The 71,668-nt window shown below is 42.0% G+C and overlaps 4 protein-coding genes across 8 annotated transcripts in view; 3 read left to right on the plus strand and 1 right to left on the minus strand.

Moving 5' to 3' along the window:
* The window catches only part of LOC118228339 (E3 ubiquitin-protein transferase MAEA-like), a 9,833-nt gene extending 6,149 nt beyond the window's left edge, over nucleotides 1-3,684 (plus strand). Inside the window, exons 6-9 of the mRNA XM_035419795.1 lie at nucleotides 398-506; nucleotides 940-1,073; nucleotides 1,821-2,016; nucleotides 2,423-3,684. Of these exons, the coding sequence (XP_035275686.1) occupies nucleotides 398-506; nucleotides 940-1,073; nucleotides 1,821-2,016; nucleotides 2,423-2,518 (535 nt within the window). The 3' untranslated portion in view covers nucleotides 2,519-3,684. The remainder of the gene's footprint in view (nucleotides 1-397; nucleotides 507-939; nucleotides 1,074-1,820; nucleotides 2,017-2,422) is intronic.
* Nucleotides 3,685-10,524: 6,840 nt separating this feature from the next.
* smad1 (SMAD family member 1) lies at nucleotides 10,525-26,112 on the plus strand. 4 transcript variants are annotated; one of them, XM_035420083.1, is made up of 7 exons: nucleotides 10,525-10,655; nucleotides 17,376-17,963; nucleotides 21,597-21,860; nucleotides 22,093-22,212; nucleotides 23,870-24,091; nucleotides 24,693-24,949; nucleotides 25,438-26,112. In XM_035420083.1, exons 2-7 carry the CDS (start codon nucleotides 17,564-17,566, stop codon nucleotides 25,579-25,581), a joined length of 1,407 nt encoding a protein of 468 aa, XP_035275974.1. In that variant the 5' UTR covers nucleotides 10,525-10,655; nucleotides 17,376-17,563; the 3' UTR covers nucleotides 25,582-26,112. The 4 variants fall into 4 exon arrangements, with proteins under 4 accessions (XP_035275974.1, XP_035275977.1, XP_035275975.1 ...); XM_035420086.1 differs by having other exon boundaries at nucleotides 22,096-22,212; XM_035420084.1 differs by having other exon boundaries at nucleotides 10,584-10,736.
* Nucleotides 26,113-28,282: 2,170 nt separating this feature from the next.
* mmaa (metabolism of cobalamin associated A) lies at nucleotides 28,283-34,597 on the plus strand. Of its 2 annotated transcripts, none has more exons than XM_035416650.1 (7): nucleotides 28,283-28,533; nucleotides 28,928-29,328; nucleotides 29,605-29,727; nucleotides 30,420-30,590; nucleotides 30,923-30,939; nucleotides 31,103-31,252; nucleotides 31,920-34,597. In XM_035416650.1, the coding sequence occupies exons 2-7, from the start codon at nucleotides 28,935-28,937 to the stop codon at nucleotides 32,205-32,207; spliced, it is 1,143 nt and encodes a 380-aa protein (XP_035272541.1). In that variant the 5' UTR covers nucleotides 28,283-28,533; nucleotides 28,928-28,934; the 3' UTR covers nucleotides 32,208-34,597. The 2 variants fall into 2 exon arrangements, with proteins under 2 accessions (XP_035272541.1, XP_035272540.1); XM_035416649.1 differs by having other exon boundaries at nucleotides 28,284-28,533; nucleotides 30,854-30,939.
* A 6,603-nt stretch (nucleotides 34,598-41,200) lies between these two features.
* Nucleotides 41,201-56,168, minus strand: LOC118227970 (endothelin receptor type B-like). The gene is made up of 8 exons (XM_035419110.1): nucleotides 55,810-56,168; nucleotides 53,900-54,528; nucleotides 49,687-49,814; nucleotides 47,924-48,122; nucleotides 45,489-45,641; nucleotides 45,032-45,165; nucleotides 44,501-44,609; nucleotides 41,201-43,756 (listed from the first exon to the last, which is right to left on the minus strand). Exons 2-8 carry the CDS (start codon nucleotides 54,467-54,469, stop codon nucleotides 43,619-43,621), a joined length of 1,431 nt encoding a protein of 476 aa, XP_035275001.1. The 5' UTR covers nucleotides 54,470-54,528; nucleotides 55,810-56,168; the 3' UTR covers nucleotides 41,201-43,618.
* Nucleotides 56,169-71,668: the final 15,500 nt, after the last annotated feature.

Here is a 71,668-nt window from a genome sequence, read left to right on the forward strand (position 1 = left end):
TCGCGTAATTGGCTTTCACAAACCTGCCACAGCTATTTCTCTGTTTTCTGAGTGGTTTAGGAAAAGCACATTCATTTCAGTAGTTTTAGCATATGGGAGATGTAAACAAGTCTGGGAAAAGAACATGATTAATAGAGCTGCTCTCAGAGCACTGACCCCTACAAATGTCCGAATGTGTCCTCGTAAGCAGATAAGTATAGCTTTCCTTGCACTTGTTTTAAATATAGTGGCTTGGCTATTTTTGTTTAAATTGCCAGTTGCAGCACTAATAATTACGTTATTTGATGACAGGGATTTAGCTCACGCTCCAGCTACCTTCAACAACACTGCAGGGGGAAAAAAAGACATTTGTTGCTAAGTAACGTCCTTTATTAATTTTTTTTTTTAAACATCTCAGGCATGCTCGGAAGCACTTTAGCCAAGCGGAGGGCGGGCAGTTGGATGAGGTGCGGCAGGCGATGGGGATGTTAGCGTTCCCTTCAGACACTCACATCTCCCCCTACAAGGTAACAGTGCTGTATTCACTGATGTTCTCCACTTCTGTACGTCGCTCTGGATAACTGAATAGCATGTAATGTAATTAGCTATAGGCTAATTTGTTTTCTGCAGTCCCCTGGCAAGTACTTGCAACAGCCGCCCAACAGTAGAAGCATAACAGGGCAGAAGACGGTCAATTCATGCAGCACCAAATAAAAATACTGTTACGAATGGCAATAAATATTCTGTTGTACGGTCCTTGCATATTTACCTTTGTATGTAAATATTTACAAAGCCTGAGTGAGCCTGAAAAGGATCTTTATCTTCAAAATCACCAGTTTCTGGCTACTAGGCTGACTCAGCTGTAGGAATAGTTCTAGAAACTCTTGCATTTGTTATGAAAGGGGTATGAGTTAACTGAGAAGAGCAGCCTGCTGATCTGGTATGTCCCTGTTCTGGTAGGACCTCCTGGACCCGGCGCGGTGGAAGATGCTGATCCAGCAGTTTAGGTACGACAACTACAGGCTGCACCAGCTGGGGAACAACTCGGTCTTCACCATCACGCTCCAGGCTGGGCTGTCCGCTATAAAAACCCCGTATCCTCACAACAGTTGCTGCGCACATGCTTCTATTGAGCGTTTCACCAGTCAACGCACCTGAGACACATCCGTGTTACCCCGGTCTTAAACTGCCTTTTTTAAAACTAAACATCCTGTTTGTTTTATAATGCGTAATTTGTTGAATTTTCGTGTCTTTTTGTGCTTTGAGGCTGAGGTGACATGCGTATCTTCAAGGGAAAAATGAGTCCCCCTTTCAATACAGGCTACAGGAGCTGAGAATAGTGGTGCTGTATCAATTACTTCTTATAGTTTCTGTCACAAATGCTTTAATTTTGACAGCTGTAGGCTGTGTAGAATGCTACCAATTAAGTGTGCTCACTGTAGTCTCATTCCCAACTGCATATGTGGTACAGAGGGGCTTCACCAGTGAATGTATGTAACTATCCCCTGTGTGGAGTGCCTGCCCATGAATTCACGGGGCATCATCAAAAATGATTGCCTTCTGCTGATGCTAACAAATTGGCTGTTTCTCTAGCGTGCGTTTAAGACCCACTGCCAAAAGTCTTTGGTGGCTGGTGTTTGCTGCCAGAGCATCCACAAGTTTATTTTCAAAGGGATGCGTGCTCACCCTGCAATTTAGGAAATTGGCCTAATTTTACAGGATCGTTACTAAAGCAGTGATCAAATTTAATAATTGAAAATTGAAAATAATTTATCAGTGAAACATATCTGAGCAGGACGGCCAGTCCCTATGCCCATGCCCCTTAACCAAACTGCTTCCAGCCAATGCTACAAGGAGGATGGCACTTCCAAGAATGCAGACTGTCCCGTGTGCAGCAAGTCACTGAACAAGCTGGCCCAGCCCCTGCCCATGGCCCACTGCGCCAATTCCCGACTGGTCTGCAAGATCTCGGGAGAGGTGATGAACGAGAACAACCCGCCCATGATGCTGCCCAACGGCTACGTGTACGGGTACAATGTGAGTAATGCAAAACGTTGCACTATGAGCCGAATGCCGTCTGCTGTGTGTGCAGTAATGGGAATCTGTGTCCCACACGGATCCATGCTGGGACCCCTGCTTTCTCTGACCCCTGACTTAAGTAAAATGCTCAATCTCAGTTGATCACTTCAGACTGTTATATACTGTCATTAAATGCAAAAATTGCATAAGATATCATAGATAACATTTTTGTGGAACCATCTCACTTATATCTATCTTGTACCTTAAGATATGTACACAAAAAAAGTTTATTTTACATTTTCTTACCATTTTACAAATATTAAACGGTTAAGTCATTTAAGCACATTTGTCTGTTATGAGTGTGCAGAATGGCAGCTGGTCTCTGTTCTGCTCTTTCTGGTGACAGTGCGTTTCTGCTCCCCAGTCTCTGCTCTCCATCCGTCAAGACGACAAGATAACCTGTCCCAGAACCAAAGAGGTGTTCAGCTTCTCCCAGGCCGAGAAGGTGTACATCATGTGAGGCCGGAGGTGTGTGGGGAGGCGCGGCCCAGAGTTTGATGGCCAGCTAACCCGAGGCCTCGAGAGCTGTACACCGATGCCGTTATTCCCTGTGACCAAATCCCAACACGCACACGCCTCCGCCCTACTTACCCTCTGCCCACCTCCACCTTTCTCCCTTTGAAAATGGTCCACCTCCAGCCTGTCCCTCTGAGAATGCCCACTTTCACCACTATCCCTCTAAAAATACCCCAAAACTCCATTCTATCCTTCTGCTCATACCCTACCTCTTTGCAGTTACCACAACCTTTACCTTCTCCTTCTGCAAATGCCCCCAAAACCCTACCCTGTTCCTTCTGCTGACAAGCCAAACTTCACCCTTCTCCTGCTGCAACACCCCACCCACCGCTCTGCATTTACCCTCAGTGCCACCATCTTTCACAGTAAGTGCCCATTGTCTGGTTTCAAAGTGTAAAATGGGCTATACCCCGCTTATACCTACCTCCCGGTGCAACTACCCCACTTCCATCCATAGTTGCTATAATGACAAATAAGACCTGGAAGATGGAGACATGGAGCAAGTGGAAACTGTGGGGATTTTGATTGACACACTGAACGTTGGTTCATATAGCATAAAGTGGTGGCACTGAAGCACAGTAATCATTGTGCTACATGTGACAGGGCTCTGATTTCGCATTTCAGAGCAATTTTGCCTTTTTAATCTTGAAGTAGGTCAGTCCCTCTACAGTCTGACCTCTTTGGTGTTGACCAACAACACTGTTTTTTTATAAGACGTATACATAGCACAAGACAAACGGACTGAAACGAGTGGAGTGATTTTTCTTTTGTTTATTTCCCTAAAAGTTCCATAAAATGGAATTACTTAATGATGCTCGAGCTGGACACTGCTGTTGCACACACCATACCTCTCTTTAACTCTCTCTCACTCCTTTACTCCCTCCTAATCTTTCTCCCCCTTCCCTTCCTCCCTCCCTCCTTCTCCTTCTCTTTCTATCTGAGGAGGCTACCTGTTCCTCAATTGCAAAGGTACTTTGAGGTGTTTGAACTGTAGGATATTTAGAAACTACCTATGCATGTTTATATTGTCAAGCTAGGAGAAAGGTTGTTCGTGTAAAATGACTTATAACAGTTTTTTTTGTTTGTTTAATAAAAAAAATCTGTCTTTGAGATTTGTGTGTGGTTTTCCAATAATTGATACCTTTGTTTGAGCAGGTGTGGACTGAGTACAATGCATTAGTGTAGCAATGTACAAATGATAATCATGCCCATTGTGGGCTTTGTTTACAATCAAAAATATTGCATATGTGCTTGTTAATTGCTTTGTTGGCACAAGACAGTTCTCACAGGCCTGATCAGATCTTTAAGGACCACTTCCCAAAGCTATATCCATACTATTAATGTCAAAGTACACTCAAAGGAGACCACTCTTAATGGTGAGAATTTTGTCCAAAGATATGGAACTCACTCACAGGTTTGTGCAGGAAAGGGCTTTTTATTCAAAGGTATTTCCAAGCTATGATAATCGAAAAATTATTCATTGTATTTAAATTTATAAACTATCATTTCACGGTGTTTCAAATGCACTTGTGTGGCATTATCCAAGAGTTGTTTTTGTGGGAAACCAAGGCCTCGCATCTCATTTTTAGTAATGGCTGAAATGAAGTCTAACCGATATGTTGAGGGAATTGGGGACTGTTAGAGGTTTATGGTTCAGGTGAGGGGACTGGTGTTGTGTTTTTGTACAGTTTTTTTGCTCAGTCAGAATTGCTTCACAGAGTCTCCTAGAAACTAGACTAGGTAGGCTAAAACCATCCCAGTACTCAGGAATTAGGCACTGAACTAGGTGGGTGCAGTATCACTGAAACCCCCAAATGAAATGACATTACAATAAAAGAGTGGAGTAAATGATAATCTACAAACTGCCTGTATTGAGTCGGCCGTATCTTAATATAGACCACCAACAGATGGCAACATAACTTGCATAATCTCCCTGCTGCATTCTGTTAAAATGTATGCTGCATTAAGCACAATATAACATATGTAGGCCTCTATTTAATCAACATTTGTCCTTAATTGAAGCCAACCGTGGCATTACACTTCACAAACTCAGTTTGGCTGGCTAGTTTTAGTGTTCGCTGAATTTAATTGCTGAAGAAAACAAAAGAATGTTGATTGAATACAGGCCATGATCTTGATGAATTCAGCACAAATGTAATTACAGTATTGATAAAGTATACAAATAACTACACAAAGTGAAAACACGATTGTGATACAGAACAGAGTGAATGGAATTAACATGGAAGTGTGGTAGAACCTGAAAAGTAATGATAAAGCATGTAAAGAAATGCTTTACAGCAATTTTATGTCCGTTTACATATGCATATGGATTGTGCTCTTAAAGTGCAACCACGTAGGACTGAGTGGGAAGAATTTGTTTTTTTGAACAGTTTTTAAAAACCATAATTTGCTTGTGATCCAAATTCCCACAACAATAGGTCCTACATCTAGCTGTCTACTCATCTCCCAGATCTGATTGGTTGCACAATCTGTTGCTTTCCCAGCCCGCATTGATCACTGTGAAATATTGAGTTTTCAGTTGATCTACCTGATTCGATAACTGAAAAATAAAATAAATTGGACATTTTCCAGGGAGAGTAAAAAGAAATCAGGAAAACCCTAGTTGAAAATTATTCCCTGACCCCATTTACTAATAATATTAATACCAGCACTAATAAAACAAGCATGGCATAAATCTCGGGGGATTAATGCAAGCAGAGCGAGATAGTTAAGTTTATAGTTCTTCCTAGTATTGGTTCCTCCCGTGAGCTGGATTCATTTATTGAGGCTACTATTCGGAGGGCACTCATCATTGGGATTGGCCTGTTTTATAGGTTTTCATTTGCACTTCAGACTGAAACGTGACCCTTCAGACACAAGATCCGGCTGAGTCGTAAAATGACCTCTATGAAGGGTTATCAGAGGTCAGCTGCAGCTGGCTGGATCGGGGCTGTTGTCTTGAGTGCTGTGGCAAATTGTCATTGATTGACGGCTTTCCCTCGGGGGGGTCACAGCTTCAGACCTCAGACTCTGAAGGGGGTGGCTGGGGGGAGATCCTCTGCCTGTTGAAAGCAGATAGTGCTGGAAGCTCAAAGACTTCCAGAGGGGAACTGGGGGTAAAATTTGACAAACGGCTAACAATATTACATTAAACCTCCCCTCCCCCATCCCTCCTGCACAAAAAAGACCCATCACACAGCTGTGCCATGACATCATCATTCGGTCTAGAAACAGCTCTTTCCTAATGGCCAATGAATGGAGGACAAGCTCTTAGGAGCTTCTGGGTAAAATATGGACTTACCCATGCTTTTTTCCCTGTTAAATCACATTCTCCATAGCCTGTGGGGTGCATCAAAATTTTGTATCGCATGAATGTTTTTCCCCCCAGGTTCATTAAAATCCATTAGATAGTTTTTTAAAAGTTATAACTTGACACAAACTATGTTTGTGGTTGTTAGAGAAGAGGATATTCTAAAATTGTCCCAAGAAAATTGTCCCACCATCCTGCAGACTGGTGCGCACATTCTGAAAATAACCTTTGTATGGTATGCCATTTTGACAAACTGTTGCAATGCACTGTTATGGCACAGTTCAAGTGAGAATGCTCTGATGTGAATTTCCCTGTTTTTTTTATACTACAACTGGACAGTGCAGCCTTGTGTTTGTGTGTTGTAGTGTGTATGCAATTTGTCTCAAATATTCATTTGTGAGGGAAAGAATATTTAATCGGTGATTATTTCTTATTTTTCAGATTTGCCGTATGGACTGTTTATGTGGACAAATGTTATGCTAAGACAAGCTTTTCTTTTTGTAATCAACTTTAAATATATAAATCGTCTTTGAGTGCTCATGGAGATGGTCCCTTTCATTTCTCAGTGTGCTATTTTGACCCTTCCTGCATCCTGCTCCTTTTAGTTAAGGTCATCACACCATAGAAAGGCTGCGGAAGGTTCTACTTTTCAATGTTGCCATTTTGATCATACACACTTTTGGATGAGTTTTAAGGCCATAATTACTTTTGACTGAAATAAGCATTTGGCTTTTTTCATCCTAATGAATGCAGTACCTTTTGCACAACTGATTCTAATATTACTTACTTTCAGTTGCTCTCAGCAATAGGTGATCTTAATACAGCCAAATTGAATGTAGTGTATTTCTTTAAGTGTGCTTGAAGATATAGAGCTATGTCGTCGCCAGTGTATATAGCTTAAATAAAAGATACAAAAATACAAACAAAGATAAATAAAAATATACTTTTCCTATTGACCATTTTCTGCAACTCAGTATGATATTTAGCATGCTGGAATAATTTTATATAGGCACAGATGATAAACTGATCTAAACAGGTGAAACGGCAGCTGCTGTATGGCATTAACGCAGCTGCTTTCTGTAGGGGACTCATCAGACAAACGTGATAAAATAGGAGTTTATGGTTAACCATGTTGAAGAAGCGCCATTTGGTGCATAAATATAGGCCTACGGTTCCGAATTTAAACGTTGGTACGTTTTATGTTTTATATTTGCCTACATCGGTACAATCTGATGAAGTTCTGGAGAAACACGCTACTTATTTTAGGCTAAAAGTTCAGGTATATAACAGATCAAGTTTATTATTAATTTCTTTGATGTTTATTGTCTGAAAAGGATAATGAGATAACAATAAGCTCATACATTTCAATATATCGGCTTGTTGTATGCAGCATAACTAATCCTCTAAAAAGACAAAGGAAAATTATAACTGAGATGGTTTCAGCAGCCCTATTTAAAACCTTGTTTCTCATTTGAATGTAATGTGTTTCCTCTCTACTTGTATTCCTGCAATGCATGATCTACCTAGTAACATGTATAAATAATGCTGGGTTTAATCATAATTAGCAGCATGAAACATTTTAGAATGTAAATCGACGGAAGCAGGATTATCTTTCATTTGAAATGCGAATACAAAAAAAACTAACTACTTGGAATAGTGGTTCCAAGACTATTCTCAATTTAGACTCGGCTTCGGTGGTCTCTTTTCGTGCAGTTCCTTCTCATCACGCTTTAAGACTCGCACTGTTTTCCCAGATTTCACATTCACGTGCAGCCTGCTTTTGCCTCACTCAGACATTCTGTCGCCAGGCGTGTGACGTAACCTGCGCTAGGAGCTCCCACTACGAATGGTTTTCCTCCGCTGTCAGGGCAGACTTGAGAATAATCTAGTTCCATCTGAATCGTTCAATATTTTTGTTCATTACATTAGCTACAATCCCGTCCTTACATTTATGTACAAACAAAATGATCACACAATGTACAGACACACATGTTACGTATCCCACAAAGTATGAGGACTATGTGCGACTTTATAGGCTACTCTCACTCAAAAGTTGATGGGTGGCTGATGAATTCTATTTCCAGTTTTGGTGGATATAGCCCATACACTCTAGCTGTAGTGCACATGTAGATGTTAATTCTGATTTTATACAGAGCTGCTGGACTAATTAATACGGATTAATTTAAGTGATTGTGTTTTATGAATGTTCACATGCAAGACGAGAGTTAAACATTTTTTTAAATTTCTCTGTTTATATATATATATATATATATATATATATATATATATATTTTTTTTTTTTAATTGCATGAACACCTATTTTAAACTATTAGTATGAAATGCGCCAGTTTGATTCATTAATGAGTCTTTGTTCTGGCGCGACAGAGGTAACCTGCGGTTAGCTTTTTTGTCCAGCCCCAATAAAGTAATCACCATGCTTGACATAGGTTGATCGTGATAACGCATTTGAAAATTAACAGACTACTGTATGAGCAAGACATTGCACTGGTAAAATTATGAGATAAATTATTTAATCAAGTAGAAAATACTTTTTTTAAAGAAGTAAAAACGTGTTGATAATTAAGTTATATTTCATGGTCCGGGCGCATTGTCTATTTGTTTTAGAAAGTAACTACCAGCTAGAGTTAAGAATGACAGAATTAGCCGTTACACATGAACCACATGCATGTGTTGCCTCCCTTTAAATACTTCTGACTTTTAAAAATTTCAAAATGCTAATTGTTGCACAGAAAATGACAATAAAGGGGTAACTGCAACAAAACTTTTACAGTCTTTTTTCATATCCTCCCAAAAAGACACACCTTTTACACATCTACTTCCTATGCCAATGCGATGACAGGCAACACGAAAAATTGCAAAACACATGCATAAATATGAACCAATCACATATACAATACGAGTATGTTTTATTTTTGTAATTGACAAAGGCTTTTGATAACTGATTTTCCACAGTACACATAATGAACATTGACTAAATATTCTGGAACAGCACCTCAACAAAATATGCCAAACAGCTGATACTGTCTGCAAATCAGGCTTCTACATCTGACATATAGTTGTGTGTTTGCACTTTTTTTTTTTTTGCCCTTGCCTTACATATCAGATTTGTGCATTTGGACAAATACTGCATTTCTCCTCTGGTTGCTGCACTCCATGTTCCATCTGACCTGATAACCAACTCTATGAAAGAGTAACTACGACTCCTGCAAGCTTCTTATGGGATATTAATTATTGGTAGAATGTTGGTGACAGAAGATGCATGATGGAGTGTTTACATTGAGATCAGATAGAATCAGACGCAGACTTCCTCCAGATATGATTTGAATCAAATTAGCACAAATCCAATCCATATTCAATTCCATCAAATGCAACATATCTGATTTGTCATGAAAACAGATATGTGCTGCTTAGAAAGACAATTATGAGCAAGAGGCTCTGATGGAACTTTCATAAAACAGTCTGGGGGAGACTTATGGTAGAACTGAACATTCCAAAGGTGCGTGCTACCGGAACATTCTGGTAGAAAATGTTAACTGAACTATTTAAATTTTTGTTGGCCAAAGTATGACACGTGAAACTCCATAAATAACTCGCTTCTGCAAGAGAATTGAAACATTCTGCCCTCCACCCACACATTTTCCTCTTTAAAAATGTCAGAGCAACCAATTTGTCACCTGAACAGAACTGAGTTTAAATTAATACCATCAAAACAAAGTCTGTTGACTCAGTGTTAAAAAGCTGTTCTTTGGGCAGGACCGAAGCAACACTACAGACAAAGAGCAACAGTATTCACATCTGATATCATGTCTGCGCTGACCCAATCTAAGCAATCAAACAGATGCACAAACACAACTAAAGTACTGGTAATATCCATTTGATTAAATCCTGCTGATGGAAGAGGGCATCAGAAAGTCCCAGATGGGTAGCTATACACCATTTGTTTTCAGTGACTCAAAGGTGTGGAAAAAATCAAATCATTTTCCAGTGAAGATCAACACCTTTTGGATTTATGAAAATATGTAGTTTAGAATGAGACTGTCTCATAGAAAAAGCATTTTCCAGTATACTGAGGCTTTTGTCATAATTGAATAATCAAAGCTTGATAAGCCCCCTTAGATAGATTTATTATTTTATGATATGGCTCAAAATACCAAACACAGACAGCATATGCGGTGTCACGGCAAGCTAAGACTTTGCTCCAAAAAAAAAAAAAAGCATAACATTTATGCTCATGCACTTTGTTGCTGCAAATATTTGGTCAGATGTGGACTCAGAGGAAGTAGTCATTATTTCCTCAAGTTCTGATTAATCACTTATACTGCAAGTAGTATCAGTACCAGATGTGTCAGATAATATATTGTCATGTTCAAAGGACTGTTGCCATTTCAACTCAAGCTGACTACCAGCATTTCAAAAACAACCCGGTACTACAAATGACATACTCTCACAATGGACTTGGCATAAAATGGACATGGCACTGTTGACCAGCTGGCTGAACTCAAGGAAAGAATACATTGTTACATTGTTATACAGTTACATAATCTCTTCCATCCACTGTGCATGAACATGTTAATGTCTAAAAGCGGGGCTCCTGGACCGCCCAGACTGGATCCCGCGGACTGATACTGAATGGTGTGCGGAGGGTGAGGCGGTTCGCGACTCACTGACGCCAGGGAGAGCAGCCTGAGCCAGGCTGTGTGGAGGTTTGGAAGCGAGTTACGGTGCGCACCGCGATCGCTTCGCATTGGAGGTAAACTTTACTCCACTTATCTGAACATAACAGAAAAAGTTACCTTGAACCGGTCTCTCTTCTTACCACATTTACTGAATGGTAAATTATATGATTGAATGCTTCTTTTGAATGTTTCTTAAGGGTTGCACGCTTTTTAATTTGAGTCTTCAAACTTTGAGTCATACTGGAGAGCTAGCCATCAAGTTAGCTTGCTAATTACCATAGCAGTGTTTATCGTGTGCGGTATTTTTAAAACGAGTGATTGCGTCTCGAGTTTGCGTCTCTTGCTGTGATATTTCTGTTTAATGCATTGAAAACGACAGAAGGCATTTGAATGTGTGTTTAGTAACTATATTTGTTTAGCTCATGCGGACGTTTTTGTTTTGCATGCTGTTAAGATTTTGTTTAGTTTCTTGATGTTTGTAAGTCATGAATATACCTGCAGAGTCTAACCGCAAGATGTCAGACTCAGGGTGAATTCACATTTTAGCATTGAAATCTTAAAATTCTGCTGTTGTGCATGCTTCCAATTATAGTGAGAATGTTTTGTAGATATTTTGTGCACACAGGCATAGCCAGTGTAAAATTGCTTTTCTCTGCTGTATTCATTGCAGTTGCAAAGTATTATTATGGACCATCAATACAAGAATACAAAATACAGCCAGGTTGGGAGTTGGCAAGCACAATTTAAGTTGCGAGGTAAAGCTATATCTCGATGTGTATGAAAATAGAATAATTGATGAGTAATTGTTGAGTAAGTTGGATGAGGAGTTGAATAATTTGTTGCCAGGGCATTGCAGGGGGCACGGCTGATCCTCAGCTCTTGGGGGAGGGGGGGGGGGGTGTTGTGTGCGAAGTCGCTGTTGGCTGGAGGGATATTGTATGTTCTTTATGTGGAGCTTTCTTTGGTTACTTTGATATCTGCTCAGAATCCAGTGACAAATTGTCCCTTGGTTGTGTGTGTGTGTGTGTGTGTGTGTGTGTGTGTGTGTGTGTGTGTGTGCGTGGTGTGTGCATGGTTGTGTGTGTGAGTGTGTGTGTGTGTGTGTCCGTGTGTATGTGTTCGTGCACCGTTGTGTGTGTGAACATGCGCATATGCCTGCATGTATGCCCTTGTGATGGCTTGGCATCCTGTATAGGGTGTGGCCCCTCTGGTCATGGACCCCCTGTGCTGTGATGCTCCACAAGGAGAACAGGCTTAGATGGGTATATGGATATGGATGACGATGGGCCACATTTGAGCACTGAGTCGGTTTTCCTTAGCTTCCGTGTTTATTGTGAGCATCCAGGCCTTTGTGCTGCACAGGACAAGAACCACTGTGCAGCTCAGGATGAATGTCTTCTCATCACCCAGCCCCACAGATCAGATCTGTCCTTGTGCTCGATTTAATTCAGTCCTCCTCTTATTTCTTTGAAGAACCCGGATGCTCTTTGGATACCGAGTTGCAGTTGCCGCTTTTGCACACTTGCTTTTTATACTGCCGCAACACCGGAGCTTCTGACATCACGCATCGTGCGATGATTGAAATCTTAGGAAGCATAATGGAAATTGCGAGCGCATTGCTGTTTGCGTGGGGTGGTGTGTAAATTACTCCGCTGTATATGCAGCGGAGTGGTTTGATGCTCGGAATTCTGTACGCCGTGCGTAATGGTGAGAGCGAGGATTACAACAGAAATGATGAAACGCGGACCACCCACCGCCAGCTTTATGTCTCACACTGTGGCCCTCTCTGCATAATGATGCAGCCCAGATCAGGCTCTGTACATTCGCAGAACACGTCCACACACACTCTGTGTGCGTCTCTGTGTGCGTAGTTTTTATGGAGAGAATTTAAATTGGTGATCAAAATTCAAAGCATCGTCTGATTATTTTGTTTTAATATAGTAATATTTAATATTTTAATTATTGGCCTTTCTGTCGGAATAGAATTGTGTGTGTGTATGTGTGTGTGTGTACGTTTTTTCCCCCTGTTGTCCCACACTGATTGGGATGTCTGGCTCATGCTGTCCGAACGGTAGAGAGCCCCTGATTTATACGGAAAGCTAAGCGCTGCTCTCGACCCGTGTCAGGAACGCGCACCGTGTTGTCACGGAGAACGCTGGACCTCCATATGCCGGGCCTCCAGAGGACAGACACACCTGCCGCCTTTCATTATGGTCTGCCCGGGACTTGCATGTTAAGGGTTCTCCCTCACAAGGTCGCTGTCGCAGGTCAGGAGCAGTGCGTGCCGCCAGCATTGAGCTGCAGCCTGAGGCAGCAGATCCACGCCTGCCGTCCTCCATCATAGAGACTGGAAATGTCCGTCTGCATTCAGCACTCTGCGTTACCGTTCACCAGCTCGCCGTTACCAGTGTGCACGTCCGTCCAGGTGTTCATACAGTTAATGTAAGTCGGAAGGCCTCGGCGTTGATTATTAGGGTGAGCAGATTTGCCTACAGGGATCTTCATTAGTGTCGATCGGATTGGAAAAGGCGCAGACGACGAGTGTGGCGCTAGAACGCGGTGTTGTTTGGGGTGTGACCCAGAGCAGGCCGCGCATATTAAACCGCAGTACGGCCGGGCCTCTCCCGGCCCTCTCACGGGCGGAGGCCGTAACCGAGCGGGCAGGCTAATGGAGGCCCCCCATCACAGCCTTGATAAATAATGTAAGACGCGCATAATGCAGGGTCCCCCGGGAGCTCCCCGGAGAGCAGCATTACTGCATCCCCCCCCCCCGCCCCCCCCCCCCCCCCCTCCGCTGCAGGAGATCCTGAGTCGATTAGCGGCACAGAGCCATCCGGGCGGGCAGCGGCAGCACCGGGCAGGCGGTCGGTCAGTCATGTCGCACGGCGCTGGCTTTCCGTGAACACCCGACTGCGAGCGTTTACAGGAAGGCGCTCGCGCACGCACGCTCACTCACTTCCTCTCTCTTTAATTGCTGTGTTTTGTCAGGCTTTATAGCGGAGGGGGTGGAAACGGATCGTTTGCTTCAACCAGCCGTGGTCATTAAGGCGCGTCGGCAAAGCGAACGGTGCATTTAGGGCCGGGGAAAATGGCGGCTTAAAGGTTTTCAAAAAATTTTTATTATTATTTTAATTGGGATGGGAGACGGAGAATCTGAGGTGGAATGGAAGGTGACCGCGGGGTTTCTGTTCACTTCTCAGTCTTTCTCTTATGGCTAGGCATGGATACGCACTGCTAGCGCTGAAACGCGACCCGCCGCCCCGTAGCGGTCGCGCGTTCCTCTCGCTCCCGGCGGTCGGGCGCCTCGGCGCGTCGCGTTTCAGGGCTGCCGTGTTGACGTCTGCCGAGCCGCACTCGGCTGGAGCGAGGGCGCCGTTTATTTTGTCTGCTGAACGGGGCGACCCGCAAACCAGCCTGGTCTCCAACGTCAACAGGACGCGCGTCTCGACCCCTGTGCGAATGAATCACCGATTGTGCGACTGCGAACGGCGGTTGTGCTCCCGGATCCGGACGGCTTTACCCGCGATCTGGAGCGGTGTGGAATTTGATTTAACGCCGTGTGTTACAGCTGGACAGCTGGTCGAAGATCCTCGGGCTGTCGGCGGCAGTCATATGGACATCATGGTGGCAGATTTGTGGGTTGGCGTCGTGTGCATAAAGGGCGTGGCAGCAGAAGGTGTCTGTAAAGGGCGTGGTCGGAAATGTCCAGCTCTGTGCTGGAGCTGTTAAGTATATCAGAAGAATAAAAATTCCCAAAAAGCGTATTCATGGATAGATATTTACAGCTTCTGTGGATTCTAAACCTAGTGGAAGGCAAATGAATGAGTTTGGCTGAGTTCTTTTCTAAGGAGAACTTCCAGGATGAGCTCTTAGGATTTTCCATGATTGGAGTGTCTTCTATTAGGGAATATCATTCACTGTGAAGTAGGGATGGGCGATATGCCCGGAAAATCATACCATGCTTTTTCCAGATGTTTAAATGATATGCACAATAGCCTACATGTCACAATATATTGTATTCATATTGTTGGTTAATAAACAATGCAATCATATTAGCACGATCAGTAAACAAAGAATTTCATGTTCTCATTGTTTCACTGTCTCGTCTGTTTCTCTGAATATATTGGAAAGTCCTAAACTTAACCTGAAAATATTTATTCCTAATTTCGAATCATTTGGGCACATGGTTTCAAAGTTGTTGGTATGCCCATGCTAATGTTGATTCATTCTGTTCATTTGTAGAAGTGCATTTGTGTTGCTCATTACTGTGGAATGCCGTGGAAAACATATGCCTTGGTTGGCACGCCTTGCTGCAAGTGAGCATAGGTGAGAAAATGGAATCCACTTCTACATTTACAATCAGTGATGAGTCTGCTTGAGTCACAAGCTCAATAAAGACTCGCTTTTTTTTGGCCTTGGCCGCTTTGAAGAGAATGTTTAGCGAGTTGACGGAAATAACGATCTGAAAGCTGGCCTGATTTTGAACGATACGTCATGGGGGGAAAATACTAAGCAGTTAGCAGTTTTACTGCAGTTCTACTTCAAACGTAGTGATAAAATCCATCATGCTTGATTGAAGTATCATTGTCGCTAATCAAGGCTTTTTAAAGAAGATTGGTTAGCCTGTTAGCTGGATAGTCAGTTTTCAGAAAGGTTTGAAGGACGGTCTCCACGAGACAGTCTTTGCCTGAAAAGGCATATCATGGTTGAAATTGTACTGGTGCTGATATAAAAGCATCATATCTTCCAGCTCTGTTCTGAAGCGCTTCCTGAGGTTAGTAGCGGTAGCCTCGGCCTTTATTGTTTATTGTGTAAATAGCATTGACCCTTCATATCGAAGCTACAGTGAGAGTATTGTTCTTTATTTGCAGTGAAGCAAATCCTGCATGATCCACACAGGTGTGCGGGTGTTCCTTCATTTATATTGAGGCAACGTAGCAGTGAATGGCTCCTCAGTTGACAGGACAGTACTGAAATCCGTAACTCAGCTCTTGGTAGTGTCAGAGAAATCACATAGATATATGCGTATTCCCGTAAACTCCCCCTCCCTGTTCTCCACCCCCATCGCAGGCGCACAGCTGCGAGGCAGAAAAAAACACGGGGACAGGAAGTGATGTCAGTCATGGAGTGAAAAAGAGGGAAATGGCAGGTTGAACATGGCACAGTAGGCGTGGGCAGAAATGTCCCTTCAAAGACATTTCCTTTCACGCAGCTCGCCCACACGGACGCCCTTCCCAGAAAAAGCCCCCCTCCCCCCCCCCAGCAGCGGGAACCAGCCCCGCGGGGGCTAAATTTAGGAGAAGATTCCGGCTTTTCCCGCGCCCGCAGACTGGCAGGCCCGGCGGGCCCGTCCCCGTGGCAGCGAGCGGCACCTGCTCTCCCAGCCCCGGGGCTTCACGGCGGATAAAAGCGTCTCGTCTCTCAGCGGCGGCCCAAAAATAACGCATTACTCACGCCAAGAAACGACGATAAGAACACGGGCGGCGCTAAAAAAAGGCTCCACGCGCGCGTCTAAAACATCTCCCTCCTCCCGTGCGCGGATAAAACAGCGGTCATGTGAGCGCGAATACAAGCCAGGGACTGGCGGGGTGGGGTGGGGTGGGGTAGGGGTGGTTGGGGGGAGTGGATGGACAGAAAAGATGTCCGCTGGTGATTTTGTTTCTCGCTAGCAGGAAATTGAATCCACTTCTACATTTACTGTCAGAGATGACTCCGCTTGAGTCACGAGCTCAATGAAGAGTCACTGCAGCTGAGAATGTTTTGGGCCGCTTTGAAGGGAACGTTTAGCGAGTTGATGGCAATAACGGTGTGAAACTTGGACTGATTTTGAATGGTACAGACTTTGCTCTGAGGTGTCTGTAAGCTGGGCATGTTTGGGGAGAACATGGCGGAGAAAGGCTGTTTTTCCCTCTGACGGCTGAAGGCCAGGAACATTCGGAATTACCGCGTCCTTAGCCAGGCAAGGGTTCCCTGGGGACCGACCCTCTGCGGCCCACAGTGTGCCACCCAGCTGGCAGGTCTTACCTCCCTTGTTTTTAGAAAAGAGAATTTGTGAAATTCAATCTAATTTCTGTGGCAGCTCACTGTCGTTGGGTTGGCTCCACGTTAGCCTCCCAGAGTACTGGTTTCTTTGCTTCTGTAATGGCTTCATGAGTGTGCCTCTGAATATGGCTTTTGGGATAGCACGGGATGGCCTTTATTCACCTATCTCCTTCCTTTCAGTTGCTATACAGGTTGTGATTACAGGAAGATGGTGCTTGTTCTCTAAAAGTTTGTTGTTTGTGATATTGTCTAATGGGCAAATAACTATGGGCAAATAACCTATGTCATCTGTGATGGGGAATCTTTACTGTATGTTTGCTTTCTATTCTTTACCCTGATGGGAAACTGTCACCACAATACAAAGTCAATAAATATTAATGGTATACCACTGGTTAAATGCATGCATATGCTGGGTATGGAAGTGAGGATTTGTCGGATATGCATTTTTGAATCCTTTGGTCATACAAGTGCAAAACGCCTTTGAATGATCTCCAAATACCAAACATTTGTTGGAATTGTGCACTTGCCATTAAGTTTCTCAAGAAGGTATTACGTCATGAAAAATTTTGCCGGTTGTGTCAGGTCATTGAATCAATAGTTCAGTGACATCATTCTGAGTCGAACTATGAATCCCCATCTTGCACTGGGAGGGGTTACCAATGAGTCCCATGGGGTTTGACCTGAGCGTATAAAACCCGTGAGAGCACCCCCGTCAGCCGCAGTCGTAAATCCGACCTGTTTCTCTCTTTCAGGTGTCCCGACCTGCCCCGGAGAAGGAGGACTGAGCCTCATCGCCACGTTCGTCCCGCGAGGGTCCGAGAGCGAGAGACAGAGAGAGAGAGAGAGAGAGCCCGCGCTGGTCCGCTCAACCCGACGGTCTCGATAAGGGGTCGGGGCCTCAGCGTCCTCAAAGGAGATCGGGGCGCGGGGAGGGGGGGCGATGAACGTCACCAGCCTGTTCTCCTTCACCAGCCCAGCAGTGAAGAGGCTGCTGGGCTGGAAGCAGGGCGACGAGGAGGAGAAGTGGGCCGAGAAGGCGGTGGACGCCCTGGTGAAGAAGCTGAAGAAGAAGAAGGGCGCCATGGAGGAGCTGGAGCGGGCGCTCAGCTGCCCCGGCCAGCCCAGCAGCTGCGTCACCATCCCGCGCTCGCTGGACGGCCGGCTCCAGGTGTCCCACCGCAAGGGCCTGCCGCACGTCATCTACTGCCGCGTGTGGCGCTGGCCCGACCTGCAGTCGCACCACGAGCTCAAGGCCCTGGAGTGCTGCGAGTTCCCCTTCGGCTCCAAGCAGAAGGACGTCTGCATCAACCCCTACCACTACAAGAGAGTGGACAGCCCCGGTGAGCCGCCGTGCCGCTAGGTTTGCTAGCCGTGCCGCTAGGTGTGCTGGCCGCGCCGCTCGGTTTGCTAGCCGCTTCCGTCGAACACCAGCATTTAGATGTACGGAGCCCTGTTAGCGCAGGCTAACCGGATCATTAAACAGTGTGAATGCGTGTATAAATCTGTATATACAGCTAATGCTGAGGGCCAAAACATTCGTAGGTGTATTTCAGACCGTGTTTTCAGTAATTGCGTTTAAACAGTTTGAAGCCCCGAGTGGCCACCTGCTCAACATTGATACGGTTCTGTTAGTCAAAACGTAATAGGTGTCAAAGAGGCTAGCTTATAACCAGGGGAGGTGGTATTTAATGCAGTCATCATTCTAAGCATAATATGTGCACCGCAGGTGATAGACCGTTTAGGGAGGAAAAGGTGGCTATTTATTTTAAATGCATTGAAATGGAATTCAATTAATTGGAAATACCCTTTTGTGCTCATTGTAAGTCGCTCTGGATAAGAGCGTCAGCTAGCGTGAATGCTAAAACGTAAATGTACCATATAACATTACCAGCTGGTGATTTATGCGGTGCTTATGAGCAGGTTCACACCCTGCTCAGTCTTTGTGTAATGTAGCTCTTGAGATTTGCACTGTTCGTGTTAAAAGTGATGCATTTATCATGTTATCTTTTGGTATTTTAATTTGAATAGGCTTTCTATCTAACTGATAAGAGCTTTATTTGGAAGTCTGTCTTAACATATTCTGTTCCTTCTTATAGTCTGTCTTAGGCTGCCTTCATGCTGCACCTAAATAAAGTTCAGAGTTCCCTTTTCTGCACTTAATACAACCAAAGTCATACACAGCATGGTTAAGAGCAGCAGAAAGAGCCAGTCAGCCCCACTGGAAATGGACAGTTATGACTAACCTTAGCTTGCAAATGAACAGTAGCTTCTGTTTCTAAAAGGTAAGTGCACTTGAATGAATGGCAGTAATTGCATTGTGGATAATAGCAATGGAAAGTTACACCATTGATATAGCTTCCAGCACGCTTAGCAGGCCTCCTTAAAGACGCTGGAGCCAGAACCCTGCTTTGATGCCTGCAGTCATCGTCTCAGCATCCGTAGTATGCATCACCCTTGCATTAGCGCATGGCGGCCATGTGAAATTGAATTGCGTTCTGTTCCTCTGCTGCTGTTATGCACGTGCACTGGCACCAACACAAAAGCGCCTTCCACAGATTACCCAGTGCTCCCTGTTAGCTGCAACCATCTTCAAGCCATAAGGGGTGTGTGTAATTGTTACCTTAGGCCTTTCTTCAGGGATTCACTGGTCTGTAGATGTGTTTTACTTCTACGCATGACTGGCTGTTCATTCTTTCCTCATGTTTTCGACGTGTCACGCTGTCCTGTCACTGGGGTGTCCCCTCTTACCTGGATGTGTCACACTGTCTCTCTGTCACCTGGACATGTCACACTGTCCACTGTCAACTGGGCTTGTCAAACTGTCCACGGTCAACTGGGCATGTCAAACTGTCCACTGTCAACTGGGCGTGTCAAACTGTCCACTGTCAACTGGGCATGTCAAACTCTCCACTGTTAACTGGGCTTGTCATACTGTTTACTGTCAACTGGCCATGTCAAACTGTCCACTGTCATCTGGGCATATCACACTGTCCCACTGTATGGCAGGCACTCTGTATTTTTGATGCAATGTCCTTGTAATGATAGAGCCGCAGTATATGAAACGCAGATATTAGTTTTCACTTTCCCGGGCTGAAGCGCTCAGAGCTTGTTTTCTGTCGGCTAAGCAGAAGAAGACGGTCAGCTGACTGGGCAGATACAGTCGTCCACAGAGGGGACAGGAAACGGCCGTGCCAAATGAGAAAATGAGAGCTGTGTTCTGGGCCAGCTGCGTGTGTGTGTGTGAGGGAGGGGGGAGGAACAGGAAGTCTGTTAGGCCTCACAATGGCAGGAAATGATGAAGAGGGCAAAGAGGTGAAACACCTGGCTGGGCCCGCCCACCGCTCCGCCCACGCCGGACTTCACGCGATTGAAAAACAAAACGCGCACTTACTATCGTGCAGTTATCCACCCACCCACGCGAAATTTCACATGCGTCGTAAATCATTTAGAGACACGATTAGTCGTAATTGCTGTGCTGGAAACGCTTGCATGTGATGCGGACACTTGATGCGAACGCACATGACACGGAAACGAGAAATGCAGACACATGATCTCCGTCATCTTAAAGCACTCTTCATGCCCAATTATTCATGCTGGCCTTTGAGTGCTGTTGTAATAGTACATTTAGTTCTTTAGGTGACAGTTTTTCCCAGCATGAATATTAATATTCCCTCATTTTACTTTGTATTGTTGGCGTTATGTACTTGATCAACAATAGAAATGGTATCTGCCAACTGGCAAGATGAGGATGTCGTGTTAAACTGGGTGTGATTTCACTGAAGGAGGCCCTGCCATGACCTTGGCCAGGATCTCCGGTGTGACGGAAAGTCAAAAGGAAAAGTGGAATTGTTAGGAGAATGGGTTTTTTTTGACTGTAGAAGATTTAAACAGAAAATTGGCTTCTGGAGTGTGGAACAACTGCACAGTACTAGTTCAGTTTAAAGATAATGGAAAATTGTCACTTTGCATCTCTTCTTACATAAGCAAGGCTAAAACTCATTGGGAGGCCAAAATGGACGATATTAACTTCTGCATCTTGTGTCTCAAGGGAAAATTGCAGACTTCACACTTACAGAAAGAGAGAGAAAGAGCACGCATCCAGGGCCCTACAGTGCTCCCATTTTTGATGTGTGCTAATTGAGATGCACAAGTGTGCTCTCTCTGAAAAGACTCTAAAAAGTTGAGCTTTAATGTGGCAAACCCTTATGGTGTATTTTTATTTGCCCAGGTTCCGCTACCCCTCAGTGTAGCCAGGGAGTTAGCAACATTTAGGCTTCCTCTAAGTGCACTTCAGCCCAGGCCAGTACTGTTCTGGCTTGCTTTCCCATAAAGACTTCTGCATGGGCAAGAGTGTGTGCACTCATAGTGACACTGCGGAGGAGTGTTTCCACATTCTGACATTTTGATCTCCTGCACTTTTCATGCCCCGTTATTGTGAAAAATGTCACTGACATTTTCCACATACGATGACGCACACATTCTGAAACCAAAAAGGACACAGAAGGATCATGCATTATAAGCATAAGCATTTCGGAATACAGCACACGTGGAAGAGTGAAAAAAATTCAATTGATGTTGTATAGCTAGTTGTACTATTTTTGTATTATTACAGTAATGTAATGAATGAACAACAAATGGCAAAAAAATATAGTCAATGACTAGTGTAGTCATTTCCATGTGCAGTGATTTGAATGGTTGCACGGTGACGTAGATTTGTACGACTGAACAGATGACAGCAGGCCAGCATGGTCATGGGCCAGATGCGATGTGTGACTGTGGCCTGTGGTAGAAAGGCCTCAGCTTTCCTGCCATCAGGGCAGCGTCGCTTACAACCAACTGGATGCAAGAGCTCACTGAGCGCTGACACAAAGGCCTGCTTATCCAGCCCCCATTCCAGGGGCCGAGCATCGCAAACTGAAAGAGCTCCCACTTCCTCGACCGCTGACCGTCGACTGCTCTGTGTTCCCCCTCAGTGCTGCCCCCTGTGCTGGTACCCCGGAACAGCGAGTTCAACGCCAAGCACAGCATGCTGCCGCGCTTCCGCAACCCGCTGCACCAGACGGAGCCGCACATGCCCCACAACGCCACCTTCCCCGACTCCTTCCCCCAGGCCGGCGGGCTCCCCTTCCCCCTCTCCCCCAACAACAGCTACCCCAGCTCTCCAGAGGGGGGCAGCAGCGCCACCTTCCCCCAGTCCCCGTCCAGCTCTGACCCCGGGAGCCCCTTCCACATGCCAGGTGAGCCGCGTCGCTCCGACCCGCATCAAAGAGCGCATCAATATCCATTATGAAATTCTGTTTGTCTGTTTAGCACACAAAAAGCCAGTAACATGTTCACTGATTGGTCGTGGTATTTGTGTTGCTCTAATCATTGGTTGTGTTATTAGATTGGCATGTGCAAATTGGTTTTTCATGCGCTGAAGGTCTTAGTAAATCAGGCCCTATGCACATAATGTTCTTGCATTTTCAGCAGAAACCCCTCCGCCTGCGTACATGCCCCCAGAAGAACAGGTGACTCAGGACTGCCCCCAGCCAATGGACACCGGCCTGCTGGCCCCGCCCCTTCCAGTAGAGATAAGCAGTAGGCCAGGTAACTTATGAGCTCTCTGTAACATTGCCTCTGCTCATTATAGTGTTCTGTGTACTAGAAAACTACAAAATGTCTGTGAACTACAAGACCATGAAACACTGTACATCAGTGTCACCTGCACATGATAGGTGAATGAGAGTGGAGTTGTGTCTCACCCACAGCCTGAACTACCTTCACAACATCACTACACCGCTGGACAGATGGCCTTTGCCGCTGATTGGTCCAGCTATGCATCTCAGTACACCGTACTGAGAGTTCAGTATTGCAGGATAGGATATGAGAGCTAAACATTATCACATTGTGTAGCTCTGGAGTTGGCAGTGTTGAATTCCTTTATTTTAGATCAGGCTCGGCCTTGTTTTTGGATCCATAAGCAGACTGGAAATCCACCTCGCGGGCGTGTGTAACAGTGTTTACATTTGGGCTATTATTCTGAGAGACTTCGTATTTATTGTTACATATCCAGCACAAAATGGCAGCTATACAGAGTCCTGACACGCAGGGGAAACGGAGGAAATATATGGAAATGTTTGTCCAAAGTGGCGCTAGGAGCTGCATCCTGCGTGGGCGGCTAGCTTCCGTTGTCGAAGTAGACAAAACACACCTGCCGGCTAGTGCCCCGGGGCAGAGGAAGCGTGGCAGAAACACGGGCAGGGTAAACATAATCCAGTCCCCCGAGAGCAGCCAGCCGGCACCACCTCTCCCGGATACAGTGCGGCTGGCTGAACTGCCAGCTTTATCTACAGATCTGCTTCCCGCTGCTCACTGCGTCGTTTTGGGTCATTTTAACTGTGTGTGTTTACAGTTTACACAATGACTCTGACCAATGTGAGGCCAAATTACAAGTGTGCTGAATCAGGGAGATGTTTAAATGTTAAAGGTGGAGTGATTACCCATTTCTTGCTCCACCACAAGCTCCCATTTCCTGGTTGGTCTGCATAGATCGTATTTCCAGATGTACCCAGTGTCCTCCCAACAATTTCACATTTTCATGGCGAGATGTATTTGGCAGGGGTTTAATTTCACCACATCTTAAAGGAGAATGTATAAAAAATCTAGCAATTTTGTCATATTAGCCTGGTAACAAGCATATAGAATAATAATAAAGCAAGCTAGCTATGAGTGTAGCAGCTAATTAGCACTCTAGATAAACACATGCAAATAACCATTTCTTTGGTGTGCTGTAACAAAATATTTAAAGTGCAGTTAAGCTAGCATAGGGTCTGATTTAAATAACCAGGAATATTTATTCGGACATACAAATGACAAAGCAGGAGGTGCAGGGACCTTTGTTCTTTACGATTGCTCTGTTGACTTACTGAACGCAGCCAGTCTGTTTCTCAGGTGAGAGTGCATGCAAATAGTCATCTGTCTCAGTCCGGCCACCTAGTGGTGTTACGTGATCCATCCAAAGAAGCAACACACATTTGATTCCCTGCTACAAGTATGCTTTTCTGTTAAGGAGGTGATCTTCTGCACTTCCTGTGGTGTCATGTGACTGTAGATTTCATATGGCTGGGTGAACATCATGTGACTGTGGATGTCATATAACTGTGTGGATATCATGTGACTGGATGTCATGTGACTGTGGATATCATGTTACTCTGGATGTCAAATGACTGTGTGGATGTCATGTGACTGTGTATTTCCTTTGCAGATGTCCAGCCGGTTGCCTATGAGGAGCCCAAGCACTGGTGCTCGATTGTTTACTACGAGCTGAACAACCGCGTGGGGGAGGCTTTCCAGGCCTCGTCCACCAGCGTGCTGGTCGACGGCTTCACCGACCCCTCCAACAACCGCAACCGCTTCTGCCTCGGCCTCCTGTCCAACGTCAACCGCAACTCGACCATCGAGAACACCCGGCGGCACATTGGGAAAGGTAGGAGAAGTGTGGTGGTACAGTCACTGGAGACTCTCATGGGCCTTACGTTTTCAGGCTGCCATTTTGATTTTACACCCAGTTCCTTCCATTGTAACCTGCTAACTCACTAGCTTGATATCAGGCACTATCAATTCAAATGTCCAAACAGTGCAAATAATATGATTTCCAATGGTTTGTAATTTAAGCTCACTACCAAAAGTCAGTTTTCTTCTAATGGTACAATTATATTTGCTTGTGCACACAGAACACAAGCAGCGCCTCTGAAGTATTTTCCTCCACTGTTCAGTCTTCCGAGCAGCCTGGCCTTGGGGATTTTTATTACGGCAACAATAATAATCATTTGGAGCACGTCATTTGGAAGCGATATAAATATAAACCTCATTTGAGTGGGAGTGCTTGCATCCTGCACACAGCGCTGCAGGAAGTGATTACATCACTCGACCTTTATGTGTAGTCCAGTGTGAGGGAGTGCGATGGTTTTGCGCGTTTAAAAGCTACTCAGCGAATGATGTAATGGGCATCAGTGCTCCAGGCTTACGGGTAGAGGGGCGAATTCAGGAGCAATTAGCGGCGCTCTCAGCTAGCGTTTCTCCCTCAGGCGTGCACCTGTACTACGTGGGGGGCGAGGTGTACGCCGAGTGCCTGAGCGACAGCAGCATCTTCGTCCAGAGCCGCAACTGCAACTACCACCACGGCTTCCACCCCACCACCGTCTGCAAGATCCCCAGCGGCTGCAGCCTCAAGATCTTCAACAACCAGGAGTTCGCCGAGCTCCTCGCCCAGTCCGTCAACCACGGCTTCGAGGCCGTCTACGAGCTCACCAAGATGTGCACCATCCGCATGAGCTTCGTCAAGGTAGCGCGCCGGGGGCTGCATTCGTGTGCATGCGAACACATATGCACTAGCCTGAGGAGATACCTTCATGTATATGCATATCCACACGCATGCTCTCTCTCTCTCTCTCACATGCACACACGCATAGCCATCACACAGACACACGCACGCACACACAGACACACGCACGCACAACTGCATAGGCATCACACACACACACACACACACACACCCATGCATAAAGGCATAGGCATCACACACGCTCTCTTTCACACACACGCACACACACACATACACACACAACCATACGAACACACATACATAATTCCAGTTAATATGGCTTCAGTCTGCATTTTCATGCAGACCATACCATCAGCAGGTCAGGTAAAATTGCAGACTAATTAATTTTGTTGATCCTTATTGTGGATTTTAGGGGCAGCTGGGGAATTAAAGACTGCATGAGTATGATGTGTGATTAATGTGCAGCGGTGCTTGTGGCTGTGTTCCAGGGCTGGGGTGCCGAGTATCACCGGCAGGATGTCACCAGCACCCCCTGCTGGATCGAGATTCACCTGCACGGTCCCCTGCAGTGGCTGGATAAAGTGCTCACTCAAATGGGGTCCCCCCACAACCCCATCTCTTCAGTGTCCTAGACTTAACTGGGACCATTGCTGGACTACATCAGTGCCCTAGACTGATCTGGGAACAGTGCTGGACTGCATACTATATTGAAAATTGAGTGCCAGTACTGGGATTTTTTGAAGGGTGGGGGGGGGGGGTGTTTTACTTGAAGGACGTCCGAATCGGGCACATGGCAGACTAGTGGGTGGGGGGTTGGGGGGGTGACTAAGTTTCTGGAAGTTACTTGATATTTGTGACCAACTGTAATAATTAGACCATTATACTCATTGCCAGTTCCCTCCTGCTCTCGTTCTAGCCCTTTCCATTTCATCATGTTTCCAGTTTACACTACAGTATTCCATGGCTGACCCAGGGTAATCTCGAGGTGCTAGCAGTTGTACACCTGCGCAGAACAGAGGGCAACTGGGCTAAATAAAAAGCATTTAGAGTGGTCATATCAAAAAAAGGAATTTAAATACAATTTGTTTATGGCTATATTAGGACAGCAGTTAAAGTAAACGTCTCCCAGATGCGTCCTCGTTCTTTTGTAGAACTGAAAAAAATAATAAATGTAGCACACAGTTCCAGTTGAGGACCTCATAGCTGGGTAGGGGTGGGAGGGGCGGGGGGGCGGGAGGGGGAGGCCGGGAGGGGGAGGGGGGGGTGTAGTGTTGGTAAGGTGGGGAAAAAAATGTGTGTATTTCTCAATTTGCATTATCGTAATGTTCCGCTGAGTGTTTAGATAAACTGACTGTTAGAATAAGTGCTGTGCAATCTCTGGAAGTGTAGTGCTGTTTGAATAGAGGTGCCGGTGTCCGCTGTTGCTAATAACGCGATGACGCGCGGCCACAGCGGAGTATTTCTGAGCAGCGCACGGTACAGCTTGTGTTTACGGCTGCCTTGTGGAAAATTCTGTCCATCTGTGTCCTCCTATTTCATTGGCCCCGCAGGGCTTCGATGAATAAACGTTATGAAATGTGTTGGCCGAGCCTTTTTGATAATGAACCTTTTTTTTTTTTTTTTTTTTAAGTTGTAGACAGAAAAAAAGTTGAGAGCTGAGCCGAGTTACTGATGGCCATACAGTATTGTTTTATAAAACAAGAATTTTAATTTCGTACTTAAATTTTTTTTTTAACTTCAGGAAAACCCATTCACGGTTAATTAAAATGTCAAATGTTTGTATTTTTTAACATGTTTTCATTTATTTGTTGTATCTGCACTTTCCACGTCCCCGCATTGTTTCCCTTTTGAGAATTTTGCTCCAGAGTCATATTCCCAGAAAGCAGTTAAATTGAACAGCTATCAGGCCTCTCCTGGAAGATTCAATAAAATCATTTCATTACAAGAATTGCCTTATTTGTTTAAATTTTCTGTATATTTTGTTTGTGTGTGTGTGTGCACATGCATGTGTGTAAGGGAGTTCGTACTGGAGTGAGAAACGCATGCCTGTGCATACACATTTTTTATTCCATTGACAAAGTCCTCTCCACGTTATCAGTAAGATATGGAATGGAAGTGTTCAGTAATACCTAGTATTGTAAAGTCATAATTGGTATGAATACAGTACATGGGATATTAATTTGGAGCTGATTGACTTTGCAGACATTCACATCCTTTATTAAACACCTTAATACTGCTAGTTTTCACAACGGGATATTCGCTGAGGCAGTTCTGTTTCCATTTCCCCAGCAGTTAAGGGTCCCCAGTTAAGGTTCTTACCCACTATGCCACACTCAGTGAAAACTCGATGGATCAACAAGGGGACCCTGAAGAGAGATGTGACAGTACAACTTGTTCATACAAACTAATTAATGTAGTATTTTGTGTTTTATTTTCATGGAGATACATCCAGTCCTGTCATAAATTCAATCTCTGAGGTAACAAAAAAGATAACACAAAAAGATTAGTTTTATTTAAAAATAATCTTAGACAGCTTTTCTCAAAATAGCATCCGTTGGCTTTAATTATTATGAAATTATTGGAAGTCTATTCAATCATTTTGCAAATGGGGGTGAGAGGGGGTTGAGGTGTATTTAGATTGACGAAGAAGGTGTTATGCATAGATGTGAGAGGCCAAGTAAACATATTGTGGCAAGGTTATTCCCCATGAGAAATAGTAAAGTAGTTTAAGATTACCAGGTGCTGTGTTCAGTACACATTCAGGAGGGTCCAACTGATGGGCAGTAATGTTAACAAGAGAAGACGAAGAAGATGAAGAGGTGGTAGATACATATATTGTGGTGTCTTGCAAAAGAAACCATTCTAAAATTTCCCAACTACAGAAAGAACTCAATGCAGTTAAAGAGAAACCAGTTCCTCTGACAACTAAAAAACAACTATGATCCGCTGGTCTAAAAGGATGCACATCTGCCTTACCCCAATCTCTTTGGTCCAATGTTAATGGTGCTTGGTCCACTGCAGTCTTTTCTTGTTAACAGCAACGGCTTTTTCGTAGATACACACCAGTACGTAAAGACTGTCATCTAGTGGTTCAAAAAGTATACTGTTATATTAACTCTCTACAGCTGGTGTAAGGTGCACCTCCCTGTGAGATAAAAGTATAAAGAGAAAATACTTGTGTTTCTATCTTACAAATATACGTCCCGCTCTTCAACTCGCTCAAATATAATTACTACAAATGTAAAGAAAATTATGGGAATTGGGAAATAATCATAACATTCAATTTCTCTTGAAGTAATGTCACAGGAAGAAGTTGTCCAGGTTACAGGAAGTAGTTATGTTAAGGAACTGAAGTGGGTACTAATCATAGATATCTATGGTGTAATTCATGTTTTTCACAGCTGTCAAGGTGGACTGTTACTATTAGCTAGGTCAACTTGCCTGTACGTTCTTACTAATCCAATAGTGGCTTTCTAAATGTAATTCACTGCCTTATAATGTGTACAACCTGCCGTCTAAATGACTGCGAACGAATGTCCGTGAAAACGTGGTAGCAAAGCAGTAGGAAGCTATCTTTGGGCCGGGTAAGTGTTTATATATTATGAGCTAGCTAGCGATATGAGCGATTATGGGAATTTCAAGTCACTGATAGTGTGAGCTAATTGACTTCTGCTTGTTTTAGACACACAAATAATGCAATACAACCCTCTGTCTTGTTAGTTAAATCTGTCGTTTGGCTGACTTCAGTTTACGAAAACATAAAAGGACAGGTCAGGGCTGTACTTCGTGTAATGTAAATGTTGGTTGCATAGCTAGTGCTATACAGTTGCTAACTGCATGTTGCTGTTTACCTGAGTAAATAATCATGCTGCTAAGGACAGTCTGGTAACAGTGTGTATTACGCGCACATTGATAACATCACTAGGTATTGTAGTAGACTAGTAACTTATACAGTACAACCACTGACATGTGTTTTAGGTGAACAATGGGACCTTCAAAGGTCTTGTGTGTGCTTCACCGTGCAAACATGTTTTCACCTGCGTGGACTGCATGCCTCGGCCGCTCTGTGGGCTGTAAGGTGGCTTTGGATCTGGGCCGGCCAGCATCACTGGCCGCGCAGCAGCGACGGCGCTACTGCATGCAGTCAGCCCTCAATCCTCACATGGGCGAGCTGACGGACAGGGAGAGCAGGGTCCTGGCGCGGCTATACGAGGGACTCGTGACGGGGCAGAGGGCCTGTCTGGCGGAGTCCATAACCCTGGTGGAGACCCAGCACCCTCGGAAGAAGGAGCTGGCGCAGGTTCTGCTCCAAAGAGTCCTCGCCCACCGGCGCCAACAGGAGCAACTTAACGGAGGGAACCCTTTGGCTTTTAGAATAGGTCAGTGTTAACAAACCTCACAATCTCTGTTTATCTTTGGCTTTTAGAGTAGGTCAGAGTGTTCTAATTGCTCTCTGTCTCTCTCCATATTGCTGTATTTTAGACTACATTATAAACACAATTCAATAAGTACTTAATTTATTATACTGTTCTAATTATTGAAAGAAAACAGATGAATGAATAATCCAATACTTATTTTCATTGCCTTAACATGTGTGGGTTTTGTTGGTGTGGATGTTCCAGTTGTGACTCAAATTGTTTCCTGTTGTGTTCCAGGGCTGTCGGGTCCCCCAGGGGCAGGCAAGTCTTCCTTCATTGAGGTGTTTGGGAAAATGCTGACTGGAAGTGGCCACAAAGTTTCAGTTTTGGCCGTAGACCCCTCCTCCTGCACTACAGGCGGTAAGCATCAACAGTGGTCTGCAACAGTTTTGTAGGGTTGGAGGTTGTTCCACCAAGGATGCTAATTAAAGGATGTTTTTTTTTATAATTCTATTCTGTGCAGTTAAATTTCAGATAAGTTGGAATACATTTCCCATCATACATTTCACCATAGTGTAACATAGTTTGCAATGCATTGTGGGGGATTGAGGTAAAGCAAACAAAAGTGGGTGTGTGCATTTTCTTGCAAGATTAAGTTAAGTAAAAATATCTCAGTGAGGTGCCAACGTATTTTTTGACACAGCACAGATGCTTGGAAATGTATATATGATTGATTTGAAAATCACAATGATGATGAAATACTGGCAAGAGCATGAATGAGAGTGTACACATTCAGTGCTTTTTGTATTATACAATGAGTGTTAAAGAGTGGCGTTCTTCCCAACTGTGGCACTGAGTGTGATATAGCTTTTTAGTAGTTCTGTTTTATAAAGGAGGGCATTATGCATATATCTCTCTGGATGTTTGTATTATCTCACATAGATACGGCTACAGTTTTAAGGGAATCTTTCCTTTAAGCATTCCCTTGTTAACCCATCATATAAGGTGTTCCCTCACCTCTATCTGTAGTTTTAGTGCTTTGCGTATCCTTATCTTCTTGGGTTCAGTCAATGCAGCTGCTCTGAGACAACCTGTTTCCGTCTGTGTTTCAGGGTCTTTAATGGGCGATAAGACCCGCATGACAGAGCTGTCTAGGGACATGCAGGCCTTCATCCGACCGTCCCCCACGTCCGGCACGCTGGGAGGGGTCACCAGGACCACCAATGAGGCCATAGTTCTGTGTGAAGGAGCCGGGTACGATATAGTTTTAGTGGAAACAGTAGGTAAGGTTCTACTGTTCAGGTGTATGTAGAGATATTACTGTCTGGTTATACGGAACAATTATTCTGTCAGGTATTATAATGCAGTATAATTTTGTAGTGTTGTATTAGTACTCATATCATGGCTTGCTTTTCTTTTAAGTGTGGAGCTTTGTTTTATGAGAAAAAATGTTTATTTCTGGAAAATTATAAGTTGCATGTAAATGTGGTCACAGGGTAGAGGGGAGTTTGGCTTCCATTAATATTATCTTTGTTGTTTACATTAGGCGTGGGCCAATCAGAGTTTGCAGTTGCAGACATGGTGGATATGTTTGTTTTACTGATTCCACCTGCAGGGGGCGATGAACTGCAGGTCAGTCTGAGGAACTGTAGCATTGACAGGAGCCTGAACCAAGGCCTTCACCTCTGTTTTAGTTGAGTCCAGTATGCATCTCTGTTGCTGTGGTGAATTCTCTCATTAGCTGTACTTACGTCCAAGGCTACTGGGCTAATACAGTTGAACTGATTGTGCATAGGGGATCAAGAGAGGGATCATTGAAATGGCTGACATGGTCGTGGTCACCAAAGCAGACGGAGATTTGCTGGTTCCTGCACGCAGGATACAAGCTGAGTATACCAGCGCCCTGAAGCTGCTAAGGAAAAAGTCCAAAACATGGAACCCAAAGGTATGTGCTTTTCTGTTTCCTAACCACATCCTGTTGGAAGCAATTTCTGGTGCCAATTCACAATACTGAATGCTGATTTCCACAGTATCATTCTTGGTCTTGCCCCTTAATGAATTTGCAGACATGAAGCCAGGCTAGCAATGCTAATAACACAGGATATCTGGTGGGTCTGGATCAAGGGTGGGCAAGAAGGCCCATATCTGTTTATGGATTACATGCCATGTTCTGCACATTACTATTTAATGAACCAAATCCATTACCTGATATTTTAGTGAAATTTTTAGATAATTCAAGAATGACAGCCAAAGACAATTCATGTACCCCGGTATGGAACAGTTAGCTCTGTATCACACACATACTCTATATACCAGTACAACCTGTGAAAGGGAAAATCTGTACACACACCGGCCCTGCAGAAACATGATTGCTGAGCTATCCAGTCTGTTTAATGTCGAGCTGCCCAACACTGTTCCTGGACATCCACCATCCTGTAGGTTTTTACTCCAACCCTAAAGTGACACACCTGATTGTACTAGTTAGCAGCTCAACCAGATCTCTAGCTGTAGAATGAGGTGCGCTTTGTTAGGGCTGGAGTGAAAACCCGTGGTAGATGCTCCAGGAGCAGGGTTTGGGCGACCCCGGTTTTAAACGCGCGCTCTGTGGGCAGGTGGCGCGGCTGTCATCGGTGACGGGCGAGGGCGTGCCGGAGCTCTGGGCCCGCATGCAGGAGTTCCGGGCGGCGGCACTGCGCGGCGGGCAGCTGCAGGCCCGGAGGCGGAGCCAGCAGAAGGTGTGGATGTGGAGCCTGATCCAGGAGAACGTCCTGCGCCACTTCCGGGACCACCCCGCCGTCAGGGACGCCCTGCCCTCGCTGGAGGACCGCGTGACCCGCGGGGACATCTCCCCCGGCCTGGCGGCCGACCTGCTGCTCCGGGCCTTCTCCTCGGCGCAGTGACGACGCCCGCGGTGGCCTGAGGCCTCCAGCACGCACAGCCACAAACTGTTTTACCCTTTCATATGCAGGGGGACTGATTTTAATTTTATTAGATTTTTTTAATTGTCTGGTTTGAATGAAATAAATCAGTGAAGTGAAACTATATCATACAAGTTCTTGTTATCTTTCGGTGTGGTTAGGACAGGACAGTCTGTCTGTGTACCTGACCTGTTGCCCTGTGTTCTTGAAGTGATCCAGTTTTGCTGCGAATTCCCTCAACCACAGGGACCTTCTCTGTGAGCTCTCTGTTCCAGCATGGCAGAGATTCCAGAACCTTCTCTGCCTTGGAAGGATGGTGGCCTTGGAAGGATGGTGGATGAAGACCTCACTCTCAGTGCCAGCACCAGGGTTGCTAGGCGATTTTAGAATGCCAGGCCAAGATGACATCAGCAGTCTCCCAAAAAAAGTGGGGAAAAAACCATGACATTGCAAGGCCAAAATCAAAGTCAGAATCACAATTGCCTTTAACAGCAGTCTAAGAACAAGCTAAAAACAAAAGACCAAGTTGCCAATTGGCTTGTTACCACAAGCTTGTTACTAAGGGAACACTGCCTGAATGTGCAGGCTCAGAGTGTGTTCTTGTGAAGCTGATGCTTTCACAGAGAAGATTTATTTCAGAGAAAGAAAGCCAGCACAGCCGAAGTGCCAGCTGGCTTTTCTTTTTCACAAGTCTCTGCAGCCTAGGTCACAATTCTGCCGACAGTCTTTTTCCAAGTCTTGACCATCAAAAAAAAAAAAAACGTGCTTAATTAGTATTCTGTCACTGGTACTTGCTCCAGACATGGCCAGCAGTTTGACTATTAAGCTGGAAAGGAAGCTGAAGTTTATTTTAACACTGGTAACCACTGTGTTGTTTATAAACATCTGGAGAGTGATAGATCCCATGTTAAGATTTTTAATGAGCCTTCAAAACAATTCAGCCATACATCTGTGCACAGAGGCTTAGTTTTGTTGTTACTAGACTTTCTACGTTTGTAACCACAAAACCACATGAAGCCTGTTCATTGGTGGGGTATCCAGTCAAGGAGTCCATTGTACACCACTTTGAATGAACAGACAAAACTGGCACTCAACAAAATACAAATAAAGTATTCCCTACTCTGTATAACTGCCAGACTGCTTGACTGATGATGCTCATTACTGTCCATGGAATTCTTACAGGACATAGGTATTCATTATTCTACATGCATGTGAGATAATCTAATAACTTTTAAAATATGTTATATGTTACATTCTACATTTTACATCTTAATTTATACAGCTGAAAAGATACTGAAGCAATTTCACATACCACAGAATAGTTGACATGTGGAAGTCAGGAGTTACGTTTCCTTTGTCACTGCCACTAGATGGCAGTATAAATCAATTATTCACATCAGTGTTTAAGTTGTTTTTGCGAGACTTGTCAGCAACTCATAGTTGAATAATAAAACACTTCTGTTGGAGAGGTGTGACAAAAACCATTTTTGTTGTTTCTTTGAGTTGCATAGATTCCAACTGAAAGAAACAAATTCAGCATATAGACACTGAATCCCCATTCCCCCCCATGTTCATAATAAATGGACATCAGAAATCAATTCTATAATGGAAACCTACTGTATTTGCAGTCATACGGAATTATTTTAAGAGCACCATAATTCTTTTTCGTGTTCGACTTAACCCTATCGGGTTTCTATGCCAACACCGCAACATCTGACAGCGTTTTGTGCTCTGAAAGGAGACAGTGTTTCACAGTTAGCACAACTGCTGCACGTTGAAACACTGAATAAACCACTTCTTACTAAGATTCCTCAGATGTGAAAGGCTTCATGGGGCAATTGTCTAAGCTTTGGATTTGTGAATTAAACGTGCTTTAAAGTAGCACACATAAGCACATTCAGACAGTACATGCACTTAAACTGAATAATTTGCATGTATATGTTCAAAGATACATTATAACAGCCATGGTTTGGATTTGAAACTGGAGTGGAGTTTCTTTTCCCACCGTTAAATGATGACATAATGAATATAAAGTATTTTATTGAAGGGTTGTTTTCTCTTTATTTTAATAGACATTTCCACTTTGTACTCTTCTGCATTTGAGAATAATTTATTGGAAACAAAACAACAGATTCATCTCTCAGAGAAGCAGTGCAGAGGTTAAAATGTTTTGATGTTAAGATGTTTTTGGGAAATCATCTGCTGTTTATCAGAAACACTTGTAAACAAATTGGTTGCATGTTTACTACGTCAAAAAGAACGCCAAACAAAATTATGCTTTCTCACGGACTAGTGAGAAACATCCATTGTATGTTCTTCCTGTGCCTGACTAAATTAATATTGTTAAATAAATGACATTGTCTTTCAGGATGGCGATGTTGTTCTGTATAGTTGATAAGGAGCTTAGATTCGAACCCAGAGGCTGTAGGTTCAGTTCTCAGGTCGGACACTACTGAAAAATGGACTGAACTGTGATAGCTTCAAGTACATATCCAGCTGTGTGGATTGATTACATGCAAAATAAACTGCTGGTCTCTTTCAGGATTTTAGAAAGCAAGTAAGTAGTTCAATGTAAAATAATGGGGGGTGGTTTGGAACTCAGAAACTAGTAATTGACCTTAGCCCTTGTACACAAGAATAAAATCATTTCCAGTTAACTCTGATGCATAACATGAAGTCAATAACTGCTATTTTGTCTGTTGTTCTCAAAGTCATAACGGTTTTATTCATCTACATTGCCCCATTTCACTCACCCTCATAATTACTAACTTGAATAAAATGTCTTATCCAAAAATAAGTGTTTCACAATGACGTTTACAATAATAAAAACAGTTCTGAACACATTCTGCCCTTGGTTGGTCTTATCCCCTCCCTATCTGCCAGTTTTTAAAGAATATAAAACGTCCCTGCATTTCCGGCAAATTGTTTGCACTCTTATCTGTCAATTTTTCATTTTTCAGTTCTCGGGCTGTATCATTCCAAACAGTGTAGTAAGGGAGACCTATTTATTTAAACCTATTTATGCCAGATTTGTATCCTGTTTGACCACGACATTTCACTTCTTTTGCGGTCGACAGAACTTTCCTTTGTTTTAGAATATACTGCCCCACAGATGCATTATCTGTTGTTTATAGACAGATTGTTCATGAATATTGAATCCATCCTTTCGGCTTTTATGAATTAAAAATGGGCTTAGCAAAACCCAGGGCCTGGGATATTTGCTTGGAGGGACTGCTATGCAGGATGGGAAGAACCACATGGCTAACTTGGGACAGAAGAAATCAATAACAATTCCATCTGAGCAAAATGAAAACCTTTACTCTACATCTGCTTTTTGTGATACCTTCATGTAACTTTTACAAGCAATAGACCATGCTGGTTAACCTAGCCATGAAAAAAGAAAAAAGAAGGGAAACCTGTACAGCAAAGCAAAGCTGATTACTGGTCCGTTTTGGAGAAATTTTGTTAAGATATTCCTTTACAGTTTTTGGTGTTGTTACTGAGCAGTGGCTTGTGGTTGGACTTTGTGCTGCTTGTTGCTTGACTCTACAGAATCAATGCAGAATTGTAACAATCAGAAGAAGCACGATAACGGAAAACTGAGGGGTGGCCATTGCTGTGGTCTGTTGTGGCTGAAGGAGAGGTGATCTTAGTAATTCTCGAAAATGGAAAGAAATACTTCATAACATAAAGTACTCTGTACTAATAGCGTATCAGCAAAAATAAATGAAACCAGCTGTAACTTCTAGCCATGCATTGTTTCCTTATACTGTACATTTTTAAAACATGATTTAAATACTGCAATTTCGTTAGGCATAACTACCTGTAATAAAAATACTTTCAGAATGTTCACCAAACATGCAAATGTGACCGCAGATATCTGTCTTACATCATATTTTTCTTACTCATTTCTGTTTAATTTGACAAGGGAACAGCTTCAATGGAACCAAAACATTTTTCAGATGATTTCATCACATTCAACCAGAATGAGATTAAATAATGTAGAATGGTTTAAACAATGATTACAAATATTTGATACAATGCTACTTAGGGCTTTGTAGATGCAGGAAGCAGGGCACATCGTTGGCAGGCGATACCTTCATCTGCTTTTTATGATACCTTCATGTAACTTTTACAAGCAATAGACCATGCTGGTTAACCTAGCCATGAAAAAAGAAAAAAGAAGGGAAACCTGTACAGCAAAGCAAAGCTGATTACTGGTCCGTTTTGGAGAAATTTTGTTAAGATATTCCTTTACAGTTTTTGGTGTTGTCACTGAGCAGTGGCTTGTGGTTGGACTTTGTGCTGCTTGTTGCTTGACTCTACAGAATCAATGCAGAACTGTAACAATCAGAAGAAGCACGATAACGGAAAACTGAGGGGTGGCCATTGCTGTGGTCTGTTGTGGCTGAAGGAGAGGTGATCTTAGTAATTCTCTAAAATGGAAAGAAATACTTCATAACATAAAGTACTCTGTACTAATAGCGTATCAGCAAAAATAAATGAAACCAGCTGTAACTTCTAGCCATGCATTGTTTCCTTATACTGTACATTTTTAAAACATAATTTAAATACTGCAATTTCATTAGGCATAACTACCTGTAATAAAAATACTTTCAGAATGTTCACCAAACATGCAAATGTGACCGCAGATATCTGTCTTACATCATATTTTTCTTACTCATTTCTGTTTAATTTGACAAGGGAACAGCTTCAATGGAACCAAAACATTTTTCAGATGATTTCATCACATTCAACCAGAATGAGATTAAATAATGTAGAATGGTTTAAACAATGATTACAAATATTTGATACAATGCTACTTAGGGCTTTGTAGATGCAGGAAGCAGGGCACATTGTTGGCACTAGCCAATATGGCAGCTTCTGCTCATGCAGTAAATCAGGTCACAGTACCTCTCACATTTATGATTATTCAGCTTTGGGGACAGAACAAAAAAAACATCTCACATGCTGGTAACGTGACAGGGTGAGATAGAAGCATTAGGAGGTCTCACAGGACACATACTATGACTAAAGCTGAGCAGGACTGGGTTTGGTTATTTCTTGGGAGACCTGAGAAAACTCAATGATTGAAAATAATATAATGTCATAATACAATGTAATGACCGGTGGTTCTCGTGTATCTCGCTTTATGATTTCAAAGTACTTTACAGTGAAAGTGGGACATCACCTCAACCACCATCTACGTGTAGCATCTGGGTGATGCATGGCAGCCATCTTGTGGCAGTTGACACATCAGCTGAGATTGAGAGGGAGGAAATTAGTTGAATCAATTATACTGGCAGGTGATTAAGTGGCCAGACTGAGAATGTATCCATGACTCCAGAGGAAATCTTTACGATATGTATCATGTAATTTTTATTGACTACACTGACTCTGGACAACAGTTCAACATCCAATCCAATAGATGGCACCTCCTAAAACACAGTTTCCCATTGCAATGCTAGGGCATTGGATTTATATGTGGTCCAAAGGTAAGATTGCTCCCTTCTGGCTCACAAATGCTACTTCCACCAGCAGCATTGTTTTGCCTGGAGTTTCAAATTCAAATGATAACCAAGCCCAACTCTGCATCGCTTCAGTCCTCAGATGAAATATCAAAGACTGGTATGGCTGTTAGCTAAAAAGTATGATATATATACTTGTGGAAGCTGCCTCAGAAGGTCTCAGGTCATCTGTGGAAATAATATGCCTTAAGCAGACTTATACAAATGAAGGGAACGATGGTATATAACGGCAGACTCTTAAGGAGTTTTTGCTACAGTATGCAATAGGGTTGAATTTGCTGCATTGCTATTTGATTAAGGGAATTAGGAATAATTTCCCGCTCTGAACAGCACATATGAGAGAGCTGGCATGAGAAAAGTTTTCAGTTCTTTTGCATGAAAGATGAAGTCATTCTCATTCTTAAAGTAAACACACTTTGATAATATATCCGAACAGACATATTTTGCAAGCCTATGCCAGTTTGTCTGTTTTGGCTTTTATGAAGAAGATTTCACAGGGAATCCAACACACAGCTGTGGTCCAGAACCATTTTTAAATTTTATTTTGAGCTAATAACTTCAATCTGGGTCTTGAACAGCCATTACATGTACTTAGCAGACACATTCATCCGGAGTGGCTTACAGAAACTAGGAACATCACAGTTAGTCTTGGGAATGCTAGTTACATGTTCAAAGCCTTCTGATTACAGAGGCATGAAGTATGACCACAGGTATTTGACACAGACGAGTAACGTCCTAGACCATGTAGGCTGGAGACAGGTAATCCACTGTTACAAATGTTCACCTGGGAACAGACTGGCCCCCGGGAACAGGTGTTCCACTGGAGCAGGTATTACATTTGGACATGAAAGCGTCTCTACCGGAGTGACACTATGGGCAATTATAAACAGCCCGGCAAGGCTGCGGATCACAGTCAGCACTTGTGTCAACAAACGGTTGGCTGGCAGATCTGGTGGTGGCATCTTTTCATCTTACACTCTTGGCAATGTGGAGAGAAATGTGTTTTTATGCACACAACTAATTAGCGTTGTTTCATTCTCCATTTTGTGCTCACCTGTTCCACTGCTCTTATTTACCAAATACCATCCAAATACCATTGGTGAACTTCAGGAAGGCTAAAACCTGTATACATTGCATTATCTGTGCATGTCCCAATATGGTATTGCGGTGCGGTTCAGATGCATCCCCTATTAGCTCTTACATTCAAAATCATTTTAGAGGTGAGACTATGCATGTTTTACACAGAGGGCTGTGGTAGCAGTCTGTAGGACATACAGTACATATGAACCTTTTTAACAAACACTGTGGATGCAGGCATGACAGGGGAAAACAGCAGGCTTTTGTGATCTAAAACGGTCTGAATGAAGGATGGCTCTAACGGTACACAGAGGCCTCTAAATGTCAGCAGGGAACTGAATGTACAATTTTCCCTCTTGTTTTCAACTATTGGCCTTCAACATATTTAGCGAGGAAACATCTTTGGCCCTGACAGTCATATTCTATATAAAGGCCCTCCCCTGGCCCCTCTGTGCCCCCTCCCTATTCGCCTGAGAGCGTTACTCAGCTCAGTGCTGGCAAGAGATCATTTTCCCACCAAATTCCTCAGAACTAAAACTGGTCTCTCTTTCCCAACAGGCAGAAGCACGTCACACAAACTCACAAAGTTTTTTTGCTCCTTCCTACGTCAAAAGGCAGACATAATTTTCCACGTCTTCAACCATAGTTCAAGAGGAATTCTGAAACATTGGCATACACCAGACTCCCAAGAAAAACTTGCCCCGGAATCTCTTTGACAAACAGAGCAGTTGAAAACAAGTCAAGAAATGTCTCTTTTTTTTGTTGAAAGTTGATGTAGAGATATTGATTTTAAAAAAAATGTTACAAACATTCTTTAAGCTGTAAGTTTACACTTTGACCTAATCACTATCACAACTATCTTATTACATTAATCTAACACTTCTTAATGTTTAACCTTTGAGTACAAGTAATAATAATAATAATAATAATAATAATAAGAAGAAGAAGAAGAAGAAGAAGAAGAAGAAGAAGAAGAAGAAATAGAAGAAGAAGAAGAAGAAGATGATGAAGAAGAAGAACTTTATTTGTATAGTGCTTACAAAAACATAGTTACAAATCATGAATTAAGATTAAAATAAGATTCTGATGACAGAGTTGTGATTTTGGCATAGGCTTTGTGTTTCTTAATTAGCTGGTGAGTGAGTTATTTTTGTCAGTTATTTTTTCAGTTTTTAAGTTCCGTATAACCTTGTTGAATACTTGGTTCAGAACAGCTCCAAATGTTTCGTACCATACAGTCTAAGCAACTATATAAATCTGCGGAAATGGACAACACAAAAACACCAGCCATTGCACTTGATGAGTAACAGAACTTCTTGGCTCTTATTCTAGACCAAGGAAATGTCACTAATGTATCATCAACACCCTGTCATTCATCAAGTTAATGAACATTGACATGTAAATATTGAGCATCAGTAATACTATTTCCGTGGATGGTGTGTGATGTGGACTGATACCATTCCACTTTCCTTGCCTTTATGGCAGGTCATTGTACTGTAACGCCTTGTTTATCTGTATAGGCTGAATGTTTGAATTGTATGATAATAGTTTTAACAAACATTTCATCTACCAGTGCTGTTTTACCGCTCTCAAACAGGTCAGAAAAAAGTAATCTTTTTTTGTATTGGAAAGCACAAAAAAAGTTTTATTTTTATTTCTTCATTATTATTATTATTTTAGCAAAGCACATTGTGCTTGCTTTATTTTTTTCATAAAGTAGCCTTGCAATTAAAGCCTAGCAAATAGCTAAGCAGTACCGCTACACTCCATTTTGACTGTGTATGATTAATATATTGTAGTTGAGCACACACCTCGGGTCTAAAAATCTATACACATATTAGCCATATCAGATAAGTTAAACCTCCATTTATTTTCCCTCTGGCCATCATTTCCTAGGTTGCAGTTCTATTTGTGATATTTTTACTCCCATCTGAGAGTACGGGCTACGCTAGAGCTGTGCCAAGTTCAAAAGAGACGCGAGGTTCAACCCGTGTGCCAAACAGAAGTTTCCCCAGAGTTCCTGACAGTTGTCCTTCTCATCCGCTCTTTCCTGTGCCTCCGAGCCCCTCGCATCCGTGGAACTGACACAAGTGACCCCGATCCCTGCGACCCGCCAGAGCCCCGGGTCACAGCGCGTTTTAAATCACTCCCAGACAAAACTCCTGCTTCACGGGAAACCGAAAAGACGGCTCCCACAAGGATCCTTTTCCCTTCCGTGCGAAGACAGCGCGTCGCTGCGTGACCACAGCCGTAGCCGACAGCGCCGTCCTCCCGTGACTGACCCGAATCAGAAGAACTGCAGCCGAACAACCAGCTGTCTGTCCTTAAAATGGTCTTTTATTGAAAATAAGCTGTGGATTTTCATTGACAATGTTAATAAGAAAAAGAAACCTGCTTTTGCAAATACTGGATGGCCAAAAGCTACTGTTGCCATCTTAAGTGCCACAGTGAAATACTTTAAAAATGTCTTGAATACAGGAGAATGCAAGATCACAGCAATAACTTCGATAATTTGATAATGTTCTGCTGATCAACATTGCCTTGAAAAAAGATCCCATGAACAAGTTCACAAATATTAAGTGCAATGTATTGACTCTGAATATAGAGTATTTTAATACTGTTGACCATTCATAATTAATCTTTCACAAATATGTTGTTTCTTGTTTATCTGTGCAGAGAGGTTACATGACTATTCTAAGGAGAGAGTGATGCTGAAAATTGTCACACCTCATGTTGTTAAAAAAATAAAACGTGGACATAAGCAGTACATACAGTTTACAAAGCAATTTCTTACAATATTGGTGGTATAAGTCTTGAGTTTGTCTCTCTCTCACTCTCTCACACGCACACAAATAAAATCATAAATATGGAAATGCACACATGCTCCTTATGAGTGAAGTTTTCCCTTTCTTTAGGTTACGTTGTACACCTCCCATCCACAGTTTAGTATTTCAGACTTAAACAAGACCAAGTCAATCCTGCTCCAGGCATTGGATGACATACACAAAATATGATTTTTATACACAAACATGACAATACAGAGAATACAAACATGAATAACTCAGTAATAATGATAGATTTACTGTACAGTTGAAGAACATGTTTCACAGTTATAAAGCTTTGGCTGAATGCATTGTTATATGCAGTTTTTCATTTGTATATCTGGAATAGACTGTTACATATTTACATTCACTTTTCCTTGGCAATATTGGCAGGTATAATTTTGTCTGTGACCTAATTCTCCATGGTATTTGAGATCTTCCTTAAGACATGTAAAGTGTTAAATGAAGAGTATTTATGATTTTTTATTTTATTTCGATTCCCTAGTTGGGAATGTCCAACCACATATTATATTATATACTGTATATTATGAGCACATGCTTGCTCCCAAGCATGACATGCCAAGCACTGCTTCTTAATGCACATCAAGTCACGCTTCCATGGACATGAGCTGGAGGATGACACTACACCCAGGACAGGACACCAGTCCATCGCAGGGCACAAACACCATTCACTCACAATTTAGACTCTCCAATTAACAGGCACGTCTTTGGACTGTGGGAGGAAACTGTACCCGCAGGACACAGGAAGAACATGAAAACTCCACACGGAAATCCCCTGGATTCAAACCAAGGACCTTTTTGCTGTGAGGCGACAGTGCACCACCATGCCGCCCTAATTGAATTGAATTGAATTCAATTCACTTGATCATCCAATGGGAGTTGTTTGTGCTTGATAAGGCACTGTAACTGAAACCCTCCTATCCCTAATGTAATGCTGCAGCCAATCTCACTTTTCAGTGCTACAAGCCACGGTCCAGATTCGATGCCAAACCTCAGGGCCCATCAGTATATTAGACCTCTGCCATAACAGAATGGACCACCCAACAGCCCAAATGAACAGTGTGCATGAATCACTCACAAAATACAGTTCCAAGCATACCCATGCTAATGAACTTATAAGAGTGGATCAAGGTGACAACACCTCTTCGTTTCAATTGAAAGTGATGCGTTATGCTTTTCTTTTCCTAACGTGCTCAGATGGTTATACAATGCGGTGTGAGCACATACAAAATATTCTGTTGGATTATTCACATAAGTACATTTTTAATACAGCATATAACCTTTTATAATCCAAACGCTTATGAGGTTAAAAGAAGAAACAACCTCTGCTTGCACTTCAATGGCTCTCATTTCAGTCTTCCAGGGAGTGTGTACATCACCTTATGAACAAGCCTACTTCAGATATGTTTGGGTGTATGCATTCATAGACCAAGTGCACAGATGTGTATAAATACCCTGCGTAGTACATGTAGAATATGAGTGTGAGTGAGGAGGACGCTAGGACAGGGCCCTGGTCTGACAGTAGCCTTGGGTTCCTTCATTAGCTCTGACATGGAGGCCACTCCGCATTTCCTTCCTACTGTTCCCAGAAGCCTCGCCCTCAGTGCGAGGCCGCTGATTAGGTTTACGCACAGCTCGGCTTCAGGTGTATCCTGTTCCAATCTCTCTCCCCTCCTCTTCCGCCGCAAACAATGCTTTCATCGTCTCAGGAAAAACGCTCGCTGCCAAATCTGTGCGATCTGGGAAACGCTGTGAGCACATCGGTCCCATTGTCTGTGTACTTGTACACAATTAGCTTTTTTTTTTTCATTGCGTTTGGCTCAGAACTGTTACGGTGCTCTGCACAAGCGAGTGTATCCTCAGTGCCTTGTATGGAAAGGGCCCAAATGCCCTCTTTAAAAGCGCTGAAACCCCCCTCTCCCCAGGCCCACAGTCAGCGCATGACTCAGTCGCTGTCTTTACGTTGGCTGTGGTCCGCCTGTTGGTTGTTGGGGTCCTGGTTCTTCCACTGCTGGATGCTTGTGCCGTTCTGCGGTGTACTGGCGGCTAATGTCCCAGAGTAACACCAGCAACACAGGCAAGACTATGAGGAGATGGAGCGAGGGAGAGAGGAAAGAGAGAAGAGAGAGAGAGAGAGAGAGAGAGAGAGAGAGAGAGAGAAAGACCATCAAGCGTGCATACTATGCAACTACAGCACACTGTTTAGACTCCTGCCATGATTACAGAGGAAAGAGGCGAAAACATTCACAGTATTGTTTTGCTTCATGGACCACACATGCATATACATTTATGCCATGTTGTACTGTCTTCCAGTGTTCTGAAAGGCCACTCTATCTCAGGATATCAGCTGTGATTAGGTGTGGGCCTGTGCAGACCAAAGACTGCTGAACATTTTGCCTTTAAGTTTTACAGTGAACACAAAAGCAAGTTAGTTTGTCAGTATCACTGCTTCATAATGCTTTCTTGTAGGTGACAGTGAAGTCTGCAGTCCTAGCAACCTGTAAGATACCAAACTGGGCTTTGGGACTGAACATTATCGCTTGTTTGGATGCATAGAGAATGGGACTGTTTTCATCTCTCTCTAGGGTCCTCTGTCAGAATGCAGAATGTGACATCAGTCTGCAACAAATCACCACCAAAGTTTGGTTTTCTCAGAAGAATGTTCTCAACATGTTCCATCAGGTTTCATTGTCCCACAGCTTTGAGAGTCCCATGGGTCGGGGAGCAGGGGAGTTGGGAGGGAATGAGACTTATGCTTTCAGATGGGATGAACTGAGTGAAAAAAGAAATGTGTGTGCTCCACAGTAAAATGCAAGGAGAGACCTACCTTGAAACAATTTTTGAACTTCTTGCTGACAAAATAGAGGATGAAGGGGTTGATGCAGGAGTTCACAGTTGCCAAATTAATGCCCAAGTGGTCAAGCACCAACAGGAAGCTAAAATCAAGGGAATGTCTGTGAATATCAACTACAGTGTGACTACCTCATAGCGTTTTCAAAATTAAGACAAAATCGGGGATGTACAGTGTGTGACAGGTGGAAGTGCAGTATGTTAATCCTAACATAAAAGCAATTATTTTACAGTCTTCCTCTTAAGCATAAAGCCACACATTCCAAGAAAAATTCCACAGGGGAACAACACATGCCAAATAAATCCAAGTGAATGTCTACTGCATGGTCACCAGTGGCATTACCTGTACTGTTCATTTGATAGACATTGTACCAATTTTCGTAACCTGTAATAATCTTCTGCCACGTTTCAGAGACACCATTAGGTTGGCGCAGAATATATTCATACAAAACAGAAAACCGTTGCTTTACGAGTTGTGCTGTGGTTTGATGACTCTCGCTTTACTTACTTGAGAAGTTCACACCGGTCGGGGCTCTCTGGTTTGTACAGAAGCCATTTCAGGATGCGGCCCATGTGCAAAGGTAGCCAGCACAGAGCAAATATCAGAACCAAACAGAAGACAGCTTTAGCCACCTCCCGCCTCTGAAAGAAACCAACTCCTGGTTAATTACTATCCTCAGAGAAATTACTGCGTCAGAGGCCTTACAGTGGATAGAGATTGTAATGACACAGGAAACTCATATCAGAGTTTTCAGGACTGATTGGACTTCTTGATGGGAGAAAGGAACTTTTAATGGTACCACTATCTAGCAGCCACCCAGAGGGGGGCGCTCTGTGTTCATACAGACCTCTGGCTTTATGTGCGTCCTGATGTAGTTCTCAGCAGATGGGCTGCTGTAATCCTACAGAGTCTCTCTGATTGTGTCTGTGGGTGCACTGGGGAGCAGGTGATGGTATTGTCTTACCTGTTTAAGGTGTTCGCTGAGAGCAATCCTCAGACTGCCTTTTCTGTGGTTGAGCATCTTGATCGTCATGAGGGTGTAGAAGATGGCCGTGCAGACCAAGGGCATACAGAAGTAAAACCCAAAGAACCACCAGTCCTTCACATGCACATACATCTGGAGGGAACAGAGAAGAGTTAGCTCAGGCTAGTCCTCAAAGAGTCAGCTCAACCAACACAGCAACGGTCTTCTTCATCACTGCACCATTGTGTCAAATAATTAAATATTTTGTATATATTTTTTAACAATATGATTAAACAGAATTGCTTAGTTTCTGTGTAGAAGAGTTCTATGTGAGGCAAAACTGCACTACAGACACCATTGTGATTTGGACCAATAGATCTAGACCATTTAGATCTGTCTATACCACATATATTCACTATATCAGTACAGCTCTGGGTGCATGGTACTGCTCCAGAAACACAGTGCAAAGCATAATTTCCCTTGAAATCTGATTTAAATCAGGTTAGCGCAGGTTCCATATGCATCTGGCCCATATATTTCCTGTGGTTTATTCAAAGTCTTGGCACAATGCTCTAGGATATGGGCACATCTGGCTCTGCTTTGAAAAGACACACATCCAACCCTCTGGTGCTAACCTGCCAGCCTGCAATCAATTAACAACCCCCATTTCTATGAATAAGGACAGTGTTACACTGAGGGGGTGGGGACGGTGAGTTAAGAATTTCAGCCTATTGATTTTGCTTTCTTGCTTTTGTATATACATGCATTTTCGGAGTTTGTTTATTCAGTTTTTTTTTTTTTTACTTTCAAACAACAATTTTGTTGGCACAATGGGAGCACTGGCTCCAATATTCTTCTAACTTTCTTGTCCTTGTGAAAATCTGCAAATGTCCTTCAGCTGTTGAATGGGTGGTTCCTGCGTTTATATTAATGTGAAGCATACGGAAAAATTTTAAATGAACAGTAATATAGAGATTATATGAGTTTCTATTACTTTGTTAGTGTTACAGTTAAAAGTATTCTGTCGGAGTTGATTTTGGTGTTTATATACAGTAGCATGAGTGTGTGAGTAGCTAGGTGTTGCTTTAACTCTGCTTCATATGGAATTACAGGCTGACATGTGACTGGCAATTAGCATCGTTGCCTTTGCCATTACCATACAAACAGTGAAATATTGTTTGTGCCTTATGTTGTGTAGTGTATTGTTTCTTTCACATAAAGTTTAATGCTTCCAGACTCTGGAAAATGATGTTAAGAATTCCTCTGACCCTTATGGAAAATGAATACATTGCAATATTTTATGAATTTGTGGAGTTGTGGAATTGTAATGATAAAACATATTTCACCGAAATAAATATATTGCAATATCTGAAGATGGCAATAATTAGTATATTTGCCTATATACTGTGAAGTATAGTAAATATGTTGATATTTCCTATATTGCTGTATATTTTATGTCCATAAGGGGACTTTCTCAAAGGTCTGGGAACTGTTCTGTGATGGATCACTTGACTTTTAAAATAAACACATTGCAACTTCACTTTCCTGTTTAAAAACAGTGGATATGGGCGTTGACTTGTGATAGAGTCAAGGTGCTTTTCTGACGTACATCGTATTCCATGGGCGCAGTAAAGTTGTGAATGGGTAAGTCTCACGACAATGTGGCCGTGGACCTTTTCCTGTGGACCCGCTCTCTTTGCCCTGGCTCTAGTGATGACGTTAGCCAGCTCTCACAGCCCTCCTGGCTTTATTTCTGGAGTAGGTGGATTCATTTCAAGCCAGCATGAGACATATTAAGAAAGGAAATGGTGAGGACAGGGACCTCATACAGACCATGATGGTCAAATAAGTGCCCAAGAGGAGTTCCATTTACTGTAACATTTGTGGTGTGGGAACGCCTGCATACTGAATAACCTTAATAACATAGTGCTCATTTCCAAAGCATGCATTTTGCTTTTTTTTTCTTCATTTTTTCCCCCTGGATTTTCATATCGGAGAACACATTTACTTTATCCTAAAATCAATTTAGTATGCATTTATTTTATGCTGAAGTCAATTCTCATTTGCAACAGTCTTTTTAAAACTCTAAATCATATGTTGTTCTTGTTTATTTGGATTTTTATTTCTGTCTGTAGCACACATTGTTTCCTCTTTTGAGTAAAAGTTCATTGTGCTCATTTATTTATCTTTTGGCTCATATTTCTTTATGTTGTTTTTGGGATGCGGTGCGTTTTCTTCTCTCAGTAAATGTATTTAGAAAATTCCTCAAGCCTTGCGTGTAGAACAATTTCCCACATGTGAGCTGTTTTCTAGCATATTGGTACAATTGCACACATTATTCCTCTGGAAGAAATGTAACACCCGAGTTAATTTTAACATTAGGCAGGTTGACACTTGTGACATTATTAAATAGATAACTGTATAAAGTACGGTACCTCCATGGTGCCGTTCGGTGGTTTAAGCATGCAGGTGCGAAATGAGATGCTGCCATGGCTGGATTCGACCATGTTGAAACAGATGGTATCGGGCACCGCAAGGACGATGGCTAGGACCCAGATGGCGAGTATCTTGATGGCTGTCTGCTTCGGTATGCCCACTCCCTGCACTCTGCTCCAGGAAGCCACTGCCCTGTACCTGTGACACAATACACAAGAGCATGCCATCTTTAAACCTGTTCCTATGAGGGAAGACGCAAGAGCACGCCATCTTTAAACCTGTTCCTAAGAGGGAACACGCGAGAGCACGCCATCTTTAAACCTGTTCCTAAGAGGGAACACGCGAGAGCACACCATCTTTAAACCGGTTCCTAAGAGGGAACACGCGAGAGCATGCCGTGTTTAAACCTGTTCCTAAGAGGGAACACACAGGAACACACCCTCATTAGCCCTATACCTTTGGCCAAACATTCAAGAACATGCCTTCATCAGCCCTCTGCTTAAGATCAAACCCACAAGACAGTGCCATCTTTCTCCCAGTAACCATGGCCAAAAAACTCGAAACACACCATTATCGGCCTTGTGCCTATGACCGAACTGGAAATAAAATACTAAATACTAGCATTTACCTGCTGTGACTGAACATAAAGGAATGCTGGGAAATATAATATAATCCACAGATTAGAGATAAAACGTGTGTGTGTGTGTGTGGTTGGGGGGGGGGGGGTAGTTAGTGATAGCAGATGTATTGAGCAGATTTGAGCCTGTTTGATTCTTTCCAGGATTTTTATGGGGCAGTTTATAAACAGGCCAGTGCAGGTGGCTGGATGGTCTGTGAATATCGCCATGGAGGAAGAGGTTATTTAAAGGAGGACACAGCTCTCTGTGACCTCATTGCCTTCCGCTACTGCTGACCTCAAACAGCCACAAGCCTGACTCACTTCCTTCCTTTATCCTGGAGGGATTTATTGCTCTCTACAGCACAATTGGTCTTGAACCCCACCTTCACAGTAGGTGCACCAGGCACAACTAAACCACAACCATAAAAATATGACCGTGGAAACTCCTCAAGCTGTGTTTATTTCCTGTTTCCTTTCTGTACAATTGTGTTTGCTTGTGACAAAATGTATTCTTTAAATAGTGAAGGAGGTGTTGTTACAGCAAGATTAACAATTAAATTAATGTAAATATAACTTCTATAACCAGTCCTCTTCCAGTGAACAATTGGAATGACACTAGATTAACTCACAAATATGCCACAAATCTTATTCTCAGTATGACCGAATACGTACATTTTGATGAAATTAGAAACTTGAACTGAATTCACTGCTCTACTACATTCCTTAGCAATTAGCTTTTTTTTTTCTCCTAAAATAATAAACATATAAAACAAATAACCCCATAGAAATAAGATAAAATAATTTGGGCCAGATCAAAAATATTTATTTTCTGATGAATATTGATAAGTATTCCAATGCTTGTATACTATCAAGCAGTAAGTCAACTCACAGAAAGTACATAAAAAATGGAATGTCTGCTGTGATAATATCAAAAATCCTTATTTTTATTTCTTAGTTATAGCAGCAGTAGGAAACATGTATATATTTTCTAATTTGTAACCACAACTTGTCTTCTTCTAGCTTCAACAGGCATAGATAAGCACTGTCCGGTATCTCAATTACCAGCAAGAAACTAAACAGATATTTCCCCACAGTATAAATGTAAGCTCGTGATAGACCCTGTTCGGATAAACATACACATACCTGTCCACACTGAGAGCCATTAGACTGAATACTGTGATTCCCAATGAGGACTTCTGTAGGAATGGGAATAGCTTGCAGAGGAACAGACCAAAGGCATTTTGAGAAAAGGGCCACTGCATCATCTGGAGCTACAAAGAGAAGAATGATGGGATTGATTACAATTACCAAGTTTCAGAAAATGTACTGTGGGTCTCAACGAACTATAGCTTTTACAGTGTCGCTTTGTGTGGTGCTTCATCTCATTTGTTACACAGATTCAGAACTCAATGAGAGTTATATCCGTAAATACTATTTTCTATTAAATCACAGATGACCTGTATCTCCACCTCCTGATTCTCTTCAGTAGCGACTTTTCCACTTCGGATCGCACAGCCTTAAGCACCCAGGCAACCTCAGTGTTTTCCATTTCCCAAAGAGTCCACCCCCTACAATACTCAATAAAGAATTTAGCTGCAGTGATAGCGAGTTCAGTCTGGAGCTGTGTGGCTGTTTTTGTGTTTTCATTTGCAGTAGCAAACTTCTCCTGGCCTCACTTCTTGAACTTCTTGATTCTGTAAAAAATACTTGCGGTGAGGGACTACTTCATCCATAGTTCCACTGTCCTCTTTTGGCACAGGGGCATGAGTAAGGCCATATATAAGGAGGTAGGCTCCCTTATTGACCCATTAAGGGACTAATTAGCCCTCGGGCTGCAGGTCTCTGACTTGAAAAGTTGTTTCCCAGCAGCGGGGTGTGGGCGAAGGCTGTCGGCGTTCGGAGGAATGACTCCTCTGACGTGCGTGGCGGTGGTTTCCAGAGAGATGCCCTTGACCGGCATCTCCCCTGTCTCCAGCAGGAAAAACGGCCTTGCCCTCAAAAGGTCCCATCCAGGCTCCAGTTTGGCAGCGTTCCCTGAGCAGAAATTGCCTCTTCCCTGAAAAGGATCGTCCAAATCCTTTCTGATGGGTGTTTAGATAAATGTCTTCGCTGACACATCCTGACTCATTATTTACATTTCCAGTTAATTACAACATAACAGAATGCAACTTCTGGGTAGCCATTTTATGGCTGTTAAATTGTGTGTGGAGTGGATTAATTTTGGCATCTGTATGAAACCCATAGGAAACATCCTATAACAAAAGGAACAGGCTTTGTAATACATATGTGGGGCACCACAACCAAGGCAACTTTCCTGCATTCAATTTTTCATACAAAAGTACTAAAAAGTGACCTCCTTTCCTTCGGTCACAGGTGATTTCAAATGTCTTGTTCAAACCCTGGGCTCTGAATGAATTGAAGTCAATATCTCAGTCTTATTTAGTCTCTTATCTGCTGATGGAACCCAAACACAGAGGATTTAGGCTGGTAGCTGGCAAACATATTCAGTTGTTATGTTCTTTGTATGGTCATGGGGGGTGGAGAGGGGGGTGGGGGGGACCTGCGATGTGTTGCCTCCTCGTGACCTTCTGATGGCCCAGAGCCAAGATGGGACAAGATTAAGAGCAGAGTTGTCTGTTCTCCAAAAGAATCGCAAAGTTCAGTGACCAAACTAGCTAAAGTAGTCATGGAATACTCAAATCTGTGACACTCGTCTCACTGGCTTTAGATGATAAAGGAGACACAAGCTTTTTTCACTGTCTAGGGGGAGAGAAAATGTGCAGGGTGATAATGTTATTCAGTTTATGAGTGCTGATTAAATAAGATCTTAATAACTAATTATGGTTGCAGAGATTGTTCATTTTATCATGACGACTTTTATCCTGGAGACTTTGGTAATCAACACTCCTGCCTTCATTTTGTACCTAATTACAACCCCAACATTTATTTACAGACATAATTACTCCATGTTTTGGGAGCTAACAGAAATATGCAGAAATAAGTGAACATTTTCATTTAATATGCATTGTAACATCTGTATATCACAAATGTGGACATAGATGAGAGTATGTTTTTACAGTTGTAATTTTGGAAATGCATACTTCAGGGGTAATATGGCAGCCAAAGTGCACTTTTTTTGCAATTAATACCTCTCAGTATATATTAATGCCTCATTTCTGAATCTTACCCTTTGAAAACAAAAACACTTAAGCACTCCTGCTGATACAGTAACACATAAACAAACCTCACAGAACAGTACAATGTTCACCAGGGGAAGAATTAACAAGAACATTGTAGATGATGAATTAACTGTCTGATAAATTAATTGTCTAATAATTCAAATTAGTATAGTCATGAAAGGCAATTCACCCAGGAATATATCACATTACACATTAAATTTGATCCCCATTATCAGTTTGGCATGAAGCTGAAAATTCACTTTCTGATATCCAACCTTTGTTAGGTCTGGATTCAATCAACATTTCCCCTGACGATTAAATGTTTTTTTTTTTCACAAGCAACTTAGCAATCAGCAATAATCAAAATCAGTTCCCAGAAAAAAAGCATGCATTTATTTGAAAGACAGTGAAGGACTCATTTTGGATGAAATTAAAGACTTGAAAGGCTTTCTTGAAGCGTACAAGTGTGTTAATGGTGCTTGCATTTTAATATAATGTACTGACAAGAGCATATGATTGGGCATGCTGCAGATTCCATGTAGTATGTGGAATAAAAGTTCAGCATCGGATGCATAAATTGCTTTTACCTGTCTAAAGCTGATAAATCACTTTCTGATTGTAAGATTTTTTTAAAATGTGAATCAGGTTATCTCTAAATTTAATCTATGCAACAAATATGCATACAAACGCAGAAAAAGAAAATAACTCATGAAAACAAACAAAAGTGCAAGAACAAATTTAAGTACAATAAAATGTGCAACTTTGTGATCATGACCGCTACATGATATGGTTTTTGTTAGCAGCTGGCAGTTACCCAAGTCCCTACTGTCTTATTTATGGTAACATAAAATGCAGAGGCTATTAAATAATAATAATAAACTTCTGAAGCAATGCTGACTCATCTGACTCATCATGGTAAATCACTCAAAGATAAAAAAGGCCTTTTACATAGAGATATGGATTTTTTACTCTGCTTGTCTGTGAAGTATTTTACTCCATCTGTTATCGCTTGCTTTCTGCGCTTCATGTGCAGTGCAATAGTTACATAAGAAAGGGAATTATGCACAACATGTTTCCAAGAAAATAAAAATGTAGCACTGCAACTCTGGACTTTCTTTTCCTGGCTGTTGTTTCACAAGTTATAATGTGCATTGAATCAAATATGATCATTACTGGACAGCCGGTACATACAAACCACACTTTTCATGAAACAATGTCAGACCATGTGATAATTAGAGAGATCTATTTCTCAGTTAGATTTGGATGTGTGAATGTTCATATGTAAATTAAGTGGGCTCAGTGGATTAGAGTTGGATTTTAAAAAGCTGCACAGCATTCAGCTCTGTTCCTGTCTAACCCATGATCCATTCATACTGTATACTGCATTTACACATCATACAGTTGAATTGAAATTGTATGATTATATTAAAGAAGGTGGAAATTATTCAACACTACCCAAGAATACATGTATGTATAACAAAATAATATCCTTTTTTCACTGAACTTTCAATGCACTCATTCCTACATTCATTATAACTACTTTTTTAAACGCAGAGATAAGAGAATGTATACATCCATACAGTAAGCATTCATTTAACTAAAACTGAGATCATAGGAGTCTAAGAGGGGTCACATGTACTCCATTAGAGTAAAATATGCACTTAGTGTAATACTGAGCATTTTACATGTGAATTCGAAATACAGGCCTATGGAAATGTGCACCACTTCTTCATTAAGAATCCAACAATCTGTTTATGCTTATTCATGTGGCGTATTAGTGCAGATGATGGATGTGCATGTGAAAGTTGCGCAGTGGCAACCTTTTGGAAAGCCCAAATGCCTCCTTCTGAGACCGCACATGATTCATGTGTTTATTTTACTTGGCCGTATATCAGGGCTCTCATGGGAAAAAAAAGACTTTGAGGTCCTGATAGGGATCGGGAAGATTTAGCTGGGGGAAGGGTCACACTGCACGTCGGGTCCTAGTAGTAACGCTGCAAACCCTTTCGTTCCTGCCTGCAAACTGAGTTCACCGTGATATGTTCCATTAAGAACGCACAGATCAAATAGGTAATTGTAAATCACGGAACCAGAGAGGGACAGACACACTGTGTCTGAAAGAACCACGTCTGTTTTAAAGAACTCTCCAGAAGGAAAAAGGGATTCTCCCGTCCTACCTTATAGACGTTGACGGGGATGTCGATGATGATGTATATCAAGTCTCCCAGGGCCAGGCTGGCGATCAGCACGTTGGGCCCGTTCCTCATGCACTTGTGCTTGTAGATAATCCGCAGCAGGGTGGCATTGCCCACCACGCCCACTACGAACACGATGCAGGAGATCACCGTGTTGATGTACTTGAAGTGCGTTTTGATGGCGATGGGGGTGGACCTGTTGCACGGAGGGATTCTCCGTATCTTGTGCTGTAAATCGGGCTGGTGGGCCTGGGGACCAGTGGAGTTTTGGACAGGGTCCGAGGAGTTGGCGGAGAGGGGGTTGGAGGCAGCTGGGTCGGCGGACGTGGACGGGGGGTCAGGGGCCGGGGTGCTGTCGGATTCGGGGATGAAAAGTGAGGGACCGGCCGTGAGGGGGGTGTGGGTCGGGGCTCCGGAGTTGTGCAGGACGGCGGGCTGAGTCGGGATGGGGGAGCCAGTGCCTGGGAATTTGGTCATAATGTTTGTCTGACACATTCCAGTGCCGGCCATGTAGATCACCAACTGCAACGCGCGCAGGACTGTAAAGGCCATGTTCACGCACACTCCACACTTCGATTGCAGGCAAAAAGAGATAAGAATCCACAAGAGAGCTGGTCAGATAAAAAAGAGAGAAACAGTGCATTATTTTTCTAAAGAAATACCTTCAAGCTGTTCAGACAGGTAATATATATAATATATATGTATATATATATATATATATATATATATATATATATATATATATATATATATATATGTATATGTATATGTATATGTATATATATATACACACACAGGTTGATTGTTATTATTATTATAATTAACGCCCCTGCCGGCCAATTCTCGATATTTTTTTCAATAATCAAAATTAAAATATTAAACTAACTAACTGTATATAAAGTATCAATGTAGTAGCAGGTAAAAAAATAAAAAAACAACTGACAAAAATGGCAGAAAGTTCAACTGTCAGGATTAAAGTTTGACAGAAAGTGTATACTGAATGTTTGACACCGAGCTTTGACACCAAGCTGACAATAATATCTTGACTTCAAACACAGCCTTGCTGAAGGGGCACAGATGGCAATGCCATGACTCGTCACAATCAAACCGCAGACGAGGTGCCCTCTCCGTGTAGTTCCTGGAAGTGAAAGCATCGTGTGCGTGGTGTGGGGATAAATACAAGTTTTTTTGTTTTCCCTTGTTTTGACAGTTTGTCTCGTGGCTTTCGTCAGGTCTGGTGCGGCTGTTTGAGTTTCCTCTGTTTCTGATTAAAGCCACAGACCCAACATTTCGCAACACACATTTGCTTTCGGAACAATTCATTTTAGAACAATTAATCAATGCATGTTTCAACTGTCTGTTTAAAAGCATTCTTGAATGCAAAAGCATATCCTTAAAGTACAATAAGCATACGCAGTTCTGATATTAGTTTTGTACTTTTTAAATCAACATGCAACCATGTGACCTTCAAGCAGTTGAGCAAAGGAATTATTTTTCCTGGAAGTGTTTTTTGTCTATTATAAAGAGACAGAACAGTTTTGTAAAAAAAAAAAAAGAACTGTAGTTATAGATCCTTAAAAACAAATAGTAAACAACTGGACCAGTATTATATCTCACCAAACAAAGAAGGTCAATGAGAAAAGGCCTGTAGCCTATATTAGTGCTTTCTTTTTTAAATTTTTTTATCACAGCACTGTGCATTAGATATGTTTTGGCCCATCGTATTTCCTGTTCAAACTCCCAAATGTCACCTTTTACACAAGAAACTATTTAGCAGAGACATCCCTTTGCTTAGCATGACACTTCAGAATTGGCACAGCCCTGGTGGGACCCGGTGACAGAACGCAAACTGATACATTTATAAATAATAAATGCATTTGGTTTTCACCTACCCTTCCTAAAATGTTTGCCTCCCCTGGAACCAGCTGAAGAAGTTTCGGCTGTTGCCCCGGGACGCCCGAATCACATCACATGAGTAATTAACGGAGTATCAAAGCGCGTCGTCCCTCCTGGTTTGCGCGTCTGTTGTGAGGTGCAGCCCTAGCGCTCTGTCTCCCGGTGTCTTGGGGAGGGCTTTTTTTCCTTTTTCTTTTTTTTCTTTTTTTTTTTTTTTGTGTGGAGCAGCGGAGCACTTTGACTGGGTGTGATTGTAAATCTCTCCACCTCCCCCCAGTCACCGACGGGGCCCCAGAGGAAACGCCAGCCTCCGCTGCCCTGCCTGCTGACAATCATCTCAGAGTCGCGGCTCGCGGGCGTCTGGGAACCGCACAGCTGTTGCCGCCGCCTCCTTCTCCGAGCTCGCCCCCAGCGCGCGGCAATTTCCTTCGCTAAACGCTCCCGAGTTAAGAATCGAAGGAGCGAGAGGTATAGGAAAGCAGCGGGGAAATCGTTTTTGCGTGACCCGATCTCCCGTCTTTAACGTTCCTGGATGAAAAGGGAGGCACATAGATCAGGATTAGATTCAAGTTTTACTTTGAACTTTTCCTCCAATTTTAACCATATGCTACGTGTTACAGTACTGGACTGAGATAAGAAAACGCACATCACTCAACTCTTTGTTTATTGACTATCTATTAAAAAGGTCAGGGATTTCAACTCATGTAATTGATAACCTGACTACCTAAAAAATATCTGCATCCTTTAAGCAGTTGTACATTATGCCTGTGTTCATTAATAAGGGAATGCATTGGGGTATAATTGTAGTTTCACGAGTGTGATCAGGCCAGTCAAATGAAAAAAAGGAAAACTAAAACATTTAAATAAATCTAAAAAAATTAAATCAATTTTCCCCTGGTCACAACCAAAGGGAAAACATAATTTTACTTTTTTGCTGCACATTTTCAGCAGTGCATTGATGTCCACTACGTATCTCACAGCCATGTAGTCAGCAGATTGCAGCCTGCATTGATATGGTTGTCTAAAACCTGCCGAACAGTTATTTGACCTGTCAGGAGTCACTTCCTACTGCATTCCTGAAGCCATCATACAGTCAGTCACCTGTAGTTCCCTCCCACCCAAAAAGCTGTCCATTATCTCATTATCTAAATTCAGTATGGGGTCCTTTTTAAAGGACATCAGGGAGACGCAAAGATAAGAAGAGATGCAGGAAAGGCAGTATACAGGCAAGTTAGCAGACAATGTGACTTGAAACAGTTAGCAGATGAAGGTCTCTCCCACTACAGACCTGTTTAAGTGTGTTGTAAAGGAACACACCAGGCATATCAGGTTTGGTTTAAACAGATGGTTTTATCACCACCCAAAAACTCTTCAAAACTACTGAAGCAGGTCTTAAAAATCATGTTGTGCAAGGCTGCAAAACGCCTTCAGGAGGACATCAGCATGTTGTTGTATTTATGTAACAGTTGCTTATGTTATAAACCTCGTTTGGGTCTCAAAGGCTTTCCTGACCCTGCACGGTAGGTTTTGTGTACTTCGATGGAGAGGTTTGGGCCGGCAGGATGAAGCTAAATAAATATGCACGTCCGCTGGCTTGGCTTCGCCATCCAGTAGCAACCTGTCCTGTAGTGCAGTGACGTCCAGTGTGTTTACAGGAGTTAAAAGTCAATGTGTACTGCCGCATTCCCATAGGAGGGAACTGCAGCTCTTCTAGAATAATACTCATTTCCTGTTGCGCTGTGTTTTTTCCCAAAGCCTATTTTAGCCCCCCCACGCCACCCCCAGGAAAGGTCATTTTTATTGCTTATTATGGAGCGTGCGGGTCTGCATCATCGTGTTGACAATATCAGTAAGTACAATGGTAACACATTCCCACAGGAAAATACTTACATAGAATGTCACAGTCCTAACTGTGAAATCAATGATAGTTAATACATTTCAAATGCACTATGACAGGTCAGTCAGTCATGACCCGAACACTCAGGCTGATTGAGTTTATTCATTATTTATTATTATTCAGTGTATTCAGTATTTGTTATTATTCGATAATATTTTTCTGTTATTTGACTCTCTTCTCCAGAAGGACTGGGACGCTGTTCTGGTTACTGCCACAGGAGCAATACAAATAACAAGACCTTATTCACAAAGCAGCCAGTGACATAGAAACTATGTATCAATCTGAAAAAAATGGACACCATATGCATAGCACTGGCATATTTTAATCAGATAATGCAAACTGTTATTGTGAATAATTACACACATTACATTATACAAGTGTGTACTTAAAAATACAGGAGTGCACAATTATGTAATATTGATTACAAACAGCTGGAATATTGCTGTTTTTTATCATAAGGAACCCTGGCATTCTTTAAAGGCAATAATAATAATAGTAATAGTAATAATAATAATAATAATAATAATAATAATAATAATAATAATAATAATAATAATAATAATAATGTGGGAGAAGATAACTTAAATGTTATCAAATGCTTGATGTCAAGATTATAATTAAATTGCCTGGACAAAATAATGTATTTTCTCCATAATGGATATTTCTCCATAATGGATCATAAGAGGTATTTATTGTACTAATCATTCAGGCATTAATTCCAAAATGTAATTATTTTTAGTATTTGAGCACAGTTTTGTCAAATTACATGTCTGAAATCTTTGGTATCTTTTGTTCTGGTATACATTAGGTACAAATAAAACATATAACAATACATTTATTATATACAGGACACTTTATATGCAGTAGATACTCGCTTAATAACAATGTAATACTTGCTTAATAACAATGTAAGTTCTTCTTGCTAACTACTTAGACAACATGACCTAATTAGCTAATGCTAATATTTATTGTCAATTAAATTTAAAGGATTGTGTTTTCTGTAATGGAAGGCATAAATGTCATAACTCTTGAATTAGTCATGGTCAACAGTGTTTGATATTTTATTAAACGGAACGTGACTTGCTGATGGAATCTGTTTTCAAAGTCCCTTGGTAGTTCACAGTTTCTATACCACTTTCGCTGTGGAGAGGTAGTTAGGCTTTGTTAATAAATGCATAAATATATAAATGATGAAACCTTTACCTGGTCCCTGTTGTTTTGACTTTCATGTTGTTGTTGTGTTATTGTTTTGGTCTTAATAACGTATTAATGTCATTCCGTCTGAACTGAAAGATGGCAGGCTGCCTGCTAATTCATCTTCTTGTTCTCTGATGGTGTCTGTGGAAATGTGCTGCCAGTATATTAGCGCATCCCCTGTGGGAAATTTAAACCCGGCCTCGGTAGGATGGAAGCGATTTCCTAACTGGGACACTTGCTGAAAAGAATGAAAAAAGAAGTCAGAGGCCAGTTTCATTTTCACTGAGACTGTTGCTCTGACACTGGGAAATGGCTGCACATTGGCGGCATCATTGGCTGTGGAATGCCGGTTGAGACTCGCATAGAGACACGCGGAGAGTTTCTGGAACTATTTTCTTAAAGGAAGCTAAAATTAGCTTTGAACCCTTTATGGGAGGATCTGTGTACTCACCACTCTTGCTGCACGCTGTCCAACTTCCTCCCATGCAGTCAATGCCCTATATATTTTTTACATTTTCTATTTTTTGTGGTGAACGAAACATAAATTTCCAAACTGGACTTCCATGATCAAAGATAAGGAAAATAATTGCCACTGTCATATAAAACATAATATTTTGTGATCTTGGGAAAGCATACAAGTTTGCCTGTAGATTTACTGCTGTGTCGTCTTTAGTTGGCTTCTAACATAGAGAGAACATGACGCAAACATTGTCTTTTGCTAGATGTTATACATGTTGAGGAAGCTGTTTGTTCTTACTGAGCACACAAAATGTGACGAAGGTCATGAAAGGTTTGTTTTTCTGTCTGTATGGCCACTCGCAAATGACCGGACAACTCATTTGAGGGATGAGGTGTGACCCCTGGTCAGAACCATTCCTCTTTCCAATCTTCACATTGGACAATACAGAATGACTGCAGACAATAAATTAAGGAATACGTACTAGCTGTTTCTCAGTTTCCCAGAAATAAATGAGGATCAGAACTCTGGGCGATGAGAGCCATTAATTTGTTAAATTACTGAAAGACTGCTGCAACTCACAGCATTATCTGGCTTCTCTCGACACTTAAAACATTTTGGTAATGCTGGAAAAGCTTCTGACCAATTTGGCTGTGCTTGTGTGACGCTTTGTTTATCTGGAATATTCTAGAAACCTATGCAGGATGAGTCAGCATCGAACTGCTTGGATTCTCAAAGGCACTTTCCTAGGCATTAGCTCAGATAGTGGTGTCTTTGGCAATGCAATTAAGTTGTGACATATGGCCAAACACTTCAGGTTTCTCTACATCCTGTAAAACAAACAGCTTGTTCAGCTGCAAAATTATTCAGTTCTTTTAATCCTTAAACAATAGTATCTAGTTCTATATACACAGGATTGTACAAGTGACTTTACTACCTTACTACCTTGTAGAAATTTTAGTTGTTATACCTTACATTAGCCCACAGTAAAATTTATTAGAAGACTAAGGAACAAATATCCTTTTGCCTACAACGTAAGAGTTCTTCCACATAATTATGAAACACTTTATTGTTGGTTGGATACTAGTACGATATTGGCCTTAATCCAATGAACATTTATCTCTAACTTTGCTTTTTTACCCATTTAACTACAACTTTAAAGATTTTAAAAAGATTTTATGACTTTGCAAAATGTTTGAAAAACTTACCAGTCAGGCCTTGTACACTGAACAATTCACTTTTGGTCACTCAGGACAGGGGAACAGAGGTCTCCTCACAAAAATTCCCACACACCCATGCAATGACCTGGGTAAATCCCATGTTTGCTTTTGTTGTGAAAGGGTCAACCCGCGTTATCTGACCCGGGTCCATGACCCTGCTCATGACCTGGGATTTACATGGCTTGGCTTTGGTATGACTCTAAACAGCATGGTTAGCTGACTGAATCTTGATTTTGTTGTGTTTTACTAGCCTAAACTGATCTCAATGAATAATGGCACAGAACTTTCATATGAATGATGGAAACCTTATTTATGTACATATGTATTAGAACCGAACTCCTCCGGATTTATGTTTATTTTTTGCTGTCTAGATTCACAGCTAGATTCACACAAGAAGAGGATGACTCAGTTGTCACGAGTAAATATGTAAGAGTGAATATTTAAAAAACACATAATGCGTTATCTAAAACGTTTCACGTCTTGTGTGAATGGCGGTACTTACTCATGACCATAGTGAGGTGTGAATGGGTCAAACGCAGGATGAACCCATGTTCAATATTTCGTGTCATCCCCAAATTGTGTGTGTGAAACTGTTACAAGACATTGTCCCACACTGTAAAACAATATTCAGAATACTCAATATTTCAAAGCAACTTCCTTCACTAAATATTTTTGTTTTCAGCTAACTTAAATTAAAACATTTTGAGTTCAAATTATGGCAACTAACATTCATTAATTCAGAAAATGTACTTGTTTCTAACAATAAAATTTATGTTTTCTGAATAAAACCTGAATTGTAGTTGCCATAACAACTTTTAGTTAAGCTGAAAACGAGCAGATTTAGTGAAGCAAGCGCATGTAAAGACCCATCTTCTCCTTCTCCTCTTCTCTGAGCCTGCTGCCAGCGACCTCCCAATCACAGTGAGGGAGAAGACGAGCCGTCCTTCCAGAGCAAATCAAAGCGGACATCATCTGCACGGCAGCCACTCAGCTTCCGTCTGAAAGTGATTATCTTCCCTCGCCTCAGACGCCGTGCCAGAGAGCTGGTGAAACAAGGCTGGCTCGGGGCTGTTTCGGCCTCGTCCGATCATCCAGAGGCCTTCAACTCGCGCTGGTCTGGAGCACCTGGGCTTAGTATGTGCACGGCGTGCTAGTGTTGAGTGCTGAGCACTACACCACACAATCCAGGTAAACAGAAAATATAATGTCAAAAAGAGAAAAAGGATTTGTAGTCCTCATCATGTCAGGAAGATCCTCACACCATCTCATTTTATGTTGCATTATTCTACTTCAGTCTAAATGATTGAACATATAATTAATTTATTCATCTGTAAACCAAATTCTGATTGGCAGGCTCTTTTGAATAAATATTATGTGAGCTTCTGAGTTTACTCTTCAGCTTTTAAGGTGATTTGGTAATTACGCATAAATCACATTATCAACAACTGATATTTTATTTTGTAACATGCAGCTGCCCAGACATCCATGGCAATCTCAACTGCTCTCCACTACATCTAAAGTTGAGTGGTCACAGCTAATCATGTAAATCAATCATGAGGCATGCTAATACACATAAAGTGTATTAGCACTCTATTATTTTACCATACCTCTGCACCTTTTTATCACATTGCCATACCGTTTGTACCTTATATCTTGACACCATTTTCCCACCTCTTTTGTTTTCACTGTTCTGCTGGTTCTTTAGGGTGTTTTAACACACGTCGAAAAACTCTTCACAGCAGCTGGCCCTCACATGAATTTTCCTTCCCGGTGTTACAGAACATTGTATTCCCTTTTTATCATCTCTGACTGCACACAATGTTTCCTTCAACTTTGATGTTCACCACATGGGTTGATTAGCATGCGTTCATTAGCGCAAGTTATAAAACATTATTAAACGTCTTTATCCTCTGCCTGCATTCATTGAAAATTTATGAAACATATTAATTGAGCTCCTCTGTTCTGTGGACTTTTTTTGCAAGCCTTACCTGCTGGCTCAGCTAAAACCTCAAACCTTCAGACTGCAAGAATTAGTCCACAGCTCACAGGCCAGCCTTCTTCAAACTAAACAATAATTTTACTGTTATCTTGACGACTGCATAGCTGTGTATTAGTTTCAGGTAATTCTGCAGGACCAATTTAAACAGAATGATATATCATGTTACTGAAACAAATGTGCCCTTGCTAAAATCTGACATCTGGCTGTTTGTTTCTGCCTGTGTGACTGTGCTTGATTGATAGCTTGCACAAACACAGAGGATGAAATAAACTCTTGTCTTGGAGGGTGAAGTCCCTCTGGGAAAAAGACTCATTAGGATTCATTCACTGCTTTAATGAAACTTGGATTCACCTGTTGCCATTACTTTCTGATGGCGGTCTGAACTGTGAAACAAAGTTGAGTAATTGTTTCAGAGCCAGAAGTGACTCCTTCATTTTTGGTGTTCTAGGGGGCAAATGCTTCTTTAAGACCAAAGGTCTACTGAGTGAAATTCCTGAGTTATTAATGCCTGTGAATAGAGAACAGCAGGCGGTAATGGGGTTATACCAACAAGTACAGGAAAGCACATTGCTATTACAGACCTGGAGCTCCGACGGAATATATTATTATTATTACAGGAATGTCCATGGGAGTCCTCTCTGGTGCTTCCCTTGTTATTGTGATCGATGCAGCTCATCAGAGTGAAAACAAGGCCGTCTCCACAGCTGTGATAATATTTCTATAACATTTTCATCTATCAAAGCGATCCATTTTTTTTAACCTGACGAAGCACACAATCAGTGAAACCTATTGTCATCATTGCTGACATGTTAAATTGGCTGCTATTGTATGCAAAGTGAAGATTGTGACCTTGGAATTTAGAGAGATATTTCACCGCTTTTAACATTTTCAAATTTTTGCCTCTGAATGCAACTTCAGTGGTTTCAGTTTATAAAGTAGTTAGATGCTCATTTTTGCTTTAACGTTAGCTCTCATATTTGTTTTGTTTTTAGTTTAGTATAACGTATTGCTATTTTGGGGACCTAAACTACACTTTAGATCTTTTTGCAATTTAATTGCCTTTTTTAATTGAAGACACATTGATCCATTTTCTTTCCTTAGAAAACAAACAAACTTAAAAAAAATTTAAAAACATTCTGCCAATTTGCATTGTTGACAATGCTGTAGGTAAAGTAAACAAAACCAAAAATGTCAACAAACTGTTCCACAGACTAAATTAATCTGACATATTGTCATTTAGTTATATCATGTTTATGCTTACATCACACTGGTATGGCATTTTAATTCCATTTAATTGGATTTCAGCTGCATTAATTTCCATTCCAAAAGTAGTTTCATGGTCTACTTCTGTAACAGCTTGAAGCAGAGGTAAACTGATATTTCACACAAGCAAGGGGATCTGATATGCCTGAAACTTGTGCAATTAAATAATGATTCTGGGATGTCAATGAATTGCACAGAAATGTTCCTTTGTGAGATTAATGTGTTTGGGTGAAGCTGCCTTCTGCAGAGATTGAGTAAATCATCTATCTTCACTGTGCATGCACTGTGTTTATTTTCTGCACTGATTAATGTGCCTAAGGGAAACCCCTCACCCCCACCATTACATCCTGTGCCACCACCCCACCCCCCCACACACACACCCCTATCCCCCCTCCCCATTTTACGAAACCAGGCCTCCCCGTCCCAGCCACTCCCCCGACTCTGTCCTTCTCCATCTGCCCAGCTGTGTGGTAGAGGTTAGATCTCAGAAAGAAGAGGGTAGGAACTGTCTGGGAATGATTATGTCTGTGTGAGAGAGACAGAGAGTGTATTTGTCTTTTTAGAATGCATTCTGTGTGCTTTGGGCAAGTTTAGTCAACATCTTATGTTTGAATAATCAATTCAGCCTGGTCCTGCAATAGCAATAAATTCCCCATCAAAGAATGATACAAATTCATGTATAATATTGTGGTGGCAAGTACTTCCCCCCAGTAATTCCTTTTATTATTATTATATTTTAAAGTAACTATTTTTTTCACTGAACCTGCAGAAAAGACAGCAACACAGTAATAGTTTAGCTTCAACGCATGAGCCTCGTGATGGTTTCTGGTCTGATCTGAATTAGTTCCAGCTTCTGAATGTTAAAATTTGATTATGAGCTCTTACTTGCAGACTGTGTCTTAGATCAGTCAATAAACATCTTTGGTGTTACTGAAGGGGCAAGGCCTATCTGGCTCTGAATCAGATAGCTGTGCCTCTGGTGGGGTAGCCTCTACCATGGGACCCAAATCCTTTCATTTCTCTCCCTTGGAGTAAGTTTCAGGGTCAGGCAGTGCTACTCCGGTAAACCAGTGGCCACCCAGTGTGAATGTTGTGGTCATGACATTTGTTCCCCAAGGCATAGCACTGATAGCATCAATGCTAAAACAGGGGGGCACATTGTCTGTTTCATTTGAAAAACGTGTACCTCCAAAAATTGAATTCTCAGAAAAGACAAAAAAAAGAAAAACTATTATTATTTTTCTGTAACCAATAATGGAACCACTTCCTGTGCAGATAAAATGCACCATGCCAAATGGCCTCTCCACTGGTTATTTCTGGACCAGCTCACTGAGCAGCTGTGCAGCAACATGGAAAATAATCACTTTCAGATGGAAGTTGCAAGCAACAGAGTCACATCTTAAGCTTGTGGGGCTCTCCTTTAGTTCTTCCAGGGTGGAAATTTGCACACAATGGCATGTGGCATATCTAATATAGGTACATTGCAATACCTTCTTGAAATTTAGCAGACCCTCTTATACAGAGCAACTTATAAAACAGAATTAAGGTTTAGGCAAAGAGAAAAATATGGTATCAAGTTGTCAGTGTCACAATCTATCATATTAGCCACTACATAAACCTAGATCATAAGATTAAGTATCATAATAGGTATGAAAGGGAGACCGAGCACATATAGCAAATGGATTTTAGAGTAGAGTTGATAATGGGTTTTCTGGGAATAGTGTTAATGGTGCACACCACGTGGCAGTAAACCCACTATAAATTGTCATGGTTTGTTGAGCCAAGATGCAGTGTAAACAGGTGTGTTTTCAGTCTGTGGCTGGTGAGGCAGAAACTGAAGGCAGTCTGTATATTTCATATCAGCAAACAGTGAGACACTGTAGCTTGAATTTAAAAAGTCCATCAGTGTTGTGTTATTGTAGTCACATCTCTGGCAACAGTAACATCGTCACTAGTCATGGGTAATAGTACTGGCATGTGGTAGCCACGGTGACAAATGATGCTGTGTGATAGACAACCACACAAGGTAACCGCTTGTGGACACATGTTTGGTTGTTATATTAATTTCCTGTGGCAGTTCCTTTATCACGATACATTCCCCCTTACTTTGAATAGCACAGATAATTAAATATAAACAATTTACTTCCTGGAACGCAAACTTATATATAAGAGGATGATGTCCATATTCCTCTCCACTCACCCTTTCAGGGCAAAGCTGAAAGAGGATGAGAATGAGTGACAGGGAAAGACAGCCACTTGGAGGCCGCTGTTTCTGTCATGGGATTCAGTCATGTGACCACAAGTGGGCGGAGCTTACTTTTTCGTTGCTACGTGACTCTGGGAATGGCCCTCTGGGACGTCGGAAAGCCGTAGCCTGGGAACGCTAAGAATACACACCCTGAAACTCTCTCAAATTCCAAATACACAAAGCAACTATCAGTTAGCCCCTCTGACCATGTAATCCTTCCATACTGAGGATCCAAAAATGAGAGTGACCACCAGGCTATAACCTCTGACTATATGCTATCAGCAATGCCCAGATATGGTAACAGAAAAAACATAGCACATTCTTAGAATTAGAAATGTATCAAGGCCTACACATTCATTTTAATCACATATCATTTTGCTGAGTGCTGCCTAACATTCTGTGCATATATCTCAGCTACCAATGCTAGCGTTGATGTTTCACAATTATGACACGTAACAACTGAATAGACCAACCCAGAATGGCAATATGCTGGACACGTTGTTATAAATGATCATCACAAATATCATCAATAGCACTTACTGCAGTTAAGGCTGGAAATAGTATGGCACATTTAGAACCCTATGAGCATTATGGGCAGAAACACACAAATGCCTGTATTGATTGTAGCACTTAACATTCCAAAACTCATCATTCAAAATATGGAACAGCAACAATCATATTAAAAATGAATTATCCTATTTTCCATTACCATGGGAATAGATTACTGGAAGTAAGGCATATTAATAAACAGGCACGTACACACAGGGACAATGCTAATGTATTGGAAAGTAGTAATGATTCAAGGTGCAGCATACTATTCCTCAACATTGTAGTATAGTCATCTTTCCAATATTACGTATGATCATTATTATTACTATCATTATTATTGAATATTTCACTGTGTGTGTGTGTGTGTGTGTGTAGGACCATGGCCGTGCTTTAAAGCTGTGTGTGGTCATTGACACAGCTGAGTTCTTCTGGTCAAGGACATGGTCTTGGATGGTCTTAGAGTGGAGGTCTTCCAACCAGCCCATCTAAAGAAAGAGCTGGAAGTTGGCCCCAGGCCTACATTAATGACACTGGTGTTGGGATATCTCAACAAACTTTGTTTGACACATTTTTGGGTCCAGGGAGATTTTTTTAGAGCAAGAACTGTCTAAGTCTGTCTCAGTGATAAAGTCAGTCCTTTTGCTTTTGTTCAGTGACTTCTCTGAACCTAATCAGTGTGCACCACAGGTCATCCTCTCAAAAAAATCTGGTTTATCAGCCATTTGCATTTACTGATTGTGTGTTCAGAGGTACATATTATTTCTATCAGTCTGAGAACAATCAACTCATAGGTTTCAATGTCACAGGTTTCCCCATACCATTACTTTATATTTAAAAGCACATGCACACATAGAGCTTCCACGTGGAGTGAACATGTGTTTCACAGTTGTAGAACCTAACCTGTTTGTTAAAATGTCATCTTTTCACACCAGTGCTGTACAGGTATTCAGTAAATCTCACTGGCTGTTTATTTGTTACCCATGCAAATATTCTCTCTCTCTTTTTCTCTCTCTCTCTATCTCTCTCGTGTTCTTCTAATGTTCAGTCATTGGCTTAGTTATTTCTCTGATCTCAGTGAGACCATCTGTGCATGTCACACAATGTGGTCTCTTTTATTTTCACTTGGGTTAAACCTTCTCATTGCCCAACATTCAGTACTGAATGCTCAACAAAAAAATAAAGGATTAGTAATGATTTGTTATGTAATGCGGCCCTGTCACAAAATGTCTGAGAGATTATGCTTTATAACCCCATAACCAGGCCTTTTGAGCTGTTCAGCTGTATAAAACGAAGGAATCTGGTCATTTCAAGTCTTGCATAAACCATGAAAGGAATGTAATCTGTGTACCGAATGTAATTGGAGCGACATACCGTCATGCTTATCCCCTTGTCCAAGTTCTGTCTGGAGTTCACTAGCAACTAGAAAAGTTGCTATTAAATTTAATAAAGCCTCTTAGAGTCAATCACCTTGGAAACTGCATTCATACTGTATATTGATGGTCCATCAACCACTGAGAGGAGCTGAAAAGGGAAACGTGTTTTGCTGGTTTTGTCATAGCAAGTCTCCTGGAGAGGCAGCTTCTAAGGCTCAGTTTAATGCTGGTACATGAAGAAAATAGTTCTCCAGATCCACCTGAGACTCCTTCCAGTTAATGTAGCCCAAGGTCAGGACTGCAAAGAGATAAATGGCAGCCATTTTGAGAGGGAAAGAGAGGAGGGATTTCTGAGCAGTGGGGAAAGCTGCTTGTTCTGGGGCTCTGCTGAAATTGGAAACAGTTCCCTTTTTGATTGCAGAACTGTTTCTTAAAATAATCACTTATATCACTGTGAAAGCATCTGCTACACTGTGTATTTGCTTTTTTATATTGGGGGCCCACATAAGTTATGTGAGTAAAAGCACTGACAGAATTATAGAACGTGTGTGAGTGTGTGTGTGTGTGTGTGCGTGTGTACTGTTATCAGCCTATCAGAATATTTTAACAAATTTAACATAGACGTGTGAAATCCAAATTTCCCATAACTGAAAAAATACCTACTGAGACTATAAGAATTCTGACAAGTATTTTATTTTGGAGTGTAGTCATCAGTATTGTGGATTCTTTAATATAAATGAAGTTAAAGACATAAAAGTTTTGTCAATGTTTGCATACACAGGTGTATCCATTCTGTAATTATGGGTTGAGATATAGTTCCTGATGCAAAAACTGTTCAAGACAACAATTCCAGCATGTGAACAATTAGGACAGGTCTTGACCGACATTTGTAGTACATCAGTGTTTTAATGTTATATACGGACATGAAAACTAAGTGGCAGAAAAATGGTTCCCTCAGCAGTTGCCATTTTGATAACTCAGCACAGACCTTTGCGCCCTGCGTTTGGGAGTCTTATCCTTCACCCCTTATCCAAACATTGGATGGCTACCCAGAGAAGGAAGGAAAGTCTTCAGGTTTCCCCTTCACACCAAACAAATCTCTGTTTATGCTGAACCACATATTTCTTTTCTCTCGTTCTTTGCTGATAAATATTTGTGCGTGTTTATGTGTCCTTTGGGTTTGATTGCGACGTGCGGTTTCACACGGCTCTCAATGAGCCCGGTGGGAGCCGGGTACGAGTTCCCACCGGTCAGTGGGTCAGCTCTTATCTAGAGCTCTCTGATGTGGAACGGAGCGGGGAGACGACCCTTTAGCGTGGCTCTTTAACACTGGAGAAAAGATGGTGCCGTTTTCGAAATCTTTTGGCCTGGATTTCAGCCTCAGGTCTCATACAACATGAGGATAGTTACCCTGGTTGGCTGGCTAAACACGCTACGCTGTTAAAAAAAAGTTCCTGTGAAAATTAATTTACAGGTTTATTACCCTAATGTGAAATACAGTACTTTACTGCAAATCCAAACACAGTATAACACTGTAATCACTAATTGTTAAACACAGAACTGTACGGTGAAACCTATGTAACTCACTGAGGACCTAACAAGGCTCAAACTGGTTGGTATGGTTGGTACCACGAACCGGACCTGTACAAATAATTTGAAGGCCGAACATTCCAGTGGACAACCGGGCATCTGGCAACCCTACCTCATGCTCACATGCCACGCACCAGCTGCCTTGTGAGGCATCACCCTGCCCATTAAAGCCCCTCCTTCTCAATCCCACTCTGACACCAATGTGGCAAGCGTGGATCTGGCGAGGCTCAAACTTGGGTCTCCCAGGTGCGAGGCAGCTGCACTAACCACTGCGCTAAAAATTGAACTCATCTGTAGAAGCGCAGTAATGTACTGTAAATCAAAACTTTACAAGTTTTGTGTATTGTTCTACAGCTTTGCAAAAGAAGGATGTATCTCACTGACAATATGTCATTTAATTTTGAATGAGATTAGTTTAGGCTACATGAAATTAATGAAAAGTTTAATTTGGCCATAGCCTATTCACACAAAATAAAATCGCAATAACTCTTCTGTATATGTTTGGGGAGGGGAGGGGGGTCTCTAATACTTTTCCCAATCAAAGTCCAAATATTATCTGATGAAGGATGTCACATGGGGATTACTTCTGGACCTTCTGTCCTGTCCAACAGCTGTATTGATGAGCACTTCCATCAGCTTTTCATAATCTTTGTTCTTCTTCATTGGTCAGTTTTTGTGCAGACGAAACATTAACTATGAAAGGTTTCACAGTACAACTTATAGTACTGTATTCCATGCCCTGTATAGGAAATGGTTGCCCACAATGCATTGCCATTCTCAGATTTAAACAGTAACATAATTTCACAGTATCATAGTGCCCAATGTACTGTAAAATACTGTCATTTACAAAAAATGACAGTGTATATATCATTGGGGGAAAACAAAATCATTTTTAAAACACAAAGTAAATGCATTTAAAATTGCAACTGATCTGCAAAATACACAGGAGCTATAACTTTTAAAAACTTATAAAACTAACTAATGTAACCATGCTTCAGAAAAAAGAGTGTGTTTAAGTGTATGTCCGTATTGTAAACCTCTGTAAGGGTCTGGATCATACGTTTCCAAGAAAGGGATTGAGTGCAGTCAAGAAGTCGCATGGCCTGTTTATCAGATGGACACGCCTCAGATAAGGCTGGAAATGGTTGGTTTAGTTAACCTCATGTCTGAGTGTGACGTAGGCCCATTTGCTTCAAACAGGAAAGTGTGTCAGTTGCATAATACGCTTTGTAGTTTTGTGTGCATTAGATTACTATTACAATCTTGGGAATCTTGATAAACACGAGAACGAGTGCAAGCACTATAGGTTTAATGAAAGCACCTTGAGTTTGAATCATGAATTTATTGGCAATATAAAATGTGTCAATTTCCTTATTTGGTTATTTATTACAATACTGAAACAATAAACATATTTAGAGCATTTTTGGTGGGGTATTTATACACATGCTGAGAGTAAGCATCAAATCAAATTGGTTTCACAATTTTGTAATGTTTTTTTTATATTATTAAATAATTATTAAACTACCGAAGGAATGGGATCGGAGTTCACAATACCTAAAGGATAGGACCTGGCTCAAATACACATAAAAACTTTTTAGATGCTTATAAAAATTGAAACACTCAGCGACCATGAACCAATGACTGTTATCCATTTTACAAGCCATACGGCATACTACGGGAAAACAAGGAAAGACACATCTTTCCCTGATAACAATGGGTAATCTGCAGGCAACCTCGAGAGTAGCTAGGGGGAGCTGATGCAACAAAATTCTGAGCAACCCTAGCCAACTCCAGCCCGTCCAACGCCAGTGGGATAAAAGAGGTTGTGTCGAGCTACTGCAGGCTCCTAGTCATAGTTAGTTCATGATATAGCCCAGATGTGTCTAAGCCATAGACCGTTGTCTGCCCTTTTCTTACAGTGCTGGTCAGGAGTCTCTACCCATTTCTTCTTCTGATTATTATTATTATTAGTAGTAGTAGTAGTAATAGTAGTAGTGGTAGTAGTAGTAGTAGTGGTGGTGGTAGCAGTAGTAGTTGCGGTATTTTACTTTTAAACTATACT

The sequence above is a fragment of the Anguilla anguilla genome, chromosome 5 (assembly GCF_013347855.1).
Source record: "Anguilla anguilla isolate fAngAng1 chromosome 5, fAngAng1.pri, whole genome shotgun sequence".
Lineage (NCBI taxonomy): Eukaryota > Metazoa > Chordata > Actinopteri > Anguilliformes > Anguillidae > Anguilla > Anguilla anguilla.

Coding starts and splice junctions, on each gene's coding strand:
- smad1 (XM_035420083.1), top strand. CDS start 17,564: ATGAACGTCACCAGCCTGTTCTCCTTCACCAGCCCAGCAGTGAAGAGG. Junction 17,964..21,596: donor CAAGAGAGTGGACAGCCCCG/GTGAGCCGCCGT, acceptor GTTCCCCCTCAG/TGCTGCCCCCTGTGCTGGTA. Junction 21,861..22,092: donor GAGCCCCTTCCACATGCCAG/GTGAGCCGCGTC, acceptor TTGCATTTTCAG/CAGAAACCCCTCCGCCTGCG.
- mmaa (XM_035416649.1), top strand. CDS start 28,935: ATGGGACCTTCAAAGGTCTTGTGTGTGCTTCACCGTGCAAACATGTTT. Junction 29,728..30,419: donor CTCCTCCTGCACTACAGGCG/GTAAGCATCAAC, acceptor TCTGTGTTTCAG/GGTCTTTAATGGGCGATAAG. Junction 30,591..30,853: donor AGTTTTAGTGGAAACAGTAG/GTAAGGTTCTAC, acceptor TGTTTACATTAG/GCGTGGGCCAATCAGAGTTT.
- LOC118227970 (XM_035419110.1), bottom strand. CDS start 54,469: ATGGCCTTTACAGTCCTGCGCGCGTTGCAGTTGGTGATCTACATGGCC. Junction 48,123..49,686: donor ATGGCTCTCAGTGTGGACAG/GTATGTGTATGT, acceptor ATTGTGTCACAG/GTACAGGGCAGTGGCTTCCT. Junction 43,757..44,500: donor AGTTCAAAAATTGTTTCAAG/GTAGGTCTCTCC, acceptor ATCTCCTCATAG/TCTTGCCTGTGTTGCTGGTG.